This window comes from Vicia villosa, unplaced genomic scaffold (assembly GCF_029867415.1).
Source record: "Vicia villosa cultivar HV-30 ecotype Madison, WI unplaced genomic scaffold, Vvil1.0 ctg.000779F_1_1, whole genome shotgun sequence".
NCBI classification, from domain to species: Eukaryota; Viridiplantae; Streptophyta; class Magnoliopsida; order Fabales; family Fabaceae; genus Vicia; species Vicia villosa.
Window position 1 is genome coordinate 221802 of NW_026705348.1, and position 72089 is coordinate 293890.

The following is a 72089-nucleotide window of genomic DNA, read 5'->3' on the forward strand; positions in this document are numbered from 1 at the left end:
CTTGGCTTGTATGAATGATCCTAAAAGCTTCCTTGGGACTCAGTGATGCTAACTGGATGCTTGTTGTAACCTCGAACCTTCTGAATTGCTCTACCCGACTCCATCAATTTGAGCTTCAAGTGAACATGGAGGATGACGAATCTGTAGTTACAGATGAGCTGCGACCATCTGAATAACTTCACTACACCCTAAGGAATGTGCCTGGATGCTTGGCCTTGCTTGGAACCTTCTGAATTGCTCTGTGGTCCTCCAACTGCAAATGCTCCAAAGTGAAAGCAACAATGGCATTCCTCCACTTACAGAAGTGATTCAGGTGCTTGGATCACCTCAAATGAACCCCCTTGAGATGTTAGAATGCTTACTTTTCAAAGAGAAGCTCTGGTTTGAAGAAAACGATTCTTCTTGCCAAAGAACTTTGAAAAACCATAAGCATGAGAAGAGAAAGAGAAAGCAAGGATTATGGTTGCTTTGGTGTGTTTTCTGAATGAGAAAGAGCCCTCTATTTATAGGCAATTAATTCAGAGCAATTGTGTATAGTGAGCTTGCTTAGTGAAGTGAGTTTGGTTTCTTAGCCATGAAGAAATTTCAAGGAATATCCAAGAGTGATCATTGCATTTTCGAGCCAGCTCCCCATCCATTGATCCTATCTGATCTTAGGGAACATTTCTGATGCATAGTGAGCTCTAATTGGTTGGTGAGAAGATTCCTTGGGTGATTCATCAATTTGCCATAAATTCCCAAATGTAATCATTACATAATCACATGTTCTTGTTTTGGGAATCTTCCTCAATTCTTATGTCATGGTGAAAATGAATGCATGGCATGTTTTCAGATGTGTTATGGGTCGTGTAGCATCCATAAGTGAGGTCATGTGCACAAAATTGCAAAGTTCAAAAATGATGCATGACCTATAATTTTACTTCATGAGGCCAACTTTGAACAAGCATAACTCCTAGCTCAAAATGAATTTGGGAAGGTTGAGCACAATTTGGAAAGCCCTAAACATCTACTTCAAATCATTAGTTTGGATTTTCTTCAGAATCATTTGGGAAATTTGTGAAAAATGAGCCCAAAGTTGGATGAAAACTAGGTTAAAAACACTTAGAAAAATTTCTAAGTTTTTATAACCTAAAGCTTGAAAATTCCAAATCTCTTAAATGATTGATTTCTTGAAAAAAGTTGCATTGTAAGATGTTGTTTTATTTTGCAAGATCTACAACTTTCATGTTGGAAGTTTTTTGAGTTGTGTAGGTGAAATTTTGAGTTCTCACAATGCCTTTAAAAACCCTAATTCCCGACTTTTTGCTCCTTGATGATTCTTCTAGAATTTATTTGGTCAAATGACTTTAATATCCATATATTGATGATATTGATCTTTGAAAGTCATGGTTTGACCAAAAATCTTAAAAGTCAAAGGTGATCCCATACAGTTGACTTTTTCCAGATAAAGTGAGATTTTGGACTTTTGTGTGGAATCAAGATCTTCTCCTCAAATGAGTGATGTAAATGGGTTATATTGAGGTATTAGAGGTTCTTGAATCATGTCTTGAGTTTTGGATCCATGCCCTGATTAAAAGTCAACTATCCAGATGAATTATGTCAAAAACCCTAATTGTCGACCAGATGAAATTAGTGACTGTGGATCTTGAATTGAGGTGTGATGTCCAGTGGATCTTATTGTATGGATCATTTGAAGATGATTTAAGTCTTTAATAGATTTCCTAGAACTTTTTAGGGTTTCCCAAAGGTGATCCCTGATTTCAGTCCTTGATAGGCTCAAAAACCCTAGTCTGGTGACCTGAGTAAACCTGTACTCAGATGACTGGGTGTCTAATCAATCATAGGTGAACATAAAAATGAAGCTTTTGAGTCCTATGATTGTGTTAGAGACCAATCCTTCTATTGATTGATCCTTTGCCTGAGTTTTCTTGTCTTTGAACATCCTCGATTAAATGCCAGATGAAGAAGTGACTGCTCTGGGCACTTGCTTTGACCTGATGAAAAGCCTGAAGATATGTCATCTCAGGGGGGTCAAAAATTAGGGTATGACACATTGGTATCTAGAGAAGAGAAGACACCAATGGTATTAAAACTTCTTAGTTTATACAAACTTATAAAACTTTCATCCACTTGTTTATTGTTTGGTAGGTAGGAAATTGACTTAACTTTTTTTATGTTTTCTAAAAATAGCAAATATTTTGTTCTAAACTTAAGTGGAAAAGGATTTTAGTTTTATGGTTGTTTGGGTTTCTTTCCTACTACTTCAAATCATTAAGGTAAGATTCCTCTACTATTTCATATTAAGAAACTTTACAAGTCTGTTTAATTTTCGAGTTGTTTTAAATAATCTATTCCGTTAAGGTCTGCAGTGTATGGTATTGGACCCTTTTCTCCTTACAGGTATGATAATGACAACAATTCCATTAGTACAATTTGTCACTAAACTTATCATTGAATGGTGTTAAGTTTAGCTTAAGTTTCCTCAACCGGGCTATTACGTTGCAGCCAAGGAAGCATCTGAAACCATGATGTCGCAAGCTAAGTCGCGCCAAGCTTATCATAATGAGTTTTTCTTTGTTTTAGTTTCCTATTGCGCTAGTGGTGTTTGTCTATGAAGCAGTGAAATTGTACAAGGGTTAAAAGAAGAGGATGAGTACAAGAAATTTGGAATGTATTTGTGAAGCTTTAATTGAATGGACTGTGTTGCACATTGTGTTTTGTGCTCTCTGTGGAATATTAGGTGGAACCGTGGGAGGATTACTTGGCTCTGGTGGTGGATTCATTTTGGTCCTCTTCTTATTGAAATTGGAGTTATCCCTCAGGTAGCGTACATTTACATACTCTTAAACTAATAGTTAATAGTTAGTAGTTTGATCTTAGGTAGGGTACATTTTCGTTTATGTTCTTAACTGAATGTTTGATACTATGTTGCATCTATTCTTTTAGCAGACACCATGACAAAGATTAGTCCTGAAATTGAAACTAAGATGCCAATGGAAGCGGTTCCACCTGTTTCGACTTATGTGAGTTTCATTTCTAATAGTTTTCCAAAGTATAAACTAGGAGCTGATCATCAAGTTTTTCAAGAGCCTGCTGAGGATATCCACGGTCCTTCTTTGAAAGATGTTATTGAAAAAGAAGCTTCCAATTTATTAGACCAAAACAAGTGTATCTCATTTCGCGACCTTGCCAGTAAATTCGACAAGAACTTGTCTGCGGCTGCTAAGTTGACATATAAAGTTGGTTAATCAAGAGAAGTCTTTTGCTTGTGCAGAAATCGAGAGTGCTAGAGCAGTTGTCCTGAGAATTGATGAAGCACTTGAGGAACAAAAAAATCTACTCAAGCTTCTAGACCACAGGTTCTACTGTGCATGTCTGCATATGACTCCTACCTTTTACTCTTAACTTATATTGTTTAAAATGCTACTGCAGTTAATTTATTTCATGTATTTAAACTATTTGCTCTGTTGTTTTGTAGAAAAAGCACAATGCAATTATCAAAAAATAAAATTTACAGACATGCCAATTTATAAAGTATATTTGAATAAATCGTCAGGTAAGTCCAATCAGGTTGAATTTTGTTAGTTGAGGAAGTTAAAATAGTTTGGAGTAGTTTGTTGGAGTTCTACAAGAAATTGGCAGAAATAGGCTATCAAGGGTGAACGGGAGAAGATTAGGACTCTGGATAGTTAGAATTTGTTTTGGTGGGATGGAAGAGGTCTGAGGCTCTCGAATTCCTGAGAGGAATATCAATAGCCTGTGTTTATCTTCCTAACTATGGCTCATCACTGGTATGGGGTTAAGGGAGGTTTCATCAATAAAACCATGTTTTAATTTTTCTTTCTTTCTCCTATTTGAACCTGCATCTATCAGCTAGTATTAGAGCTCAATGTTGGATTTGTTGTAAAGATGTACTTTTCTACATCTTAACGTATACCAGTGCTCACGAAACATAATGCTCATGTTATTTGCATTGATCTGTTGTTTCTTATAACAATGGGAAATCCCTATAGGTTTTGCAAAGTTTAGGTAATCTCGTTGCTGGTGATTCCCATGCAAGTTATGTCGTTCTTGTACCTATACTTGAAGTTACAAGCTAGTATTTTTTTCAATACTTGCTAAGTTAAATACACACATTTTAATCAAACAGTATGGGTCAATTTCTTTCATCTTATTATATAATGACAATTTCAGATACTGCCATACAAGTCTTGATAAAATGTCTGAAAAGTGAACAAAGGGTCTTAAAGAAGGTATATAATTGGAAAAAAAAAGGTATAGAATTCAATATCGGATTTGAAAAAAAATTGGATTAAGCTGGACATGGGATTTTTCTTATCTTGTGCAGGAAGCAGCTTGGGTGTTGTCTAATATAGCTGCTGGTTTTGTTCAGCACAAGCAGTTGATATATTCTAGTGAGGCAGTGTCTTTGCTATTGCACCTTCTTTCCGCCGCACCGTTTGATATAAGAAAGGAAGTTGCTTACATATTGGGAAACCTTTGTGTTTCCCCAACTAAAGGCAATGAGAAGCCAAGTCTAATCCTAGAGCATCTGGTTTCACTTGTTGAAAAAGGATGTTTGGCAGGTTTTATTGATTTGGTTAGATCTGCTGATATTGAAGCTGCTAGGCTAGGGCTTTAGTTCATAGAACTGGTAAGAGATTTCAATGGTTGTATAAATAATTTCTTCATAGATTATAACTAGATCAGTTCATTTTTTTGTGTAATCATGTCCTTTGAGATCTAAACCCTGGTTTGTTTATGATTTATTGTTTATGTAGGTCCTGAGAGGGATGCCAAATGGAAAGGGCCCAAAGCTTATAGAACAAGAAGATGGGATTGAAGCCATGGAAAGATTTCAGTTTCACGAAAATGAAGATTTGAGAACTATGGCATCATTTTGTCACTGTTAGTGACAATTTCAGTTTTCTTGAAATTGAATATTGACTTCTGATATACATGTAATGTATATAGATTATGATATGCATGTAATGTATATAGATAAGACACTAATGTGTTATGGTTTAGGAATGGTTTGAATTGAAAGGGTGGTTGCAGGAAATTTATGAAAGAGTATTGCAAAGCATCTTAATTTGATGATTTAATATAATTTTGACATAGATAATGATTCTTATATAGAGAACTTTAGCTTTCTTCAAATAATGGCCTATATATATATATATATATATATATATATATATATATATATATATATATATATATATATATATATATATATATATATATATATATATATATATATATATATATGTAATGATACAGAAATAAACCGTGGCAAGATTAATGGTTTAGAATGCATAAAATATAACCACGGTTTTAAATCTGTGGTCATAACCAAACCGTGGCTATACCTTGAACCAAAACTGAATGCTAAACGTTAAATTGAAACCATGGTTTTACCATATGGCCACAGTTCTGTAATCATGGCAAATATAAACCGTGGCCTTAATCAAACTACCTAAACTGTGGCCTATGAAAGCCACGAATGTCAAAAAAACGTGGTATATACCAAAAAACAGTGGACTATACTTTAGGCGACGCCCGCATATCCCACAGTTGGATTTTCGTGGCCAAACCGTGGCCTTGGAGTTACGCCACGGTTATTTTACATATAGCCTCGGTTTCTTGGCCGTGGCAGGAGACTTTTTTTTTTGTAGTGTTGTTGGCCTGATATGAATCAATGTTGCAGCAAGCGAAATTGCATGTCCCCAAGCAGAAACTGGGAGTTTGCATCTCATAATAATTGGTCTTGCAAATAATTTTATACGTTTAATAAATGATTATGCAAGTTCATTTTGTGCATGAACACGTGCTACTGGATGTCCAAAGTCAATTCCAATAGACATACAATACTAGTTAAATGCTTAAGATGGAAATTCTGCAACATTGTCAAGACGTGTTTTCTTGATAGGATAATCAGGGAAATAAGATCTTTTCAAATGAGTTGAGCTATCAATCTCACAAACGACTAGTTGCGAGTTGACAACAAACAAACATGTAACTAGGTAGTTGATGCTTCAACTAAAACCATAAAATATCTTAATGATCCCCATGATGGGTGTATTGACCCACAAATATTACCATGTATACGCTCTAAAGAATTGACAAATTCATTTCCAATTTTTATTGGTGATGGCTAAATTATCAACTTCCCTTTCGAGCAAGAGCTGCATGAGAACTTATTTGATTGAATACTTTCCTGACTATTTAATTTAAGACCACATGAGTTTTCAATCATTTTTTGCATCATAATATAGCCCAACTGGTCATGCCAAATTACAAATTTATTATTATTTGTAAACTTCGGGTTTACATTTGTTAATATTGAAACTTACTTTCCTACAATTCTTCATGCACGGTTTAAATTTAATTGCAATATAAGATTGTCTATCAAGAGAATCCATTTTGGTTGTAGTATTAGCAGTTGTAATTGGTAGTATAAAATATACAAATGAATATTATTTTGAATTTCTGGTTCATATTGGTTTGTACAGGGATCAAAATTTAAAAATTTTCATTTGAACTTCTCAATCATGATTTCAGCTTCTTATACCCTAACCTTAATATTGAGAAAAGTAATTAATTAAGTGATAATCAGCCTATTGGACTGCAATCAAGTATTTTATTATTTGCTCAAATTATATCCTCAAAATTGGGATTCATATCAATTGTAATTTTTCAATATTCTTTCATGATTCATCTTAATGTATTACATTGGAGCAATTGGAATATACACAACACATCCAAATGTTCACTTAGATGAGAAGTACTAGAATAAATTGTAATTTAAAGGAGGATTAAGATATATTATCTTGTTGGCTTGATGCGAATAAATATTTTAATGTAGATTGCATGTTCCAAAGCATTATTTATAAGTTATAATCTCATAAGTATCAATCATACAGCTAATTTTAGACGTCTAAATAATAGATCTTCAACTCCATATATAAACATATGCTACAAGATGTTCGATATCAATTTTTAACAATATGTGATACTTATAAATAAATTTCTAGAAAGAAAAAAATTCAAAAAATGAGATTGTTGTCTGAGATAACAATTTCAAAAACTTCTGGTTGTGTGTAGACAGTAAATATTTTGCATGACATTTTGGTCAATGCAATAATTAATGTCATGAAAAACTCAATTTCTCTGATTTTTAATTTTCACTAGAAACATACCAAAATCTACTAGATCGAAGAAACTTCTGATTCTTCAATATTAATTATTCGCATCATATCATATCTGACTCTTACAGTCTCGAAGCTGACCTTTTATTTTCTCCTCTAGTAATCAATGTCTCAATTCTCTTGTTACCTTAATTTCTTTTGTTAAAATATCAATATTTATATGATATAAAGAAATTATATCAACAAGACTTTGTTTATTATTAGATGTTACAACTCGGACACAAATACAACATTGATCATCCTAATTTTAGAGCATCAAGAACTAAATCTAATTTGTGTAATGGTTGACAATATATTCAAAACCAATATAATAATATCTCATTAACATATTATCATAAAATTATTAAAATCATACAAAATCATATCACTAAAATTATATCATCATATAATTAATTTATTTTACTATCCTTTAGGAGTGCTTGATAAGTTCTTCAGAAATTATATAAATAATTGGTTTTGTTATCCTTCAGGGATGCTTGATAAGTTCTTCAGGAACTATATAGATAATTTTCAATAAACAATGATCTAAAAAATACAATCATCTTTCTATGATGCGTTAAAATTATTTGTATCATCATTCTAGAATGACAATCTTTTTAAGCATATTACAAATTATAAATTTTTATATCGATACAACAAAATATACTTTATGAAATCTTACTGGAATATTTTAATATTATTCTTACAATATTTTTGGAATAGTTGTAAATCACGATTGATGTTATCCGAACAAATAAGGTATAATAGGATGAATAACTAATATATTTTATGGAACTAAAACAAACAAAGAAAAATCTATTTGATTGTTTCGTGATGATAACGTCTTATGAAATTAACCAAAATAATATAGAGATGAATAAGAGATTAATGACAGAAGAGGAGAGAAAGTAATCTTGTATTATTATCTTCAAGTCCACTTAGCATTGCAACATGAACCATATTTATAGTACATGACCAGTAAACAAACATTAAGTTAAAGAATACACAAAAGTTAGAAAATTAATTCATATATATTAAAAAAAGTATAGAAAATTGAGTAAATGAACATCCACATCCATTTACTATTATTCATAACAAAAACATTCACATTCAAAAAGAGTTTGTGATCTATTTTTTCACTTTGTGACGTGATTTTCACGTCACTTTTATATATATATATATATATATATATATATATATATATATATATATATATATATATATATATATATATATATATATATATATATATATATATATATATATATATATAATGGATCTTTAAATAAATGAGCAATATCTTCAATTTTTGATAAATTATATTGTACTTGCATTCTTCCTTTTATTTAAAAAGTACACTAATGTTAATTCAAATTGTAAGAAAATAAAATTTGATAAAGACACGTCTTAAGGAGGAAAAAATAACTAGTTTTGTTAGTTTTATAATTTTTTAACACCGTGATTTCAAACAAAACATGTACATTAAATCAAAGTAAACTATTTAGATTGTCAAACTTTAAAAGACAACTCATAATCTACAATTAACGACAAAATCGAAAATTCAGATAAGAAGACGACCTCTTTGCATACACATATTGGCAGTTAAAAGCATAAAAGGGGATGAGGAAAATAAAATGATATATCAAAGTAAATTCTTGTAGTTATCTCTTATTATTTCAGACCTTAATTTTAACAGCAATCTTGTAAAAAAGAATAAAAATAAGAATTTCAAGAAATGAGATAAGGCTCAAATTTTCTTAATGGGATGGTAGTCTGCAAACGGCATGATTCACTGGAGTATTACAAAATATAATGATTACTATTCTCCCTAACAACTTTGAATATCGGGCGTATGCTGATGTCTGTTGAAAGTCTTCAGAAAGCATCTTCAGGATGGTTAGGTTATACCAGATGTGGTTACTTGCCATAATCCCTAACTTTTGCTTAGATTGCATGTGCAGGTTTTTCAATCTATTGGGATGATCATTTCTATTTATGCCTCTAATTTTTTTCCTGGACCGCTCTTTCGGGTTTTCAGTCCACCGAGACGCTCATTTTTCCTGAGTCGCCCTTTCAAGTTTTCAACTTAGCGGACTTCTTTTCTTTTCTCTTTCTTTAGGCGAAGTATTTCTTGACCACATCGGCATTCACGGGACACGAAAATTCTTCATCATCCATAGTCATAAGAGCCATAACACCGCCTTAGAAGGTTCTCTTAACAACATATGGGCCTTCATGATTAGGAGTCCATTTGCCCTTGGGATCTGGTTGAAAAGATGATATCTTCTTGAGTACGAGATCACCTTCTTTGAATCTTCGATGTGAGATATTGGATCGAACTCTAGTATTGTCGAAGGGTAGCTTCTTGGTTCGACAGTTCGACAGAGTTAAGCATGAAGTCGAAGGATTGTTCACATGCTGGTGTCGAAGTGTGCATGCTGTAGTCGAAGATGGGTCTAGCATGCAGATGTCGAAGATGCTAGGGTTGTTAGCATGTTAAATTAGGTTTTAGTGTTTAAACCCTAATTTGTTAAGTTAGCTTGTTTATTAAGTTAGCTTGTGTAATGGGCCTTGCTGAAAAAGCCCATTAGTTAGTATGTTAGGTTTTATTATAAATAGCATACTAGTCTCTCATCATTGCTAAGCTGCAAATCCTAATTTAGGGTGAGAGAGGTTATTTGTTATTCTTGTAAACTTGTAATCTTGTTTTAAGAGAAAGTGAAAGAATAGCAGTTATAACCAATTCTTGTGTTCCTCTTCTTCCTTGTCCTTTATTCTTCCTTGTTTTATACTTTGTTCTTGGCATTGAATTCACAACAAATTGGTGCGGTGAGCGTGGAGAAGTGATCGCGACTTTACGTGTCTATTAGTCGGGATAACTGCAAGTGCACAGTCGTGTCGTGTAGTTTTAAAAGATATCGAATCCACAGGGACTATAAATCGACCTACCGTTATCTAAAGTTACTATGTAAAGCTAAGGCTAATGATATTTGGGTTTTTTATAAATGGGGAAACTAAAGTCCTAAATCTAAATAAAATATAATAACAAACGGATATCAGTATGTATTTCATCTAACTTAGGTGATCCGAAGGTCCATTGGCTATGTTGTTAATTCAATTAAAGATCTTTATTAATTCTATTGATTAAAAGTCCTCCTCTCAAACTGTCGCTCTGTTGATTTAGACTACTATCCTAACTCTTAATGTACGCTTTCGCCATCCCATTAGATTTAGAAAAGCTTTTTGAAAACAACATAGTTAATAAAATGCTTGTTTTATGAAGTCGTTATCTATTTAAATCTCCTAATCTCAAACTCTCGCTCTGTTGACTCGGAACATGCTAATATCCCTAACGTACGCTTTCTCCATCCCGCGCGGGTGTAAAAACACTTTTTGAAAATAAATAAGTTCTAATTAGTTTTAATACGCTTTCGCCATCCTTAAAACTAATGTCCTATGTCTACTATCCAGTTAAAGATCTCAAACTTTCGCTCTATTGATTTTAACCTTTGACCGTCTTAACCCCTCAAACTTTCGCTCTATTGGTTTTAAGACTTACTAATTAAATTAGACATACAAACCAAAAACAAGTGACATTTAATAAAACATAATTAAGCCAATTTATTTCGGATCCCTACGGTTAAATTACTTTACATACCAACATCTAAATAAATTAGCCAGACATATTAATATGGTTAAACATGCATAAATAAATTCGGTTCATAATATTGGGCATATTAATTGGCATATAATATATCATGCAATAAAAATAAATAAAGGCGGTAAATAATAAACTTGAATAATATAAATCTGAAATAAAACTTGAATCTTGGAGCACTTGAACTTCCACCACAGGTTGGTTGGATTGTTCTTGAGAAATTATTCGGCGTAAATTAAACAAGGAAATAAAAACTGAATCTAACGTAAGGTTAGATCCGTTAAAGGTTCACAATAATTTCCGGTGTAGAAATTATTGTGAGAAAAGATGAACTAGAATTAAAAACAATTACTGGAAGAGTAAAATGCTGGAATGAAAATAATACTGAAAGCTATGGCTGGGACTAAGCATGGTCCAACCCCTTTTACGTGAATAGCTGATTCTTTATATAGTGCTCTTTGTGGTAACTGCTCGTTCTAGCTGGTCCCCTTTTTTCTCCTAAAATGTAGCACATTAATGACTCTGCAGAAGTACGTTGCGGCGTGAAATTCTCCAATTTCAAAACAGACTTGAGACGTGCGTCTCAAGTGGACCTAGTGGGAGGAGACGAGCGTCTCTTGAGGAGACATGGCCCCCTAATATGTAGGAGACGGACGTCTCCATTTTCCAAGCTGCCAACGTCACACAAATGTGACAATTACACAAATGTGACTAATGTCACATTCTGTTCACATATATATAATAAGTGACCGTTGTCACTTTCATAATGTGGCATGGGCCCACATTTTATATATATATATATATATATATATATATATATATATATATATATATATATATTTATATATATTTATATATATATATATGTCTTCATTTCTTCTCTTTTTTATGGTTTTAAGCTCGATTCTTCTCCAATTTTGCGACTTTCTTCAAACATGCCCTGTAAATTGTAAAAACCTGAAAACATAGAAAATACCGGCATAATACCGTAATAATGCAACATAATTAAGATAAAATAGGGAAATAATATATGTAAATCAAGCCAAATATGTGATACATTTTCGTGTTATCAAGAAGATGCCTTCAACAAAGTATGAGATTGAAAAGTTCACCGGAGTGAATGATTTCGGTCTGTGGCGCTTGAAGATGAAAGCTCTACTGGTTCAGCAGGGTTGTTTGGAAGCATTGAAGGGAGAGGCAGCCCTGAATGCAGAATTGACGGCAGTGGAGAAGACGAATATGATCGAGAAAGCACACAGCGCAATTTTGTTGAGCCTTGGTGATAAGGTTCTCCGACAGGTATCAAAGGAGACAACGGCATCAGGGTTATGGGTGAAACTTGAAAGTTTGTATATGACCAAATCGTTGGTAAATCGACTATACCTGAAGCAAGCTTTGTATTCATTCAAGATGATTGAAGACAAAGTATTGACTAAGCAATTGGATATGTTCAACAAGCTGATTCTTGATCTTGAAAATATCGATGTGAAGATCGATGATGAAGATCAAGCGCTGTTACTATTGTGTTCTTTGCCTCGATCACATGCTCACTTCAAAGAAACTCTCTTGTATGGAAGGGAGTCCCTGACGTTTGAAGAAGTTCAATCAGCCTTGTACTCTAAGGACTTGAATGAACGAAAGGAGCATAAACATTCGACTGTTGGTGAAGGTTTGGCCGTTAAAGGAAAACTCTTACGAAAGGATGGTAAGTTCGACAAGAAGAAAGGCAAAAGCCAGTCGAAGACTTACAGTGGCGAAGCATCTGGCATTCGATGCTACCATTGTAAGAAGGAGGGTCACACAAGAAAGGTGTGCCCTGAACGCTTGAAATATCATGGAGGTAAGGATAATGGCAACGCTGCCATTGTTCAAGATGATTTCGAATCATCTGATGTTCTTGTGGTTTCAAGCAGTGACTCTAAGAAGGAGTGGATTATGGATTCAGGTTGCACTTGGCACATGACTCCAAACAAAGACTTGTTCGAGGAATTATGTGATCAAGATGGTGGATCAGTATTGCTGGGAAATAACAAGGCTTGCAAGATTGCAGGTGTTGGATCTATGAGATTCAAGCTCCATGATGAGTCAATAAGGTTGTTGACTGAAGTCAGGTATGTTCCTGATTTGAAGAGAAATATGCTTTCTCTTGGTGAATTCGACAAGAAAGGGTATGTTTTCCAAGGAGAGAAAAGTATCCTAAGAGTCATGAAGGGTTCGAAGGAAGTCTTGAGAGGCGTGAAGAAACAAGGCTTGTATACCCTTGAGGCTGAAGTTGTAAGTGGTTCGACAAATGTTGCATCCATGAAACCTTTGTCGAAAACACAAATCTGGCACATGAGATTGGGCCATGTCAGTGAAAGGGGTCTGGTCGAATTAGGGAAACAAAATCTGCTTGGTGGAGACAAAGTCGAAAAGCTGAAGTTTTGTGAACCCTGTGTACTTGGAAAATCTTGCAGAGTGAAGTTCAACAAAGGCAAACAAAGAACACATGGATCCCTTGATTACATCCATGCTGATCTTTGGGGGCCTGCAAGGTGTCCATCACATTCAGGAGCAAGGTATTTTCTATCCATAGTAGATGATTATTCCAGAAAATTATGGGTATTCATCCAGAAGACTAAGGATGAAACTTTTGAGAATTTCAAAAGTTGGAAGACTCTGGTTGAAAATCAGACTGGCAGAAAGGTCAAGAGGTTGAGAACCGACAATGGCCTTGAATTTTGCAATGAGGCATTCGACAGTTTTTATGCTGCCTCTGGTATTGCAAGGCATAGAACTACTGCAGGTACTCCACAGCAAAATGGTTTGGCTGAAAGGTTTAATCGAACTATTTTGGAGAGAGTCAGATGCATGTTGACTAGTGCAGGGTTAACAAAGGTGTTCTGGGCTGAGGCTGTTTCGAGAGTAACATATCTGATAAACAGATGTCCTTCGACAGTGTTAGATATGAAGACACTTGAAGAAGTTTGGTCGAGACATCCACCAGATCTCGACAAATTGAGAGTATTTGGCTGCGTAGCCTATGCTCACATTAGGCAAGACAAGGTCGAACCTAGAGCTCTGAAATGCATGTTCATGGGATACCCTGAAGGAGTCAAAGCTTATAGGCTATGGTGCCTAGAGCCAGGTCACAGGAGGTGTATCACCAGTCGAGATGTAGTTTTCAATGAAGCTGAAAAGGCTTTTAAGAAAACTGATGATGTTGGTCGAAGTACAGAAACATCTGACGAAGAGCTGGAACAGGTAGAGATTCCTGTTGAGGTGGAGCATGTTGATGCTGAATTGCATATCCCAGATGAAGTCGAAGAAGAAGCAGAAGATGCTGAAGTTGAGGAAACTGACGATGACTACCTATTGTCGAGAAATAGGTCGAGAAGAGTCATCAAGCCACCTCAAAGACTTGGATATGCAGATCTTATAGCTTATGCCTTAATCTCTGCAAGTGAGGTTCTAGACGAAGAACCTAGAGACTATAAGGAAGTTATGGGGAGTCGAAATAAGACTGAATGGCTGAAGGCCATGGATGATGAGATAAAATCTCTTCATGATAATCATACCTGGGAACTGATCAAGAAACCTGCTGGGGCAAGGTTAGTCAGCTGTAAATGGATTTTCAAAGTTAAGGAAGGAATTGAAGGAGTGACGTCGAAAAGATACAAGGCAAGGTTAGTTGCAAGGGGTTTCACTCAGAAAGAAGGTGTCGACTTCAATGATGTGTTTTCTCCTGTTGTGAAGCATAGGTCCATTCGAATGTTGCTTGCCATGGTGGCACAGTTCGATCTTGAACTGGAACAGATGGATGTGAAGACTGCGTTCTTGTATGGTGATTTAGATGAAACGATCCTGATGAGGCAACCTGAAGGGTATGTCGAAAAGGGGAAGGAAGATTATGTGTGCAAGTTAAAGAGATCTTTGTATGGGCTGAAACAATCTCCTCGACAGTGGAATAGGAGAGTCGACAAGTTCATGGCACGCATAAGTTTCATTAGAAGTCAGTTCAACCACTGCGTTTACTTCAGATTTTGACCTGGTAATTCATTTGTTATTTTGTTGCTTTATGTGGATGATATTCTCATACCAAGCAACAATGTTGAAGATGTGACGAGGGTGAAGGCTGAACTCAATAAGGAGTTCGATATGAAGGATCTGTGAGCTGCTTCCAGGATTCTTGGAATTGACATTCGAAGAGATAGAAAGAAGTCGAAGTTATGCTTATCTCAAAAGGCATATCTACGGAAGATTCTTGAAATGTTTGGTATGTCGAATTCGAAGCCAGTTGTGACTCCAACAAACCCTCAATTCAAGCTGAGTATTATTCAGTGTCCTAGTACTGATGTCGAAAGAGCCTATATGAATAGCATTCCGTATGCTAATATAGTTGGTTCTTTGATGTATGCTATGGTTTGTACTAGACCCGACATAGCTTATGCAGTCAGTCTTGTAAGCAGGTACATGGCGAATCCTGGAAAGGCTTACTGGCAAGCATTGAAGTGGATTTTAAGGTACATAAATGGGTCTCTGAATAGAGTCCTAATTTATGGTGGAGCCTTGGGTGAAGATAGTAAAGCAGTAATAGAAGGATATGTCGACTCTGATTATGCAGGTTGTATGGATTCCAGAAAATCTATTTCTGGATATGTTTTCACTATGTTTGGCACTGCAATTAGTTGGAAAGCAACACTTCAGAAGGTTGTTGCTCTATCAACCACTGAAGCGGAGTATATTGCCCTAACTGAAGCTGTGAAAGAAGCATTGTGGCTTGAAGGTTTTGCGAAGGAGCTGAAACTTCAAGGTCGAGGTATCACTGTTAAATGTGATAGTCAATGTGCAATACACCTGTCTAAGAATTCAGCCTATCATGAGCGAACTAAGCACATTGATGTGAGGCTGCATTTCGTCAGAGGAGTAATCGAGCGTGGAGAAGTCCAAGTGCTGAAGGTTTCGACTGAAGACAATGCTGCTGATATGATCACCAAGACATTGCCGAGCTGCAAGTTTTTCCACTGTATGCAGTTGATAAAGCTGCATGAAGAAAGCTAGTTTGTTCCTTGACGTTGTAGAGTTAGGTCCAAGGTGGAGATTTGTGAGATATTGGATCGAACTCTAGTATTGTCGAAGGGTAGCTTCTTGGTTCGACAGTTCGACAGAGTTAAGCATGATGTCGAAGGATTGTTCACATGCTGGTGTCGAAGTGTGCATGCTGTAGTCGAAGATGGGTCTAGCATGCAGATGTCGAAGATGCTAGGGTTGTTAGCATGTTAAATTAGGTTTTAGTGTTTAAACCCTAATTTGTTAAGTTAGCTTGTTTATTAAGTTGGCTTGTGTAATGGGCCTTGCTGAAAAAGCCCATTAGTTAGTATGTTAGGTTTTATTATAAATAGCATACTAGTCTCTCATCATTGCTAAGCTGCAAATCCTAATTTAGGGTGAGAGAGGTTATTTGTTATTCTTGTAAACTTGTAATCTTGTTTTAAGAGAAAGTGAAAGAATAGCAGTTATAATCAATTCTTGTGTTCCTCTTCTTCCTTGTCCTTTATTCTTCCTTGTTTTATACTTTGTTCTTGGCATTGAATTCACAACATTCGAGGTCTAACCTTTTTGTCAAATGCTCTCTTCATTCTTTCTTGGTATAGCTGACCATGACACATAGCGGTCATTCTCTTTTCTTCAATAAGATTCACCTGATCATATCTGGCTAGACACCATTCAGCTTTTGATGATTTGGCTTCCATTAGAACTCTCATGGAGGAAATTTCAACCTCTATCGGGAGTACAACTTTCATGCCATATACCAAGGAGAAGAGAGTTACCCCTATTGAAATGTAAACTGAAGTAGGATACCTATTGTAGCAAGCGGGATAATTTCATGTCAGTCCTTGTAAGTCACGTTCATCTTTTGGACAATCTTCTTAATATTCTTGTTAGACACCTCTACCGTACCATTCATCTTTGGTCGATAGGGAGAAGAATTGTGATGCTCAATCTGGAATTATCACACAACTCTTTAATCATCTTATTGTTCAAGTTGGAACCATTATGAGTAATGATTCTGTTCGGTACATCATTCCTACAGATAAGATTTTTCTTGATAAACCTTACTACTACTTGCGGAGTAACATTGGCGTAGGAAGCAAGTCAACTCATTTAGGTTTTCCTACTTTGATTTTTGTTGACTTTTTTATTCTTGATTTATTTTCTTGATTTTTCTTGATCAAATGAATTCAATAATCATATATTCATGATTTTGATCTTCAAAAATCTATGGTTCACCAAATTTCCAAAAAGTCAAAGGCAGTCTTGAATAGTTGACTTTTTCCAAATGACCTGCATTCTTGTAGATATCAATAAAATCAGGCTCTTCCAAACAAATGAATGATGTGAGTGGATTATAATGAGGCATTGAAGATCCTTGACTCATGATTTGAGCTATCGAGTCATGTCCTGATTAAAAGTCAACCTTCCAGACGAATTAGGTCAAAAACCCTAATTTGTGTGCCAAATGAAATTGGAAGTTGTTGATCTTGAATTGAGCCACACTTAGACTTTAATATTGATGAAAAGAATCACTTGAGCACATGATAATGCTTTAGCTTCTTGGTGAGTCTCAAAACCCTAATTGCTATGGTGTTCTTGATTAGTCACCTATTTTGTGAAACAAGCAACAAACAAGCAACAAACAAGAAATAGTATTCTTGGTATTTTTGGTTACTAAATTATCCATGCATGATTGTGAATGATGATAATGATGATCACACTATTTTTAAAATGAGGTGGGATCTCAGGGTCAAAATTTGGGATACAACAGCTGCCCCTATTTAAGTTTCTTCTACCCGCACGCGAGGGGAAGATTGGAATCTTCGTCTCAGTGCGGTAGGAGGGACTTAAATAAACAATATCACAATTTGGACTCTGAGAGCCCACATATATGATATGAGCACAAGTTTTTATTTTTATTTTTAAAGAGAATAAATGGGTAACCAACATCGCTAATCCTGATTAGGAAGAAAGGGACCAAATTTACTTGAGATACATATCAAGATTTTCAGCGAACTGTCTCTGACATTGGAAAGACTAATCATTACTATGGACTACTTCTGATAATGGAGAGATAGACCATTTATGGGGAAAACATTGCAACAGACTTGGCAATTTCAGAATTCTCACAGAATTAACCAGATGCACACAATAATCTCCTCAACATAAAGAAGTGGTTATGGCTTCACTTATAACACAATACCAAGTTACGGATTCTCTCATAATAATGTTTCTAAGGATTTTTTTATTCGCTCATAACAAAGTAATTCAATTACGGATTCTCTCGTAACAACAGGGGCATGTTATGGATTCTATGATAACAATGATAATCTTCACCATGAGTTGTCTCTGACGTTGGAAAGACTCACTACTCATTGGGGAAAATAAACTTCGTCTATGGGCTATCTCTATCACTGGAGAGACATACATGTTTAAGGAGAAGGAAAACATTGAGCTCCATAATAAACTGTTCTTGACGCTGGAGGGACTCATCATTTATTGGGAAAGAACAAACTTCATTATAGACTCTCTCTGTCGCTGGAGAGACTACCATCCATAAGGATAACTACCATATTCTTCAATGAACTGTCTTCATTATCTTGATAATGCTAACCATCCATTGGAAAGAATTTTATCTTGAACTGTCTCTGACACTGGAGAGACAAATCGTCCACAAGTTTCTTCACCAGAATTAATTTGATTGCTCCGTAGAGGTTGTCATCTTGTTTTAGGAAGGAATCTTGGACATAAAAGTTTTCTCATATAAAGAGACCATTTCTTGCTTCCGGGTAATAAATTTGAAAATAATTGCAATATCAAATGTCAGGGATATAAATCCAACTTTCTGAAGAACCATAAACAGGTTCTTGTTGAGGAGACCAAGTCTTCATTTCAATCAAGGATTTGCTGATCCAAATAATCATATCTGATGGAGACATAGTTGAATCCAAAATGGAATTGGAGAGAGACATCCAAATAAGACACTTCCCACTGAGGACTGAGCTCAAAATGGCGGTTCATCTTATCCTGAGATAGATGAATAATCTGAAATAAAATCTTCACACGTGGAACAAACTCATTGGGGAAACACAAGGATATTGGTCTTTCTGCTTAAAGCTAACGCTTAAATGAAAAAAGTAAAGACATCACTTGGGGTTAATCATAAAAAAATTTCCTTATATCAAAATAATGCGAACAATGCACACGTATGTAAAGGAAATATGAATAGATGAATGAATGTTATGCATATGCTAACAAAATAGACATATATAACAGAGATGACAACATTGGGGATGACAACATTGGGGTATAACCAGGTACTCGGCCAATCGTTGGTCACAATTGTTGTAGAGGCATAACCCCTCTAGGGAAAAAGAACACTTTAATCAATCTTTAACATCACGTAGATTCAGTCCGAGAAGAAAACTCGTTGAAAAGGAACACATTCCGAGAAGAAAACCTGCATTTGGCTGGAGACACTTGTATCAAGACCTAGCTGCTTCACGAGAATAACATCCATTGGTGCTTGGTTTCACACTTCGAGGACTAACTTCCTTGGGGACCAAGGTCAACATTTCCTTTCGTATTCACGGGTTCTAACAAAACGTTTTGTCTTTTTTATCATCATTTTTTGAAAAGGTGATTTTAACTTTATTTCAAACCTTTTTAATTTTAACAACAATCTTGTAAAAATAGAATAAAAATAAGAATTCTAAGAAATGAGATAAGGCTCAAATTTTAGTCATGGGATGGTAGTTTGCGAACGGCATGTTTCCATGGAGTAATATAAAGTTTAGAAAATTGTAACTTAAAGGGAAAGGTTACATCAAAATACAATGATCACTATTCTCCCTAACAACTTTGAATATCGGGCGTATGCTAACTTCTGATGAAAGTCTCTAGAAATCATCTTGAGGATGGTCAGGTTATACCAGATGTGATTACTTGCCATAATCCCTAACTTTTTCATAGATTGTCTTTACAAGTTTTTCAATCTATCGGGAGAAATGATTTCTTTTTATGTCTATAATTTTTTTCCTGGACCGTCCTTTCGGGTTTTCAGTCCACCGAGACTCTCATTTTTGCCTAAGTCGCCCTTTCAAGTTTCAACTTAGCGAGCTTTCTTCTTTTCTTTTTCTTTTGGCGAAGTATTTCTTGACCACATCGGCATTCATGGGATGCGGAAATTCGTCATCGATCATAGTGATGAGAGTCATAGCATCGCCTGCGAAGGCTCTCTTAACAACATATGGGCCTTCATAATTGGGAGTCCATTTTCCCCTAGGATCTGGTTGAAAAGATGATATCTTCTTGAGCACGAGATCGCCTTCTTTGAATCTTCTAGGTCTAACCTTTTTTTCAAACGCTCTCTTCATTCTTTCTTGGTATAGCTGACCATGACACAAAGCGGTCATTCCCTTTTCTTCAATAAGATTCAGTTGATCATATGTAACTTGACACCATTCAGCTTATGATAACTTGGCTTCCATTAGAATTCTCATGGAGGAAATTTCAACCTCTATCGAGAGTACAAATTCTACACCATATACCAAAGAGAAGGGAGTTGCCCCTATTGAAGTGCGAACTCAAGTATGATACCCATTGTAGTAAGCGGGAACATTTCATGCCATTCCTTGAAAGTCACAACCATCTTTTGGACAATCTTCTTAATATTCTTATTAGTTGCCTCTACCTCACCATTCATATTTGGTCGATAGGGAGAAGAATTGTGATGCTTAATCTTGAATTCATCACACAACTCTTTCATCATCTTATTTTTCAAGTTGGAATCATTATCAATAATGATTCTGTTGGGTACACCATAGCGACAAATAAGATTATTCTTAATAAACCTCACTACTACTTACCGAGTAACATTGGCGTAGGAAGCAGCTTCAACCCAATTGGTGAAGTAATCAATGGCGAGTAGGATGAAACGGTGTCCATTTGAAGCCTCTGGTTCAAACATATCAATAATTTCAATTCCCCACGTAGAGAAAGGCCACGGAGAAGAGATACTGTTGAGAAGCGTTGGGGGCATATGGATCTTATCAGCATAGATCTGGCACTTGTGGCACCTCTTCACATATTTGTAGCGGTCAAATTTCGTTGTCATGCAATAGTAACATGCTCTTAACATCTTTCTTATCATTGAATGTCCATTGGCATGAGTTCCAAAAGATCCTACGTGAATTTCTTGCATTAACACGTTTGCTTCGTGTGTCTATCCATGCATCTGAGCAACACCATGTCGAAATTCCTTTTGTAGAGCACATCCCTAGTTAGGAATAAATTACCAGACAATATTCTCAAATTTCTTATGTCTTTGCTAGATGCCCGAGGTGGGTACTCTTGTCTTTGTTGAAAAATTTTGATATCATAAAACCACGACTTGTCCTCTATGACTTCTTCAACAACAAATATATGAGCCGGTCTATCCAGACGCAAGATTGTAATTTGAGGCGCTTCATTAGGAATCTTCACTTGATACATGGAAGGCAATGTAGCCAATGCATTTGCCATTTGATTTTCCTCACGAGGTATGTGATTGAATTCAACTTTGTTGAAGAAGGTTGACAGTCTTTGGGCATAATCTTTGTAAGGGATTAAACCAGGATGACGGGTCTCCCAGTCTCCTATGATTTGATTAACAACTAAAGAAGAATCTCCATACACATCCAAAATCTTGATTCTAAGATCAATGGCTTCCTCCAGACCCATGATACAAGTTTCGTATTCTACCATATTGTTGGTGCAGTCAATGTCTTGCAGTAAATGGAATGGGGGAACATTGTGGCATAACAATGATTGCCCCAATTCCTCGACCATAAGAGTTAACAGCTCCGTCAAATATCAAACCCCATCGGTATTCAAGATCTAACCCTTCTTCCGGTAAAGGTTCTTCACAATCTCTTGATTTCAAATACATAATCTCTTCATCTGGAAATCATCTTGTAATGATTGGTCATCATCATTGGGTTGATGAGCCAAATGATCAGCTAGGATGCTTCCTTTGATAGCTTTTTGGGCACGATTTTGGATATCTTACTCTGATGATAACATCTGTAAACGGGCAATCCTTCCAGTCAAAGCAGGCTTCTCAAAGAGGTACTTGATTGGATCTATTTTGGATATAAGATATGTCGTATGAGTCAACATGTACTTCCTTGGTCGGCGAGCAGCCCATACAAGAGTTCAACAAGTTTTATCGAGCAGTGAATATCTTGTTTCACAGTCGGTATGCTTTTTTCTTAAGTAGTAAATGGCATACTCTTTTCGACCATACTCGTCTTGCTGACCCATGACATATCTCATAGAATCTTCAAGTACGGTCAAATACATAATCAGTGGTCTTTCTTCCACTAGAGGAATCAAAATTGGAGGTTCCATTAGGTATTCTTTGATATCATCGAAAACTATCTAACATTCTTTTGTCCATTTGTAGTCTTGGTCCTTGCGGAGAAGCTTGAAGATCGGCCCACAAGTTGCAGTCATATGAGAGATAAATATGAAGATGTAATTCAACCGTCCAAGAAACCCTCTAACTTGTTTTTCTATTCTTGGTGGAGACTTTTCTTGAATATCATTGACTTTGTCGAGATCAACTTCAATAATTCTTTTCCTGACGATGAAGCCTAAGAGTTTTCCAGAGCAAACATCAAATGTGTACTTGCTAGGATTCAGGCAAAGCTTGTACACCTATGCATTTTTCTTTTACTTTTACTCTCTAAGTAATATTTTATTACACTTTACATATTTTAATTGGAAAATAATAAAAATCACACATAATAAACATAATAAATCGTATATAACTTTTTTAAAGTATTTAATTGTTGGCATTTTATTGATTTTTAGAGATAATTTTTTATTTAATTTTCTTATAAATTAATATCTATGATATGCATTAAAAACTTACAATGATGTAGGTTATTTTGAAAGATTTGATTAAATAATTTGGTTAATATTATTTTTGGTAAAAAAAATAGTTATATAAGCTAACTACTAACCTTACTCCCTATATTCTTATTTATATCAAAATTATCACATTTTAGTTTCAATAAATAAATTATGTATTTGAAATATATAACTAATATACCTGATAAATAAATAAATGGTTAATAGTAATTCATCCCCCTGTAATATTAGCGAATTTTGTTTTTCCCCCCTCCCTACCCTTTGGCAACGGTTTTTTCAAAAAAATTGTTGCCAAAACCTGCCTTTGGCAACGGTAGGGGGGTAAACCAAAACACGCTCATATTACAAGGGGTAAACTACTATTAACCCATAAATAAATTATGAATTTAAAATTCTGATATTTTTAATAGTAGAAATGGAAGAAATATTTTAAATATTAAATTTATTTTTATTCAAAAAAATATTTCTTTTTGGTTTACCAAATATGACTAATAGACCTTTATTAATGCAAAAAATTAAAATAATAAATAGCATTTCATTTATTCTTAGAGATTAATATTACAAAGATGTCACTTTTTAGGTTAGTTTAAGTAATATCTTAATTGTAATCTTAAACTTATTTTAATTTTTATTTTAATATATATAAATTCAAAGTTTTATGATAACCCTAAACATATGTCATCTTGATAGCTACTCTAAATCAAATTATACAAATTAACATTAACATTAAATACAAATTAACATTAACCTTTTAATTTTTTATGTAATATTAGAGATTGAGGTGCTCCTTATATGTCATCTTAACCTCAAACTTTAAATACAAATTAACATTAACATATTAATTTTTTATATTTATACAATAAGACCCATTCAATATCATAAGTAATATTAACACACAATTAACATTCATAAAAGCATATATTACTACCTCTATAACTACAATTATAATTGAATATTATAAACTTTTAAAATAATTTTTATTTTAAAATTAGTAATAATGGTAATAATTTAATATTTAGATACCACTATTAAAAGTAGTAATAATAGTAATAATTTAATATTAAGAATCATTCCTGGATTATAAAAGCACTATTTAATCATAGAGAAATATGTTCTTTAACTATGTTGTTTGGAATTAATTTGTAGTTACAGGTATCTATACTACCAGACTGATGTACCAAGAGTTGAGAGGAGATATGGTTTGTGTTCCCTGGAGAAATTTGACCAAAAGAGGCGTTCTTGGAAAAGTGCTTGCTTGTGAGTTACCTCTTCCCATTTACTTAAACATTTGAATACCATTGCTTTCGTGATTTCTAATTTTGTTTTATTGTTCCCATGCTAGATATGTACACCATTGAGTTCCAAAAGAGAGGATTACATCATGCCCATATATTGTTGTTTTTGCATCCTTCAAACAAATATCCAACGCCCGATGACATTGACAAGATCATTAGTGCGGAAGTCCCCGATCCCAGAAGACACCCTCGGTTATACAATTTGGTAAAATCTCACATGGTCCATGGTCCTTGTGGTTTGGAAAATCTCAACTCACCTTGCATGAAGGATAACAAGTGCACCAAGTTTTATCCTAAGAAATTTCAGCCTACGACTATAGTGGATCACGAGGGCTATCCGGTTTATAGGAGAAGAAACAACGGATACACAATTGAAAAGAACGGCATCATCTTTCATAGTGGTCATGTGGTTCCTCACAATCCAAGTTTGCTGTTGAAATACGAAGCCCACATCAACATGGAATGGTGCAACCAAAGTACTTCCATCAAATACCTTTTCAAATACATTAACAAAGGTTCGGATCGTATTTCTGCAATCATACAAGGTCAGGACAAAAACAACGTTGACGAGATCAAGCAATATTTGGATTGTCGATACATCTCCCCAAGTGAAGCATGTTGGAGGATCTTTTCTTATTCTATACATGGAAGGAAGCCGTCTGTAGAGAGACTGTTTTTTCATATGGAAGGTGAAAACTCCGTGTACTACAAAGACTACGAGCAAGTTGGTGATGTTTTACTCAAACCAAGTGTAACCGAGTCAATGTTTACATCTTGGTTTGAGGCAAACAAAACTTACGAGGAAGCAAGATTGCTAACTTATGGTGACTTTGTTTCTAAATTTGTTTATCATAAAAGAAGTCGGACTTGGAAGCCAAGGAAAAGAGGATATACCATTGGTCGACTCATTCGGGTTCCTCAAAGCACTAGTGAATTGTTTTATTTAAGAATGATGCTCACTGTCACAAAGGGTCCTTTATGCTATAAAGACATTAAGAAAGTTGATGGAAAACAACTTAAAACTTTTAGGGACGCATGCTTTGCGATGGGATTTCTACAAGATTATCGAGAATTTGTCGAGGCGATCAAAGAGGCGCATCTTTGGGGTTCCGGTCCATTTTTACGCAAGTTATTTGTGACAATGTTGTTATCTTCTTCCATGAACAGACCGGAACATGTATGGAGAAAGACTTGGATGTATTTATCAGATGGCATTCTTTATGAGCAACGCTTAATCACAAGAAACCAAGGTATTTTCTTTTTACTCTTACTGTTGTATTTGTTTAGATATATTGCTCCCTTCATGCATTTAACTATTTAGCTGCATAATATTGTTTTCATTTTACAAATAACATGCTTCCAATATATTTGAACCATAAGATCCAAGTTATTGCATTAACTTAGAGTAAACCGTGGGGAATACCGGCATATAATAATTAAAATACCTTTGCCTATTTAAACATATATATGTCATGATGATTTTATCATTTACAACCTATGTACTACATGCTGGGAACTCCAAATCAGTATAAATTACCATGTAAGAAGTTTTTGTTTTTTTTCTATGAGAAGCTTCCTAACTAATGGATTACAATATATGGTATGCAGAATGGAGACTATAATGTACAAAAATTGACTCAAACCATGTCTAATATTTTTTAACAGTATTATATTAGAAAAGATTCCGCTGCCAGCTTGCATGTGCAATATAAGAAACATGGAAAGGGGACTGTGGAAACTATAGCATATTACGTTTTTTATCTCTTCATGACCAAAACTGATACCCTGCCTATCAACCATTGTAACTATCATTATTACAAAGGTCAAAGTAATATATAGTTCTCATTTCTATCATGCATAACATTTTATTATTACCAATTATGTCGTAGGTCTAACAATGAGCGATGTCGAGCTAAAAGAAAGGACACTTATGGCCATTGAGACACTTTTACAAAATAATAATAGGACTCTTAAAGACTTCAAGACAATGCCATATCCAAAAGATTTTGTCGTCTCCTTTACGGGAAATAGGCTACTTTATGATGAACTTCAATATGAGGTTGTTGCTCAAAAACAAATTTTTGATACTTTGTATGCTTCTCTTACAGGTAAGTAGACTCTATTGAATAAACATTTGAAAGTACATCCATTTTATGTTTTTATTAACACTCTATTTTAATATTCACTATTATACATAGATGAGCAACGAAGCATTTTTGAGGAAATCATGGATGTTGTAGAAAAGCAACAAGGTGGGGTGTTTTTTTTATATGGCTATGGTGGGACTGGTAAGACCTTTATGTGGAACACTTTATCAGCAGCACTTAGGTCCAAAAAGAAAATTGTCTTGCCGGTTGCTTCAAGTGGAATTGCAAGTTTGTTGTTACCAGGAGGAAGAACAGCCCATTCTAGATTTAAGATTCCCGTTCCTACTTTAGAGACTTCTATTTGCAACATTGAAAAAAAAGATGATATTGCTGAGCTTCTTAAGTTTACGGATTTAATCATCTGGGATGAGGCTCCTATGGCTAACAAGTTTTGCTTCGAATCTTTGGATAAATCCTTAAAAGATATCATGAGTGGTCCCACATGTAACACCCCAATTCTACCCAGGCATATAGGTACAATTATCAGAGTATAAAGATTAAATTCATAAAAACAATTAGGGCGTTACATTTAAGTAACCACGTAACCAAACATAACATACTCGCAAAAGATGCGTAACACAATTAATCAAAGAGGAAAGATTCCCATAAACACCTGAATGTATTCACACTTATATAAATGCATCGGTAAACAAAATATCCACAACATTCTTCCAAAATACATCGCATGAGAAGGTATCCAAAATACATAATACGAATGCATCTAAAGGATCAAATATACATCAAAAGGATCCTATAAGCATTATCTACAAAATAAGTGTTCGATCCCCCCCCTAGGTGTTACGTATCACGAGCGGACGACACCAAAACGGACGACTACAAAGAGAGCACCTACACTTGCGGATCACCTGCACATTACCCAGAGTAGGTAACATTAAGGCAGAAGGGTGAGAATATAATTCATAATGAAAGCATGATCAATATAGTAATGCCCACAAATATCATTAAGAATCATATAACAAGATAATCCAATAAGTCAACCACAGTCAATATATAAGTAATGCGGTACATGAATGATAACATAAATTATAAAGACTGACGATGATGAATGAGACTCGACTATGCGTATGCATGTGGTACCAAATCCGGAGTGAAACTCCTCCTTGTCATTATGACAAATACACCTTGCCGAGCATTATGCTGGGACTTCTTTCCCTCAGGAAAATACACCTTTGTCGAGCAGTAAGCTACGACTAACCGTCATCGAGCATCTAGCCCCCACTGATGACCTCTTGCCACTCGGGCAAATACACCTTTTTACCGAGCACTAAGCTCCCACTGGTAATAATTGCCAATTCAGGCCACCTGTTAATAGCATTCCGCCATTAACGTAATGAAATGTCATGCTGTGCATACAAACGACTCAATTACATAACAACAACAACAACAATATAACTCGGTCACATATCTACATCACACCGGTTATATTATTCCACACTGATACATCATCAAAATTGCCACTCAGGTGTTCATATTCACACAGCACACATATACCGTCAAAACATACTTGATTAGCAAATATCGTTTCACAAAAATACATTTATGAAAAATTCATTCAACCACCTACACACCCCTCCTTATCATAAAGCATACTCAAGGGTTCTCATAATACTTCAAACGGCGCGTAGAAACGACCTACGGTTCAAAAGATACGACAAAACGAAGTTTGGAAAACAAAATTTCGCACAGTCCGCTTGAGCTCCGCTCAGCGGACCCAGACAGGGAATCATCAAACAAAAATTATAGAACCTCCGCTCAGCGGACCTGCGTAAACCTAGAAAAATCAGTTCTGCTACAGACCTGCAAAACCCCATCCAATCCTCTCAAAACCTCAAATAAGCTTCCCTACACATCCTTCACAACCCATACATGCCATATATTCACTCTATCAATCAATGATCCATGGCTCACTCACTAAATGTCAATAACCTAACAATTTCTTCATGAGTAAGAAAACATGGAGAAATGAAAAACAAACATGATCCATGGGAATATCTATCATCATAGTACACATACACACCACAAAATCAAGTTTATAACTTCAAAGCTCACAAAACACCCAATTTACCATTGTTGATCAAGCTTAGAAAAGAGCAAGAACAAGAACAAAACACACAAAACTATAAGAACCATACAATCAAGATAAACTAGATTCATCCCCCTTACCTTGGTTAGATTCTTGGCTCTAGCTTGGTTTGGATTCCTACACTTCTCTTCTTCTCTTTGTTTTTCTCTTCTTTCTCTTCTCTTCACAAGTTCTCTTTCTTCCTTTCCCAAAAATATCTCAAAATATCTCTTTTTCTCTCTATATCTCTTTCTATTTCTCTACTTCTCATTTTCACCCTCTTAACTCTCATTAATTCTAATTTTGGCCCAAATGCCACTAAACATTAATTCTAACCAATTAACACCCAAAACATAATAATTTCACACATGGAAAGTAATAAGTAAAATATTAGCATAATTAATATTTACCGACTGACTCGACTCAAAAACGGTAAAATTTAGGAAAATGTAGCAAACATCACAATTAATCAGAAAAACACATTTATGGGCGTTACAACCCTCCCCCACTTAAAAGATTTTCGTCCTCGAAAATAAAGATTACCTGCTACAAACAACTCAGGATAGGAGTCTCGCATCTTGCTCTCCAACTCCCAGGTCAAACTCTCACCTGCCGCACTTAACCATACGACTTTCACCAAGACAATCTCCTTGCCTCGCAGAGTCTTAGTCTCACGATCCTCAATACGCACCGGTATCATCTCAACCGTCAGGTTCTCACGCACTTGCACATCATCCATCTGAATCACATGGGACAGATCCGCAATGTATCTCCTCAACTGAGACACATGGAATACATCGTGCAGATTAGCAAGACTTGGCGGTAACGCCACCCGATACGCAACTTTGCCAACTCGCTCCGATATCTGATAAGGACCAATAAAACGCGGAGTAAGCTTCCTCGATTTCAAAGCTCGTCCAACACCAGTCATAGGTGTAACTCTTAAGAATACATGATCACCGGCTTGGAATTCCAAATCTTTCCTTCGCTTGTCATGATAACTCTTTTGCCTACTCTGTGAACTTCTCATCTTCTCACGAATAAATTTCACCTTCTCTGTAGTCTCTCTTACTATTTCAGGTCCGAGTACCACACTCTCGCCTGATTCAAACCAACACAATGGAGTTCTACACTTACGACCATATAGCGCTTCAAAAGGTGCCATTCCGATACTAGAATGAAAACTGTTGTTGTAAGTGAATTCTATCAACGGAAGATAAGTATCCCACGAACCTCCCTTCTCTAGAACACATGCCCTCAACAAGTCTTCTAACGATTGAATAGTCCTTTCGGTCTGACCGTCTGTCTGAGGATGATAAGCCGAACTCAACCTCAACTTAGAACCTAGAGCCTCTTGCAAACCTTTCCAAAAATCTGATGTGAACCTTGGATCTCTATCCGATACAATACTCAACGGTATACCATGTAGTTTCACAATCACCTTGATATAAATCTCAGCCAACTTCGCAACTGGAAAAGTGATGTTAATAGGAATAAAGTGAGCAGATTTTGTCAACCTATCAACAATCACCCAAACCGCATCGAAACCTCTCACAGTATTTGGTAAACTCGTCACAAAGTCCATAGAAATACTATCCCATTTCCACTCTGGAATATCCAACGGTTGCAACAACCCTGCAGGACGCTGATTCTCCACTTTTGACTTCTGACATACCAAACACGCATATACAAACTGAGCCACATCCCTTTTCAAACCAGACCACCAAAAGATATTTTTCAAATCCTGATACATCTTATTGGCTCCCGGATGAATACTCAAACTGCTTCTGTGACCTTCCTCTAAAATCATCTTTTTCAGCTCGGAATCATCAGGTACACAAATTCGACCACGGAATCTCAAAACACCCTGACCATCCACTCTGAAGTCGCCATCATCACTTTGATTTGCCACCATAAACAAATCAACAAGTTTCACATCCATTTTCTGTCTCTCGCTAACGGTCGACAGAAAATCATTCGTCACTTTCAACATACCCATCTTCACACTACCTGGCGTCAATTCACATACTAAACTAAGATTACGAAACTGCTCCAAAAGTTCCCACTCCTCCGCCATCATAGCGGACATATGCAAAGATTTCCGACTCAAAGCATCGGCAACCACATTAGCTTTACCAGGATGGTAATTCATGCTAAAGTCATAGTCCTTCAAGAATTCCAACCACCTACGTTGTCTCATGTTCAACTCTTTCTGATCAAATAAGTATTTCAAACTCTTATGATCACTAAAGACCTCGAACCTTGCACCGTAGAGATAATGCCTCCAAATCTTTAATGCAAAAACCACCGCAGCTAACTCTAAATCATGAGTGGGATAATTCTTCTCATGAATCCTTAACTGCCTCGAAGCGTAAGCCACCACCTTACCTTCCTGCATCAAAACACCACCTAACCCCATATGCGATGCATCACAATACACCACAAACGGTTCCTCAGGATCAGGTAAAACCAAAACCGGAGCTGAAGTCAACATTCTCTTCAACTCTTCAAAATTCCTTTCACAAACTATGTCCCAAATAAACGCCTTACCCTTGCAAGTAAGCTGAGTTAACGGAAGTGCCAACTTCGAAAAGCCTTCTATGAATCTTCGGTAATAAACCGCCAAACCTAAGAAGCTTCTGATCTCAGTAACCGATCTCGGAACCTCCCATTGTAGCACTGCATCTACCTTGGATGGATCCACTGCAATCCCGTTACCTGAAATCACATGACCAAGAAAACTCACCTCTGATAACCAGAACTCGCACTTGGATAACTTAGCATACAACTGCTTCTCCCTCAAAACCTGTAGCACAACACGCAAATGCTCCTCATGCTCTTCCGGAGACTTAGAATAAATCAAGATGTCATCTATGAAGACCACAACAAACTTATCCAACTGATCATGGAATATGCGATTCATATACTCCATAAACACACCAGGTGCATTAGAAACTCCGAACGGCATCACCAAAAACTCATAATGCCCGTACCGAGTCCTAAACGCAGTCTTCTGAATATCTTCCTCCTTCACCCGAATCTGATGGTAACCAGATCTTAAATCAATCTTGCTAAACACACTGTCTCCCACCAACTGATCCATCAAGTCGTCAATCCTAGGAAGCGGATACTTATTCTTAATCGTCACCTTGTTCAACTGGCGATAATCAATACACAACCTCATGCTTCCATCCTTCTTCTTTACCAACAAAACTGGAGCTCCCCATGGTGAAACACTAGGCCTCACAAAATGTTTTGCTAGCAACTCTTCCAATTGTTTCTTTAATTCCACTAACTCTGATGCCGACATTCTATATGGCGCCATAGAAACAGGCCTCGTACCAGGAACTAGATCTATGGAAAACTCCACCTCTCTCTTTGGCGGCACATCAGAAAAGTCTTCAGGAAACACTTCGGGAAATTCTCGCACTACTGGAAAATCCCCAACTGCAGCTCGACTCTCCACAGTCAACGATGCAAACACACCAAACAATTGTGCCCCATCTTCTAACAGTCGATTCAACTCCTTGGTAGATAAGACATCAAATTCCACATCCTTCTCAAGAAATGGAAACCTCACCAACTTATGATAACAATCGATATGGACACGATTATTCATCAACCAATCCATTCCCAGAACCACGTCTAACTCGTTCATTGACAAACAAATCAAATCAACAGTAAAGTCCTTACCGAAGATTGATACCGGACAATTCTTACAAACTAAAGAAGTAGTCACCGACCCCATTGCTGGTAAATCGATAACCATCTCACCACCCAAATCAGATAGAACAAGACCTAATCTTTTAACACAATCATCGGCTATAAAACAATGCGAAGCACCCGTATCAATAATAGCAATTAAAGAAATGCCATTAATAAAACAAGTACCTCTGATCAGTCGATCACCCTTGTCCGTCTGAGTTCCAGCCAAAGCAAACACCTTCCCACCAGCTTGAACTTTCTTCTTCTAACATTGACCGCTCATGTGTCCCTCTTCACCACAATTAAAACACACAACTCCCTTGGACGCACAGTCGGATGACACATGTCCTACCCTTCCACACTTGAAACATTTCTTTGCGTCACTAAAGCAGACATTACTTTTGTGGCCAGGTTTACCACACTTAAAACATACAATCTTAGCAGGAACATCTCCCCCACTAAACCTTGGTCCATAATTCATCTTTTGCTTACCCTTCCCTCCATCATACGGCGTCCCACGATTCTGCGGACCTTTGTTCCTCTTTTCATTAATCACCTTATGATGAGCATTATTATCCTCATCATAAATCCTACAGCTGTCCACCAAATCTGGAAACACCCGAATCTTCTGATATCCTACCGCCTTCTTGATATCAGAACGTAACCCATTCTGGAACTTAATGCACTTAGAAAATTCTGCTCCCTCACCAACAAAGTGCGGGTAGAATTTCACAAGTTCATTAAACTTTGCCGCATATTCAGACACAGACATGTTGCCTTGAACCAAAGCCAGAAACTCAGTCTCTTTCTTTCCACGGACATCCTCCGGATAATACTTCCTCAAAAACTCCCTCTTGAACACCGTCCAGGAAATCTCTTCACCGGTTGCTTCTAACCTTGCCAAGGTCTCCAACCACCAATCATCAGCCTCCACAGCTAACTGATGAGTGCCATACCTGACTTTCTGCTCTTGCGTGCAATCCATCACACGAAAGATCCTCTCCATCTCCTTCATCCAAGTCAAGGCTCCCTCGGGGTCATGCGTTCCCTTAAACACAGGAGGATTCTCCCTCTGGAAAGTCGCTAAACTCCGAGACCTTGCATTCTCATCCGTATGCATAGCTTCAGCCATAGCTTACAATGCAGCAGCAATAGCAGCGTCATTACGTCCAGCCATCTCTAAACTTCACAATAACACCAAGAGAAGTAAGCCCAAAAAAATAACACAAGAATTGTTAGACCAAATGACACGACACTTGGTCGGACAAGACCGACCCGCTCTGATACCACTAATGTAACACCCCAATTCTACCCAGGCATATAGGTACAATTATCAGAGTATAAAAATTAAATTCATAAAAACAATTAGGGCGTTACATTTAAGTAACCACGTAACCAAACATAACATACTCGCAAAAGATGCGTAACACAATTAATCAAAGAGGAAATATTCCCATAAACACATGAATGTATTCACACTTATATAAATGCATCGGTAAACAAAATATCCACAACATTCTTCCAAAATACATCGCATGAGATGGTATCTAAAATACATAATACGAATGCATCTAAAGGATCAAATATACATCAAAAGGATCCTATAAGCATTATCTACAAAATAAGTGTTCGATCCCCCCCCCCCTAGGTGTTACGTATCACGAGCGGACGACACCAAAACGGACGACTACAAAGAGAGCACCTACACTTGCGGATCACCTGCACATTACCCACGAGTAGGTATCATTAAGGCAGAAGGGTGAGAATATAATTCATAATGAAAGCATGATCAATATAGTAATGCCCACAAATATCATTAAGAATCATATAACAAGATAATCCAATAAGTCAACCACAGTCAATATATAAGTAATGCGGTACATGAATGATAACATAAATTATAAAGACTGACGATGATGAATGAGACTTGACTATGCATATGCATGTGGTACCAAATCCGGAGTAAAACTCCTCCTTGTCATTATGACAAATACACCTTGCCGAGCATTATGCTGGGACTTCTTTCCCTCAGGAAAATACACCTTTGTCGAGCAGTAAGCTACGACTAACCGTCATCGAGCATCTAGCCCCCACTGATGACCTCTTGCCACTCGGGCAAATACACCTTTTTACCGAGCACTAAGCTCCCACTGGTAATAATTGCCAATTCAGGCCACCTGTTAATAGCATTCCGCCATTAACGTAATGAAATGTCATGCTGTGCATACAAACGACTCAATTACATAACAACAACAACAACAATATAACTCGGTCACATATCTACATCACACCGGTTATATTATTCCACACGGATACATCATCAAAATTGCCACTCAGGCGTTCATATTCACACAGCACACATATACCGTCAAAACATACTTGATTAGCAAATATCGTTTCACAAAAATACATTTATGAAAAATTCATTCAACCACCAACACACCCCTCCTTATCATAAAGCATACTCAAGGGTTCTCATAATACTTCAAACGGCGCGTAGAAACGACCTACGGTTCAAAAGATACGACAAAACGAAGTTTGGAAAACAAAATTTCGCACAGTCCGCTTGAGCTCCGCTCAGCGGACCCAGACAGGGAAACATCAAACAAAAATTACAGAACCTCCGCTCAGCGGACCTGCGTAAACCTATAAAAATCAGTTCTGCTACAGACCTGCAAAACCCCATCCAATCCTCTCAAAACCTCAAATAAGCTTCCCTACACATCCTTCACAACCCATACATGCCATATATTCACTCTATCAATCAATGATCCATGGCTCACTCACTAAATGTCAATAACCTAACAATTTCTTCATGAGTAAGAAAACATGGAGAAATGAAAAACAAACATGATCCATGGGAATATCTATCATCATAGTACACATACACACCACAAAATCAAGTTTATAACTTCAAAGCTCACAAAACACCCAATTTACCATTGTTGATCAAGCTTAGAAAAGAGCAAGAACAAGAACAAAACACACAAAACTATAAGAACCATACAATCAAGATAAACTAGATTCATCCCCCTTACCTTGGTTAGATTCTTGGCTCTAGCTTGGTTTGGATTCCTACACTTCTCTTCTTCTCTTTGTTTTTCTCTTCTTTCTCTTCTCTTCACAAGTTCTCTTTCTTCCTTTCCCAAAAATATCTCAAAATATCTCTTTTTCTCTCTATATCTCTTTCTATTTCTCTACTTCTCATTTTCACCCTCTTAACTCTCATTAATTCTAATTTTGGCCCAAATGTCACTAAACATTAATTCTAACCAATTAACACCCAAAACATAATAATTTCACACATGGAAAGTAATAAGTAAAATATTAGCATAATTAATATTTACCGACTGACTCGACTCAAAAACGGTAAAATTTAGGAAAATGTAGCAAACATCACAATTAATCAGAAAAACACATTTATGGGCGTTACACCACACATGCATCTAAAAAAATCTTTGGAGGTAAGGTTGTTGTTTTTGGTGGTGACTTCAGAAAAATTCTCCCTGTTATACCAAGAGGTACTAGATCTGATATTATCCATGCAACAATTAATGCTTCTTATATTTGGGATCATTGTAAAGTATTGAGACTTACAAAGAACATGAGATTGCAAAGTGGTCCACCTACTACTACAGCTGATGAGATTAGGAGCTTTTCTGAGTGGATTTTAAATATTGGAGATGGGACCATGTGTGAACCTAATGATGGTTATGCTGATATCTGTATTCCAGATGAGTTCATTATTTCAAACTTTACAGATCCTATTCAGGCCATTGTTGAAGATACCTACCCTGATCTCATTCATAATTATCTTGATTCCAATTATCTTCAAAGTCGTGCGATATTAGCTTCAACAATCGAAGTAGTTGATGATATCAACCAATATATCACTAACCTTCTTCCAGGTATTCATATGCCACTTAGTTCATTTCCTAAATGTTAATCATAAATATCTTTTGTACTATGATATAACCTTTTTTCCGTTAACATTATTAACTAATTCTTGGTTTTTTTCATGATGTAGGTGAAGAGAGAGAATACTTTAGTAGTGATTCCATTGATAGATCAGATGTAACTAACTTTGATGCATATGAGCATGTGACACCAGAGTTTTTGAACGCTCTTAAAACCTCGGGATTGCCTAACCATTCAATCAGGTTGAAAGTCGGGGCCACTATTATGTTAATGCGCAACCTAGATCAGTCAGAGGGCTTGTGCAACGGCACACGACTAACTGTAACCAGACTTGCTGCCCATGTCATTGAAGCCAAGATCATTTCTGGAAAAAATATTGGTAACATCTTTTATATTCCTAGAATGTCTTTATCCCCCTCACAATCTCCATGGCCATTTAAATTGGTGAGACGCCAATTTCCAATTATTGTTTCCTTTTCCATGACTATTAACAAGTCACAGGGCCAGTCACTTGACAATGTGGGATTGTATTTGCCAAAGGAAGTTTTTAGTCATGGGCAATTGTATGTCGCTATCTCAAGAGTCAAATCCAAAAAGGGTTTGAGGATTCTTATTCATGACAAAGAGAAACAACCTATGCTCTCTACCACCAATGTTGTTTTCAAGGAAGTCTTTCATAACATTTAAAAGGTGCGAGGTTACATATTATTTAGTACCAAACATGTATCAACCCTATTTAGCACTATGAATTATTATTCATTTGCAATATAACTGAAATTGTGTTTTTTTCATATCTTTCAGGTTATATTCATTCACTTCATTTTGGAATGTCATGTTGCAACTCGACTTCTTTTTTATAAGCTTTTGTAACACATTTTGTATTTCTCTGGTTATTTATAGAAGCATATTGTTTGGTCAGTACTAAGCGTATAACATTTGGAATTTTACTAGAGCCAACAATATTCATATGGAGGATAATACTTCTTCATTTTCATGACATTAACAAGGCTATCAATATATTTTTTGGCAAATTATATCTTTTCGTTATAGTCATATTCCATATGTTAACTTCATCCGGAACAACACAACATCACTAAAAAATAACCCGTGCGGCAGCACGGGTCTCTTACTAGTTGAATATTATAAACTTTTAAAATAAGTTTTATTTTAAAATTAGTAATAATGGTAATAATTTAATATTTAGATACCACTATTAAAAGTAGTAATAATAGTAATAATTTAATATTAAGAATCATTCCTGGATTATAAAAGCACTATTTAATCATAGAGAAATATGTTCTTTAACTCTGCTGTTTGGAATTAATTTGTAGTTACAGGTATCTATACTACCAGACTGATGTACCAAGAGTTGAGAGGAGATATGGTTTGTGTTCCCTGGAGAAATTTGATTAGAGGCAACCTGGCTAGTCCCAAGGTCATCTTTATTCTGTGGATGACTTGTCAATGCTGCCTTCACACTAAGGATAGGCTCAAAAAGTTTGGTAGTAATACTGATGGCCAGTGCTTGTTTTGTGGAAAATCATAAACTTGTGATCATTTGTGTTTTGCTTGTAGGGGGATTACCAGTAACCTTTGGTGCCGAATAGTGAAATGGATGAGGATTAATCATGTGCCTCAAGATTGGAAAACTTAGCTTAAGTGGATCACTGATAATGTTAGGGGAAAGAGCGATAGAGCAAAGCTGTTAAGGATTTGCATTGCGTAAGTTATATACCATGTTTTGAATATGAGGTGTAAAAAAGCTTTTCATCTCACAAATGTGGATCAGCTTAACTTGGAGGAGGTCAAAGGGAGGGTTCAGCATGATAGGACTCTTTTGTTATATGTAAATGACCTATAGCTTGTCTTAGTGTTTATCTTTGTCTTTTTTAGGCTTGGATCCATATGAATCAGCATGTATTGAACTGTTTTTTGGAATATAAATTCTTTATTGGGTTAATGAACTTTTTCGTCCCTTTAAATATTTTAAATTTCGTTTTTAGTCCCTCCAAAATTTTCCTTCAAGAAATCGTCCCTTCAAAAATTTTCTTCTGAACTATTGGTCCCTAACGTTAAATAGTTCAGAAGAAAATTTTTGAAGGGACGATTTCTTGAAGGAAAATTTTGGAGGGACTAAAAACGAAATTTAAAATATTTAAAGGCATATATTTCAAAACTCCATTTAGATAAAAGAGTCCCATTATCATGTTTGTGTGATCCATTTATTGATGACATCATACCCTCCCTAATTCATGACATCACTATAAACCAAATGAGTGACGCCGCAAACTTTTGGCTCAATCATTTTTTCTCACGATTTTTTCCTCATTCTGCAACAAATCTTATTGTTTTCCTTACAATTCCTATCCTACCCTCACCTCAACTCCCCTATATAAGTCATCAATCATTGGCAATAAATTTCAGCAGAGCACCACCTGAAATACTTGACATTCCTCTGCCAAACTTCAGAAAACAAACAAAAAAGAAAAAAACCTTGAGCAACCATTCATCAGGAAACCATTCTGCCGGAAATACAACACCTTCCACCGGTGAACATACATTACCATTAAAACTTCACCACAACCTCAAACAGTCACCAATACCAACACCTTCCACCGGTGAACAAATCCGCAGCGACAACCTCACAAGTCTGAGAAACGCGAATACCAAATCAGCACCAAACAATGACTCTTAACGCACCCATTAGACAAAGCTTCAACCATGGTTTTAAATTGAGGTTGCGGCTGCGGATGCGGTCACTATGGTTGCGGCTATTGCGGTTGTTACGATGCGGAATACGGTCGTTGCAGCGTGAATTCATATTTATTAACATAAAATATTATATTCTATTATTTATTTTCGAATTCACATTTATTCTATTTCTTCTCTAAATTTTCATATATATCTCATTAACAATTCATCATCGTTTTAAATATCACTAATCCTTTTAAAATATATCTTAAATCTGATGCGAGCATTTATCCTAAATTTTGATATATATCTCATTAGATCAAATAATTTTTGCGAGCATTGCATAATCTGATGCGGCCTAATGCGGCTTAATGCGGTTGATGCAGTGTTATGATGCGGCTGTTGCAGTGTTATGATGCGGTTTTTATTGTAATTTGCAATCACATCGCAATTGCGGCCTGATGCGGATGCAGACGCTACCGCAACCGCAATATTGCGGCCGCATCAGGTGATGCGGTCCACAATTTAAAACAGTGGTGTAATACGGTGGGAGAACTGACTTTTTAAATGTTGCGGATAGTAAGAGTCGCCATCGACTTTTATTTTATCTAATATATAGAAAGGCTAAAAGAACAGAAAAAAAAAAACCTTTTTAAAAGACTTTGAGTTCGGGGGGTAAGTTATACAAAGGGAAGGTGTAAGCACCCTTTCTATCCATGGTTATCCATGGGCTCTTAATTGCTTAGCTCACTTTTTTTTTCAAAATGTTTGAAGTGTAGTGTGTGAATAAGAAAATGTTTGAATAAGAACTTTAGCTTGTAAAAAACATAGTCTTTTTGAAAAGATTCTTTGAAAAGAAGTGGGAAAAGATTTTGAATTTTGAATTTTGAATTTGAATAGAGCAAGCAATCAGGAGCACCTACCCTAAGTTAGAAAAATTGTTCTCTTAGCTTTTCAGTTTGAAAGGGACATCCATACCATAAAAATCTAGGAAATCCTTTTATTGGATGTTAAGGGTCATCGATTATCGTTCACCATAAGACTGTCCCTACCATAAAGAGAGCAGGTAGTCTTTAGGGAAGGATAGAATAGTCATTTAGGCAACAAGCAAGGATACCTTAGCAATGGGACAATCATCTTATTTCGAAGCAACATCGAGGGACTAGATCTCATATGATGATAATGAACTGAGACATCATTTGCTTTAGGTATCCTCGGAATCGAGGGACTTGACTATTTTAGAATCGTAATTAAAAGGCAACAGGCAACAGGCAGCATAAGAAGAGTTAACATAAAGGTGTGTGTGTGGCACAATTCTGTGGTTAAGTTCGAATATTTATCTTATAATTAGTGGGCTAATTTATTTTAAACAAGGCTTGCACTCCCTAGGATTAATAACCACAACAATTAATATTATACCGAAATTAAAGGCAGAAAATATAAATTCCTACGCCATTACAATAAACACATGTGGGCAGAAAAATAAATGTGGAATTAAAAGGCGGAAAAATAAAACCCTAAACTATTACATAGCTTTGGGGCAGTTACAATAGAATGAAAGGATCAAAAGTTAATATGGTTACAACCTCGGAGCAGATACAAAATTATGAATAATTTATGCAAATGATAAAAATATGATAAAGGAAAACCCCAAATGGGGGAACAAGTTAACCAGGTTAATAGAATAAATAAAGGCAAGACAAACGGTATAAGACAAACTAAACGTTTTTGAAAAGAGGGTAAACCGTGATTTTTGGAAAAGGTTTTCAAATAAAGAAAGCAAAAAGAAAAGGTTTTTGAAAATGTTCAGGGCAAACCCTGATATTTAAGGAATGAGGTTTTATGAAAAACGACACTACGTTAATGGACGGTACCTACCTAAGACCCTTGTGGCTATTAGGATTTTAATTTAATCGAGGCTAGAGAAACCCTAAAAATTAATTATCCGTTTTTAACCTAATTAATTTAAAAAATGGCTAATCCTGATTAAATGAACCCTAATTATTTACCCTAATTAATAAATTTTCTAATTAATTATCTAACTTTGACCTAATTAATTATTAACCTAAATTAATAAAACTAGTTAAAATTACTAACTTAAATTAAGTTATTAACCTAGTTAATTATTATTAATCAATTAATTAATTAAAACTATTTTTATTATTTTTATGAAAAAAAATAGAATTAAGTGAAGAATTAAAGTTTTAATAAAAAGAAAGAAAAAAATAAAATAATAAAAAAAATAAAAAGGAAATAATCAAAACAAATTAAAAAAGTAAGTAAATAAATAATAAAACAAATTAGGAAAAACTTAGCGTGTGATCCTGTACGCTGAAGGCGGTGACGTCCACGATGAGCCTGCAGTTCCAAAGGCGTTGGATTTGACTGGGCGAAGATCTCATGGTTAAGGAAACGAGGATGCACCACAAGCACATGCGCGCAATGCATTGGAACCGGGAAAAGGAAAACGCGCACAAGTTTTTGAATGGGCGAATTAGGTTACGCCACGCTTCGTCTCCTTCCTTGGCTCCGTCGTCTTAGCCCCTGTAAGAACCTCTTCCGACGGACAGCGCCGTCACCATAGGTCTGCAAACTACGAATACAGCAAAATGCAACCAAAAAATATTTCGCGACCACACCATTGTGATCGTCCAAGTGCTCTGAGTTCAAAAACAACCTTAATTTCCCCTAATTTTGCCTTAAACGTAAAGCCCTAATTGGAGGTCTCAAACCCTAACAATGGTAGAACGCCCATAACAGCGTATAAATGCAATTAAACTTCCAGAATCATTCAGAGCATCAATACAAACATGAATATGCAACTAAAATCCAGTTATAATGCATGAATTAACGAAATCGAAGAATTTCAAAGAGGTACAAACCGTAAGTTGTTTGGAGGTGATTATGAACGCGTGATGAATTGATGATGATCCACACAGGTTCAGTGAACACCAAGGAACATGTTAAGATGCTTCAAATTGCCTGAATTGATCTGTAACCTAGAAACCGAATTGAACTTTTTCTTGATTTTCTTGAACTTGATATGGGCTCTCTCCGACTGCAAAACCTTGTCCAAGCATCTGGAATTCTTGTCTACTTATAAAGGATTGATTTAGGGTGAAAATTTGGACCTGAATCTTGTTAAATCTTTGATTTGCTATTGAGAAAAATTTGATTGGAAATATGGTTTTAAAAGCTTCCAAATTTGGCCAATTGATCCATATCTTTCCCAATTATCATGTGTACGAATTTGGATCAAATATTTTGTTTAAACGGTGACTGAATGTGATTAGAATAAGATCCTTAGCAAAATATTTGATTTTCCATGATTTATAAATTAATTATCACTTTTAAATGATAAAAAATTCATATAAAATCAAATAAAAATCCAAAAATTCGTGGCAACTAGATTTGAGGCCTTGGATAACTTGAGGATCAATATTGTATTATAAAAAGTTGGACCCCTTTGCAAGAAAATCCATTTTGAAACCCTTTTGTTTCACATTTTTCCTTCAAAATTGTTCAACTTTGACAAGTAATATCTCCCTCAATTTTTAAGATATGGAAGAGTTCTAGGACTTTTTGGAAATCCCAAGATGTCCTCTATAAGCCACTTTGGAATCTGTTTTGCATTTGAGGATTTAATCATGATGATATTGGCTTTGACAAAAAACTGCTTTTGGTTGACTTTCAAAAAGGACCTGTAATCTTTTGGACTATAACTCTTAAATGAAGAATTTTTAGCCTTGGCATGTGAGAGACAAATTTGTAGAGAATCCAATTTCCTTCAAAATGAGCTTTTGATGGAAAATTTATGATGTTCCATGTGAAAGTTATGGCTGGTCAAAGTTCAGTTGACTTTTAGTCCAAAAAACCCTAATTTATAAACTTTGAGTTTTGTTAATTTCTGAACTTTCCTTCATGAGTAATGATCAACCCTTGATCAAATGAAGAATGATTCTTCAAAATGATGATGTTGACCAAAAATCAGGAATTTTGATTGTACTTTGACCACAGTTGACTTTTAGGTCAAATAGTCGACTGTTGATTATCTGAGCAATTGACTGAGCATTCTTTGGAATTGAAGCTTGAACTTTGTCATAGAGATAGTTTGAAACTTCATAAGTCATATGAAACCCTTTGGAGGCCTTGATTCATCAATTTCTTTCAGAGAATGCAAAACCCTAATTCAGGAAATCTCTGCTTATAAGAGTGTGCCTAAGGTCAGGTTTTTGAGTCTTGAGCCTTGGTTTGAGTTTGAAAGTAAAAGTGAGATGGGAAAATTTTGGGGTATGACACATGGCTTCAACAACAACCTCAACAAATATCAGCTCAACATCATCAATGATTCACATCAACAAATACAACTCTCAGCATCTTCAAATATGGGACCGAGCAACATAGAGGAAGAGATTTTGGTGATGAACACGGAGAATATGGAGATGCGAGATGAAACGGAAGGAGAAGCCTCACCACCGTGTCCGAGTTCTTAAGCGGAGGAAGTGTGTATCGCGTTAGTCTTCTTGGTGGTTCAAGAAGAGATCGTCGAAAGACTTGAATCGGAGGAGACGGAGGGAGCTTCTGTCCGCCATTTATCAGAATCAGAGATTGAGAGAGAGGAGTTTCTCACTCTGAATCAAGGAGAAGGAGAGAATTTTTTTCTTTCAATTAAACGTGAACGGTCACGTGAACCCTAATTCCTTTTACTGATTTCGCCTTTAAATATTTTGTTCAGTATAATATTTATTTAATTGTGATTTTATTGATTAAGTGGTGTTTAATCTGGTATTAAATGAACTGATTTATTTAATTGTTGCTATTAGTGAATTTTTGAAGCAATAGAAATTGGGTTAAAGAAAATCTGAAGGAATAGAATCAGTTTGGGCTTCCTGTACACAAATTAGGCTTCACATCCCCCTTAAGCCCACTGCATCTTCTCTTTTCATTGACATGTAGAAAATCTGAACCAAAAAGATATGCTGGGCCTCACTTCTTGGGCTTGTGAAATTTATGTTCAAGCACATCTGTTTTAATTTTCAGAACCTCCTGTTTAGGATCTTTTAGAGTTTTTTTATAACTTCTTTCAGATATTTTATTTGTTCAATCTATTTTTGTTGATGGAAATTATACCAAAAAAGATTGAAAGCATGTTAGTTATTTGTTTATATAAAATTTAATTAGAATTTCTTTTCTATTATTTTCCTTGGTTGTTGAATAATCATTTTTTTTATTCTAACCATTTGCTTTGAATTCTCATGAACGCGACTTTGGAACGATTTTTGGAGATTGTCTCTTGAGGACTTGATTTGGACTTCTTGACTTGGATTTCCTTTTTCCCTTGACTTGGATATCTTATTGCACATGGACTCGAATTTCCTATTTCATCAGAGCTTTGATTCTCATATGATTATGATGGCTTGCTTGTATGCTTCTAACAAGTTCTTTCGGTTTCTTAACTTTTCTCAGAGGCATAGTGGATTTATTTTGCACTTTAAAGGTAAGCTTCCTTGAGCTTTAATTTGCATCATGTTAGAATTGCAATGTTTAGAAGCATATAGTTGGCCAAAGAATATGTTTGATCTATATGAGTTGTTGCATTTCGTTTGAATTGGGTTTGAAGCTTTTTTTTCTCTTAAATGTTTGTTTTTTAAGTCCTATTGTTATAGGAAATATCTGATTATTTTAAGTCCTATTGTTATAGGCAATGTTTGATCTGGAAGTCCTACCTTTGTAGGAATTATTTTGTGATGTTCGATTGTTTAATCTTCATCTCCTCTTCTATTCTCGATTGCTCGTTTAGGTGTTTAACTATTTGTATGTTCTTTTTTCGACACTTTCTTGGTTAAGTAAGTTTTCTTTAATTGTGATTAAGTCTTTACTTCTCGTGTATTTATGTGTGGATGTTAAATGAAGAATGACATGTTCAAGGATAGTCCTTCGAGGACTTGAGAATCACTTGACTTCATTTCTTTCTTTGAGCTTGTTTATGTTTATTATGTGGTGAAACTCTTAGGGGTTTGTGATCCAATTTCTTATGTTTAAATCTTAATCTCACTTTCTTTTCTCATCTCACTTTCTTCTTTCACCTTGAGTACATGATCCTATTTGATTGGATGATACTATGATTGGTGTTTCGCCTTTCGTGTATGCTTTGGTTTTGATGTGTGGTAACCATCTTTCCTTATAGTTTATGTTTTCTTAGGTGGTCTCCTAATTTCATATGTTTGTGTTGCTTGCTTAGTTAAGTAAGTATTGTTTTAATCTTTTGTTTCAAGTGTTTACTTCTCTTGGAGCTTGTTTGGATATTTTGACTAGCTAGTCTTGTGTCATGAGGACTAATTCCTCTCTTTAGAGGTATCCCATGATTGATACATATGGGATGACTTTGCTACTTCCCAATTTGTTTTATTTTGATCCTTATAGGTCACAATTTCGTTTGCTAAGCCCTTGATACATGATTCCTTAATGGTATGATATCATAACTTATGTTTTAAGCTTCTATGCTTTCTTTTGCCTCGTGTATGGTCCATGACTACTCACATAATTGAGTTTTGATATTGAGATAACTTATTCTATAAGTTATATTCTCCTCTCGAGTCTTGGCCTAAATTAGTTCTTAAACCATTTTCCTTTTTACTTGTTTAAGTTGTGAGTTTTGTTTATCTTTAATAAGTGGTTACTTCTTTACCTTCTCTACTTGTTCAAGTAGTTTCTCTTCCTTTTTGAGATGGTTATCCCATTTTCTTTTGAAAGTGGTTACTTTCTTGTATGTATGTTTGTGTTCTCTTCCTTTTGAGATGGTTATCTCATACCTTTGAAAGTGGTTACTTTCATGTTTGTGTATTTATTCCTTTGAGATGGTTATCTCATATTTTTGAAGTAGTTACTTCTTATTTGTATTTATTTTCTCTTAAGATGGTTATCTCATATTTTTGAAGTGGTAACTTATCACTTTTGTTTGTTCTTTTGAGATGGTTATCTCATGCCTAAAAGTGGTTACTTCTTATCTGTGTTTGCTTTCTTTTGAGATGGTTATCTCATGCCTTTGAGGTGCTCACCTCATTCTTTTGCTTATGCCATGTTCCCTTAGGATACGATTCTACCTTGTTCAAGGTAAATTGATTAGACATTAGGATAGTTATCCAAGTATGTCAACATTAGGTCTATAATTAGTCCCCCCATTAGTTTAAGGCATCTTTTTCTTTTTCAACTTCAAAACACTTTAATCATACTTAAATAATTTCCCCCTAAAAAATATCAACTAAAAAACTTAATACGTAGAGAAGGGTGGGTATCCTTGCATTAAGATTTAATTCACCATTATCTACATTCAACCAAAAACACATAAAGCACTTAATAAATTTCAAAATCTTAAAAAGTAGAGAAAGGTGAGCATCCTTGCATTGGGATCTAGTTCGCAACTATCTACATCAAAAAACACTAACCAAACTCTTTTTGCTTTTAGCTTTGCCTGGTTAGGTAAGAGCATATTATTTCCGCTCTATTCCCCAGCTTAAGTCTCCAAAGGTTGAGCAGCGGAGTGCGAATGTAACTGTTCATTAAGAAACACAAAAACAAACAGAAATATTTTAGCCTAACTACTGTAACTCTGATTCCTCAAAAGGATACGTAGGCATTGGGGTAGGGCCCGAGCGAGCACAATTTTATTTTCCCTATATTTTGCATGCATTGCATTTCCTTAGCATTAAGATTTAGACTTAGACCTTTTACACCCATAGAATAGAAATAACAAGAGTGGATATTGTCGATTATGACGAACGTGAGGGGTGCTAATCCCTTTCCCTTGCGTAACTGACTCCCTTACCTTTTCTCTTGGTCGTAACACCTTTGTTTGTTTTCTTTATAGGTTTTTACTCGATGTTTTTCCTTTCCCTTCTCGTGGAATAAATAAACACTCGATGACGACTTCATTGTTTTCGATGCGTTTTTCCAGTTGCTTTAAACACATGTGCATACACCTTTACCTCCCGATTTTTATATAACTAATGTGTTAAGTGGCAATTTTTCAATAACGCCCTTCATTATGATGTTTCTTTAGCTGATGTTAAATGTATTTCTCCTCCAAAGTGTTATGTGTTTTTTGTAATAGTGTGATATATATATTGCATGTTTTCTAATTTGATTTGTTTGTTTGAAATTTTGTAATGGAAAGAGCCTAATTTCTTATTTATATCAAAATTATCACATTTTAGTTTTATTGAATAAATTATGTATTTGAAATATATTTTGACGAGATACATTAATTTTTTAATAAATTAAATTTTTTTGATATTTTTAATAATAGAAATAGAAGGAATATTTTAAATATTAAATTTATTTTTATTCAAATAAATTTTCTTTTTGGTATACAAATATGACTAATATACCTTTATTAGTGCAAAAATTTAAAATAATTATTAGTATTTCTTTTATTCTTAGAGATTAATATTGCAAAGAAACACTTTTTGGGTTAGTTTAAGAACATCTTAATCTTATTTTAATTTTATATATATATATATATATATATATATATATATATATATATATATATATATATATATATGTCATCTTGATAATTACTTTGAATGAAACCTAGACAGATGTAATCTTGATAACTACTCTAACATTAACCATAATTCTATATTTTTTAAATTGATTCAAATTAATAATAATAATAATAATAATAATAATAATAATAAAATATTCAGCTATCACTATTAAAATAATAATAATAATAATAATAATAATAATATCCACTACCACTATTAAAAGTAAAAAATCTTTTACGATTTAAAAAATTATGTAATTATTTTATTTATAATAAATAGTTAAAACAATGTTTTTCTAATTATAAAATTTAAACAAAAAATGTAAAAGAAAATAAGGGCAAAATATGATAGAGTTAAAAGGTAGTGCACTGTCATCTAATAGAAAATCATAAATTTACCATGTCGTTAAATTTTTTTAGAATAAAAAATAGTTTAATTGAATACATGGGTGGTGATTGGTTGACACCCCTTTTCTCAATACGAATGTGTGATATTGTTATAAAGAACTGAGCGAAATTTATGACTCAGTTATATCATTGCATAACTCTTTAAAAAGATAAGAATGAAGATGAATACAAATTTAAGAACAAGAAAACTAAAGCATTAAAATAATAAACACTTGTTTAATCACGCATTTATCATTTTTCATTAATAAATTATATAAGCTAACTAATTTACCTATTTTAAAGTTTCGTTTGACTTTATTCTATAAAAAGATTATATATATATATATATATATATATATATATATAAGGAGCGTATCCGGTGAGAACTGATATCTATTATGAGAAACGAGAACTATCCATATCAAGCGTCAGATTTAATTAACGTTCAAAATTTAAAAATTCCATATGAAGATCATCATACTGAATTATTCACTACTATGATTATCATTTAAAAACTCAATAAAAAAATATTCTTACCAAAAATACTTTTATTTTATAATTAAATCTTTACAAAAATATTGTTACAATATTTTGTATAAACATACTTATATTTAGTTAAAATATGATTATAAATTAATTTAAGTATATTCAATATTTATAAAAAATTAAAGTTATCTAAATTATAAAAAAATTCATGACTAAAAGACAAACTCCAAAATAAAATTAGAAAAAATAATATTAATTTTAAAATAATCAAATTCTTAAATTATTTTCTCCTCTTTCTAGTATTAAAATAATTTTTTTTTTAAATTATTTTATAAATTTCTTTAAAAAATTAACTATTATAACATTGTATCTCGTATTTTAAAAAATAATATTTACTCATAATTTATTTTACTAAATAAATTGTTCTAAATTTACTTTTAAAACTAAATAAGACTTTTAATATTTTAATAACAAGTTAAAGATCACAATAAAGAATAAAGATTACTAATTACAAATTTACAATACCTACATAGATTATTCTCTGAATAATCAATAATTAAAAGATGGTTTTATTTATAAACAAAATAAATAATTATTAAAATTAACAAAGACTAATATATCTCTAGCTAAGATGCTACAATAATTACTTCACCAAATATTCTTTAAAATTAAGCCTAGACAATTTATTTATCAAAATAAATTATGGAAAATATAATTTTATAAAATTCAAGATACAACGGTAAAATAGTTTATTTAAAATTAAATTAATTTTAAAGATTTACTATTTTTATTAAAATTTAAATAACATAATTTTTTAAATATAATTTTTCACTAGAAATTTAAGTAAACAATTTATGATTTTGATTATTATATAATTAATATAATTTTTCTAAATTTTTATTTTATTTTTTAAAATATTTAAAGATTATATAATTTTAATTTTAAAAAATTTTTTGGTTAAATTTGTCTTATAATTTGTCCTCATAATCTTCTAACTAAATAATAATTATAATTATAAAATTCATGGTACAATGGTAAAATATTTTTTTAAATTAAACGAAGATTTATGATTTTTATTGAAATTTAAATAACATAATTTTTTCTCTAGAAATGTTAGTACACAGTTTATGCTTTTGATCATTATACAGTTAATATTATTTTTCTGATTTTTTTTAATTTTAGAAATATTTAAAGTTTAGATAATTTTAATTTGAAATAATCTTTGGATAAATTTGATTTATATTTTTTTCTCGTAATATTCTAAAAAAATATTAATTATAATTATAATAAATATTTTTATAACGATTCAATTATAAAATAAAAGTATTTTTGGTAAGAATATTATTTTATGGAGTTCTTAAATGATAATCATAGTAGTAAATAATTCAGTATGATGATCTTCATTTGAAATTTTTAAATCTTGAACATTAATATGGATAGTTCTCATTCCTCATAATAGAAATTAGTTCTCACCGGATACGCTATATATATATATATATATATATATATATATATATATATATATATATATATATATATATATATATATATATATATATGGTAAATCAAAAGTGAATCAAATCTTTTTATTGAATAAACTCAAACAAATCTTTAAAATAGGTAAATTAGTTAGCGTATATAATTCTTTAATGAAAAATGATAAATGCGTGATTAAACAAATTTTTATTATTTTTAATTCCTTAGTTTTCTTGTTCTTTGTATTCATTTCCATTCTCATCTTATAAAGAGTAGTGAAATGATATAACTGAGTCATAAATTTTTGCTCAGTAACAATGTCACATATTTCATATTTTGCACTTATTTTCTTTTACATTTTTTGTTTAAATTTTATTTCTTATGCTGCAGACAATGATTTCAGTATTGAACTCATTCATCGTGATTCTCCTAAATCACCATTTTACAATCCCACACAAACTAAATCACAACGAGTTTCTAATGTTGTGCATCGTTCAATCAAACGTGCAAACTATTTGAACAAACAATTTTCTCCTAATAAGAACAAAATTGAGTCATCATTGACCTATGATTCCTTCGGTGAATATCTCATAAGTTATTCGGTTGGTACTCCACCATTTAAGGTCTATGGTATTTTAGATACAGGTAGTAATTTAATTTGGCTTCAATGCACGCCTTGCAGCATATGTTTCAACCAAACCACTCCTATTTTCAATCCTTCAAAATCTTTGAGTTACCAAAATATTTCATGTTCATCCAAAACATGTAAATCTATGGAAGATACGTCTTGCTCGAATAATGGAGATGCTTGTGAATACACTCTTGAATATCAACCAGGAAGTAAGACACAAGGGGAACTTAGTGTAGAGACTCTTTCATTATTTTCCACCTCTGGCTCTATCATTTCGTTTCCTAAAATTGTGATGGGATGTGGACACACCAACACTTGGGCTTTTCCATATACCGGTCAAATTTCTGGGGTAGTTGGCCTTGGAAGCGGGGAAATGTCACTGATAAAACAATTAGGATCTGTGATTGATGGTAAATTCTCATATTGTTTAAGTGTCAATGAGTATTATAGAAAGTTTAATGTATCTAGTAGAATCAATTTTGGAGATTCCGCAATTGTTTCGGGTGACAATGTTGTTTCAACTCCTATAGTCAAAATTGTAGGAAACCAAGAAAAAGACAATTACTACCTTGATTTGGAAGCTTTTAGTGTGGGGAATAAAAGAATAAAGTATAGAGGATTTAGACGTAAGGGAATAAATGCTACTACGCGTAGCATGATAATTGACTCTGGTGCAATTGTCACTCTTTTACCACGTCATTTTTACAATAGATTGGAATCGGCGGTTAAAAAAGTTATTAAACTAGAACGCATTCATGATGATTCATATAACCTTTGTTATAATACCACATCATCTCAACATTCAAACTTTCCTGAACTTACTGCACATTTTAGTGGTGCAGATGTTAAGTTGGATTTTAATGGTGCATTTGATACTTTAGATGAGAGTACCAAATGTTTTGCTTTTCGTCCAAATGATTATGGATTAGGCATCTATGGAAGTGGAGCACAAGTGAATTATTTAATTGGTTATGACCTTAAGAAGAATATTATTTCGTTCAAACCTACCGATTGTAGTAAGTATTGATTGAATATAGACATTGATTACCGGTCATGACCTTAATATATTTGTATTGCTCCATAACTTAGTTAAAAGAATCTCTAATTTTCTTCTTTTAAGTAATTTTTTTAAAGTTTCTTAAAATATTAATAGGCCATCTCTATTATCATATTTATGCAATTTATATACTTTTTATTGTTTATAAATAAATAAGGTATATACCATCCGTCTCATAATAAGTGTCTGTTTTCTTATTTTAATTTGTCTCAAATTATTTGTTTCTTTATAATATCAATGTAATATTTATTATTCCATCCATCTCATACACTAGAAGAAAAACCTTATTTAGTTTTCTTATTCTTATATTTCTATTCATCTCCATTCTCATCTTATAAAGAGTTGTGTAAAGATATAACTGGGTCATAAATTTTCGCTCAATTCTTTAGAACAATGTCACATATATTATATTTTGCCATTATTTTCTTTTATATTTTTTGTTTAAATTTTATAATAAGAAAAAACTTTGTCTCGTCTATTTATTATAAACAAAAAGATTACATAATTTTTACAGTTTTTAAAAATTAAATTGCAAAATATTTTTAATAAGTAATTAAATGTGGAGAGAAAAAATTATTATTTATTATTTTTAACTTGAGAAGAATCAATAGTCCAAATTTAGAGTAAGTGTTAATAATTTATTCCTCTTCATATATATATATATATATATATATATATATATATATATATATATATATATATATATATATATATATATATATATATATATATATATATATATATATATATATATATATATATATATATATATATATATATATATATATATATATATATGAGGAGGGATCAAATTACACTCGAAGAGTTACACCACGAGTTACACTCGTTCAATAACTACATCTCGAAATAATATTTTTTAAATTCAACCGTTGGATTGAAACATAATATCATATAGATCATACCTATAAAGTTTGAGCTTAATCTATAATGATTTACTATGTCATTGAATAACATCAAAATTAACGTTATATGAAAGCTCATATATATATATATATATATATATATATATATATATATATATATATATATATATATATATATATATATATATATATGGGACGACTCAAATGAGAACACTTGGTTATTATGAGAAATGAGAACAATGAATCACCACCATTAAATTTTGATTTGTTGATTTTAATGGACTGGATTGGTTTCTGTTTCTATCATCCTAAATATTTATTTTAAATTAACATAGAAAGAGAAACCAATCCAGTTCATTAAAATCAACAAATCAAAATTTAAGAGTCGTGATTCATTGTTCTCATTTCTCATAATAACCAACTGTTCTCACTTGAGTCGTCCCGATATATGGGAGGACTATATATATATATATATATATATATATATATATATATATATATATATATATATATATATATATATATATATATATATATATATATATATATATATATATATATATATAAAAGATGAGAATAGAGAAGAATACAAATATAAACACAAGAAAACTAAAGCATTAATAATAATAAACACTTGTTTCATCACGCAATTATCATTTTTCATTAAAAAATTATATACGCTAACTATTTTATCTATTTAAATATTTTATTCACGTTTGGTTTACGATATACATAGCATTAAAAATCATAAACACTTGTTTCATCACGCATTTATCATTTCTCTTTAAAAACTCTATACCTTAACTAATTTATCTATTTTAAAGATTTGTTTGATTTTATTCAAAAAAAAGATTTTATTCACTTTTGATTTACCATATATATATATATATATATATATATATATATATATATATATATATATATATATATATATATATATATATATATATATATATATATATAATTTTCAAACACGGACAAAACTTGAATACAATTCTGTTATTTGTGATTTTTGCTATTTTCTAATAAAAATATAGTAACTATATAATTTTCTCCTACACCTATGCATTTTTCTTTTATTTTTTGTCTCTGAAAGATATTTTAATACATTTTTCATATTTTATTGGGAAATAGTAAAAATCACACATAATAATAAAGTAGTCCTTAAGAATAAGTGTAGTACTAGTCAACTTCTACATTGTGGTGTGTTTGACTTACATGGGAACTTCCTGTACTGGCTCACTGCAATATATGCAATGAATCAATTGGCTGATAGGAAAATCTTATGGAGACATCTTGAAAGAATAAAGAGTAACTTAACTGGCCCTTGGGGAATCATTGGTGACTTTAACAATGTGTTGAAATTTGTTGATAGGATAGGGGGCAGAGATGTGACTGAGTCTGAATCTCTGGACATGAGAAGGATGATGGAAATTTGTGAAGTTGATGAGATGGATAGTGAAGGTGACTAGTACACCTGGTCCAACAAGCATGCAGATGGAGCTATCTATTCTAGGATTGAAGGATAGAAAAACACTTAGAAAGGGGGGGTTTGAATAAGTGTAGCTTTAAAAACTTGACAGATAAAAATAAATTGCACAGTTATTTTTATCCTGGTTCGTTGTTAACTAAACTACTCCAGTCCACCCCCGCAGAGATGATTTACCTCAACTGAGGATTTAATCCACTAATCGCACGGATTACAATGGTTCTCCACTTAGTCAGCAACTAAGTCTTCCAGAGTCTACTGATCACACACTGATCACTCCAGGAACAACTGCTTAGATACCCTCTAAGACTTTTCTAGAGTCTACTGATCCACACGATCACTCTAGTTACAACCTGCTTAGATAACCTCTAAGACTTCCTAGAGTATGCTGATCCACACGATCACTCTAGTTCCTTACAACTTAATGTAATCCTAAGAGTATTACAATTGCTTCTTAAAAGCGATAATCACAACTGTGATATTTCTCTTAACGTTTAAGCTTAATCTCACTAATATATTACAACAGCTGTGAATACAAGATTACACTCAAAGAGGTTTTTGATTTATGGCAAACTCAAATGAGCATTCAAACAACAAGGAGGAATCAGAAAAGCAAAGCATTTGATCACTCATGAAAGCACAAGGTGATCCACTATGCATATAAGTCGACTCAACACAAGCTGGACATGAAAAATGCAGAAAATCAGCAGTTAGGTCGACCTACTATCAACCTAGGTCGACCTAAAATGAAGGAAAATCCATATACCTCTGCTAGGTCGACTCACAGACCATTTAGGTCGACTCAAAATGAAGAAATCTTCACATCAGTCTGCTAGGTCGACCTACATGGCAACTAGGTCGACCTGATCTGTGAAAAAGTCCCCAGAATGCATCAGAAAAGGATTCTGGTCGACCTACTCCTTCAACAGGTCGACCTAACTGAGAGAAAAATTCTGCAAGCTCTGTTAGGTCGACCTAAGCACTACAAGTGGTCGACCTAACTGATCAAGAAAGTTCAAAAATCAGTTTTTCTTGGTTCTAACTGTTATGCAATCATATATATTGTGCAAGGGTAATTATTCAATAAACACCAACGACTGAAAGATACACAAACGCTTCTCATCTTCGTTCTTCATCATCTCCAACACAATTACACATAATCATTCTTGCGTTGCGGGTTAGTGATGAGTTCGATAACGTCCATGGAACGGAATTGAAGATTCCTAGTGGGTGAAGGTTCGTGGGGTTTGTTGGTGAATAAAATCTGCGGGTTTTGTCCTCCACGACGGGTGGTTCTTGGGGGTTTTTATCAAGAGGCGTTCATTGAGGATTCGGCTGAGTGTAACGATTGAGGAACGGGGAGTTCAAGGAATCAAGACACTGCAGAAGGGAATCGAAGTGAAGCTCTTGGATAACCTTGATCTTGCTCAAGATTAAGGGGGAAGAAGATTCAAAGGATCGACATAATTGGTTTATCGTTTATCGCTTTGTTATCTTCTTTGTATATACTACTTTCAACATTAATGAAAGATTACCCAATTTCAATTTGGAATTGGGGGCAGACGTAGTCGTAGCGAGGACGATCGACGAACTGCCTAAACAAATATCGTGTTCTTATCGCTTTTACTTTCTCTTTTACCTTCTGTTCATAATTGGTTATAAGTGCAAAATTGATCAACGATTCGAGTGTTAAAATTGTGAATTAAAGCTCTGCACAAACATCACAATTCACCACAACTTGAATCACTATCAATTTGAACGTATCACCAAGTGTTTGTGTTTTTGCTTGATCCAATCTTACTGCATTGCAAATCAAAGTTGTCAATCTAGAAGTTAATTGAATTTCAGTTGTTAAACGTATTGGTTAGCTATCATATTATTTCACCATCAATTCCACTTATTCTTTGGTTTTGAAACACATTCGATCTTTGCAATAGCGGTCCAGAATAGACGCAAGTCGATTCAGAACCGCTTTCGCTCGAGTCAGTAGAAAAATCCTTAAAAACTTAGAGAGATCTATTCACCCCCCCCTCTAGATCTTTAGGCCAGCGTCTAACAAGTGGCATCAAGAGCTCTGGTTTATTCCGTGCTACGTGAAACACTTATTGGAAAGATGGCTTCTGGACCTAAAGGGGCTCATAATAGAGCTCCAGTTTTCAACGGAGAAAACTACGGCTATTGGAAGGATTGTATGTGTGTCCATATCAATGCAATTGATAGGAACATCTGGACAGCTATTGTCAATGGTCCATTTCAGATCACTATGACAAATGCAGCTGGTGCAGTTGTTCCAAAACCAGAAGATACTTGGAATGCTGAAGATGAAAAGAAATATGCATACGATTGGAAAGCGAGAAACATTCTAATCTCAGCTCTAGGAGTTGATGAATACTATCGCGTTTCCCATTGTAGATCAGCTAAAGCTATGTGGGACACATTGCAAGTTGCCCACGAGGGAACGGATGATGTCAAACTAGCTAGGATCAATACGTTAACTCAAGAGTTCGAACTTTTCCACATGGAAGATGGTGAAACCATCGAAAGCATGCAGAAAAGATTCGTTCACCTGAAAAATCGATTAAATTCTCTTGATAGACCGGTTTCCAATGCAGTTGCTACTAACAAAATCTTAAGGTGTTTGAACAGGGAATGGCAGCCCAAAGTTACAGCAATTAAGGAAGCAAATGATCTCAACACTTTAGACATTACCACTCTCTTTGGTAAACTAGAGGAACATGAACAGCATCTTAAATGCCTTGACATGCATGAGAAGAGGACAAAGAAAGAAAAGAACATGGAGAAAGAGGTAGAGAAGAAGTCAATAGCTCTAAAAGCTTCGAGCTCCAAGACCTCAAAACGAGAGCCAAAGGATAGTGACACAAGTGATGACGAAGACTCCGATGATGAGGAAATGGGACTATTTGTGCGAAGATACAACAAATATCTAAAGAAAAATGGAGCAAAACATTCCGACAAAGGATTGATCAACTATAGAAAGCAATCAAACATGTTCAAACAAGATGACGACAACAAAGGAAAGATCAAAGGTCTTTGCTTCAATTGTGGGAAAGCCGGTCACTACAAACCGGATTGTCCATACCTTAAGAAAGAAAAGGAGAAGAACCAAAGCAAAGGTCATAACAAATCTAAAAGAGCTTACATAGCATGGGAAAGTGATTCATCTAGTGAAAGCTCGTCAAGTGATGAAGAAGAATCAGCAAACCTATGTCTCATGGCTCATCAAAACAAGAAAAAGAAAGCTGTAAGTCATCTTAAACCTGAACTCGTAGATAAGGTATCTCATTCTCAACTAAAACTTGCTTTTGAAGAATTACATAGAGATGCAATTAAAGCTTTCAAACTTTTGGCCTCAAATAAGAAAATATTTTCATACCTTGAATCAAAAGTTGAGAAAACCGAAAGGGATATGGAAGCTTTAAAACAATCTATGCTAGACATTCAAAAGGACAAAGTTGAATTAGATCCTACATCATGGTTTGGTTGTGAGACATGTCACATTTGGCAAAAAGAAGTGAGAGATCTAAAAGCCAAGTTAGACAAGGCTCTACAACCAAAAGTGACTTTTGCAGTTGATCCAAACAAGTTCAAAAGATCGTATACTCCTTTATATAGTAAATACACTTTTGTACCAAAAGTATCAACTAGCAAAACTCCATATTCTCATCATATTACCTGTCATTATTGTTGCAAAAAGGGACATACTATTGAAAAATGCAAATTTAGGAGAATTTTAGTTCCTAAAGGAGTATTTCAATGGTTGCCTAAGTGCAACAAATTGTGTACTCACTACCAAGGACCCAATGAAGATTGGGGACCTTCCACTCTAAATTAATTTTGCAGGAAAAGTGTCTTGACATCATTGATAGTTGACGATTCCATTGATAAAGGATGTTCAAGACACATAAAAGAAGGCATATCTCTCTTGATATGTCATCTATGAAGACTGAAAACCAAAAGATCGACACTTAACAAGAGGGTGTCACACAATGAAGACAGAACACCTACATATTAAGAAAGCGGTAACATGCACATTGTTCACTTCCAAAAATTTCATTGATTCTATAATATGCTATCAATTAACATGCTTATAGTGACTTCATGTGTTCTTATCTACTCTTCTCAAATACTTATGTATATGTGTTCATCATTTCATTCATAACATACAATGGTTGTGCATTCAAGCAAATGACAAAACAAAAATACATCATATAGAAACATCTCCAAGGCATTTTCATCATTGAAAGCAACTTAGGTCGACCTACCCTGTATTTGAGTCGACCTACATAAGAAGGTTCTTTAGAAAAACCAAAAAGGGCCAGTTGCGTCGACCTACTCACAAATTAGGTCGACCTAATTTGGTTATTTGTATTGTTACTTCTGTTAGGTCGACCCAGCTTCACTTTAGGTCGACCTACTGCGTAAACTTTTCCATATTTGGGCCTGTTAGGTCGACCCAACCCAATGTCATGCATTCAAAGCATTCCATTCTTGCATTCCCTCTCATTCTCATCCCCTTTGGTACGGCTAACCCTAATTCCTCAAACTCTAAACTGTCAAAAATCTTCCCTCTCTCACTCAAAGCACCTCCAATCATGCCTCCAAAATCAAGAAAAGGAAAGGAAATTGCTTCCAGTTCATCATCTCAACCGGTAAGTGCTCTTGTTCATCCTGATTGTAGAGAAAACTTTGAGAAGTGGCAAATGAAAAGGAAAATTGTTAAGCAATACACTTATGATCCAAATCTTGTCGAAAACATGAATATCCCTGATGTCGCTGCGTTAATTGAACATCAAAATATTCATCCCTTATTGCAATGTGATACCCCGTACTGTGAGAATACCGTTAGGGCTTTCTATGCAGGATTTACAAAAGGAGACGGTTGTAACTTCCGTTTCAAAATGGGATCTAGATCGCATGTTGTTGACAAACGGGTCTGGATTAGTATTTTTGGTCTGACAATCGTTGGTGATGAACTCCGTATGGTAGACGGGGATGTACCGGGAAACTATGATCATGAGGCCTACATGAAGTCAATTCTCAAAGATCCTTCCGTATTTGATAGACCAAATGAAACAATAACAGCTGGTCATTTGAAGCGAGATCCTAGACTCTTGAACTGGGTAATCTCAAGAATCATTAGACCAAGGGCTGGAGGATATTCGAGAATTGAAAGAAATGAAGTGGTGCTCATGTATCTGCTGCAAAACAGAACGCGATTACACTGGCCTCACTTCCTTGCTGCTAAGTTTCATGAAGTCAAACAGAAAACTACAGCCCTATGTTATGGTTCAATCATTCAAACAATTGTCAATCACTTTGGTATGCGACTTGATCACTTACACTACACTCGCGTACATCAATCCCAGGAATTCTCACAAACCACCTTGACTCTTATGGGATATCATTGGAATCCTGTGAGGAAGACTTATTATCTCATTCAAAAAGGAACAGGGAAGGTTATCTACAACTATGACGATCCTACGGAGTTTGGAAACAATGTAGGAAATGAGGAAGAGGGAAACGATCAAGAAATAGCAAATGAGGAGGATCATACCATGGAAGACGCAGCTCATGACACAGATGCAAATTGGAGATATGTTCCGCCACAACAAGAGGATATCCCTTGGGGATACACTGCTCCACCTCCTCCTGATCAATCCAACATAATATCTATGCTTGAAGCTATGCAACTTCAACAACAGCAGAACTTTGAAACTCAACAGCTTCAATTTCAAACCATGCAGCAGCTTCAACAAGATAGATATGAGGAACAACAACGGCAATACCAATCTCTGTACGGCTTGGTTCAGGAACAAAGGAACGATTTTGAGACGTTTGCATCAAACTCCATATTAAGGCAGAATCAGTTTGAGGAAACGGCATTGCATCGTCATGCTAACATCAGCCAAAGCTTCAACACTCTTAACATGTCGGTGCTGGATTTGTTGGAACAGGTTGAAGAAGATCGACCTCACACATTTCAAAGAGGAAGAGGAAGAAGGGGCAGGCGTTAGGACATATCGTTCATCATATCATCATTTCATTGCATTTCATGCCATTAAGTTTCTGTTGTTTTGTTCTGTTGTTAAAAACATTAATATGATGTAGCACTCTATGTTCTCGTTTATAATTCTCTTGAACTACTATGTATGTTGTTGGCTTGCTTTAAAACATGATTAGCCCTTATGATTTCACCTTTTATGTGTTATCTATCTCTATGACTACCGGTTTTCTTTATTTTTCTTGTTTCTCTTCTACTCTGCTCTCCTTGTTTCTCTTTTTGATGTTGTCAAAGGGGGTGATAGATACAATAGATGCTGAGTGTACGGGGGAGCATTGGTGAGAGATTGCCCTGTTGAGAGATAGATGCTGGATGTACGGGGGAGCTCTTTTGAGTCCTTGTCACTTACTACCAAAGCTTTTGAGTATTGGTTTGCCATCATCAAAAAGGGGGAGATTGTGAATACAAGATTACACTCAAAGAGGTTTTTGATTTATGGCAAACTCAAATGAGCATTCAAACAACAAGGAGGAATCAGAAAAGCAAAGCATTTGATCACTCATGAAAGCACAAGGTGATCCACTATGCATATAAGTCGACTCAACACAAGCTGGACATGAAAAATGCAGAAAATCAGCAGTTAGGTCGACCTACTATCAACCTAGGTCGACCTAAAATGAAGGAAAATCCATATACCTCTGCTAGGTCGACTCACAGACCATTTAGGTCGACTCAAAATGAAGAAATCTTCACATCAGTCTGCTAGGTCGACCTACATGGCAACTAGGTCGACCTGATCTGTGAAAAAGTCCCCAGAATGCATCAGAAAAGGATTCTGGTCGACCTACTCCTTCAACAGGTCGACCTAACTGAGAGAAAAATTCTGCAAGCTCTGTTAGGTCGACCTAAGCACTACAAGTGGTCGACCTAACTGATCAAGAAAGTTCAAAAATCAGTTTTTCTTGGTTCTAACTGTTATGCAATCATATATATTGTGCAAGGGTAATTATTCAATAAACACCAACGACTGAAAGATACACAAACGCTTCTCATCTTCGTTCTTCATCATCTCCAACACAATTACACATAATCATTCTTGCGTTGCGGGTTAGTGATGAGTTCGATAACGTCCATGGAACGGAATTGAAGATTCCTAGTGGGTGAAGGTTCGTGGGGTTTGTTGGTGAATAAAATCTGCGGGTTTTGTCCTCCACGACGGGTGGTTCTTGGGGGTTTTTATCAAGAGGCGTTCATTGAGGATTCGGCTGAGTGTAACGATTGAGGAACGGGGAGTTCAAGGAATCAAGACACTGCAGAAGGGAATCGAAGTGAAGCTCTTGGATAACCTTGATCTTGCTCAAGATTAAGGGGGAAGAAGATTCAAAGGATCGACATAATTGGTTTATCGTTTATCGCTTTGTTATCTTCTTTGTATATACTACTTTCAACATTAATGAAAGATTACCCAATTTCAATTTGGAATTGGGGGCAGACGTAGTCGTAGCGAGGACGATCGACGAACTGCCTAAACAAATATCGTGTTCTTATCGCTTTTACTTTCTCTTTTACCTTCTGTTCATAATTGGTTATAAGTGCAAAATTGATCAACGATTCGAGTGTTAAAATTGTGAATTAAAGCTCTGCACAAACATCACAATTCACCACAACTTGAATCACTATCAATTTGAACGTATCACCAAGTGTTTGTGTTTTTGCTTGATCCAATCTTACTGCATTGCAAATCAAAGTTGTCAATCTAGAAGTTAATTGAATTTCAGTTGTTAAACGTATTGGTTAGCTATCATATTATTTCACCATCAATTCCACTTATTCTTTGGTTTTGAAACACATTCGATCTTTGCAATAGCGGTCCAGAATAGACGCAAGTCGATTCAGAACCGCTTTCGCTCGAGTCAGTAGAAAAATCCTTAAAAACTTAGAGAGATCTATTCACCCCCCCCTCTAGATCTTTAGGCCAGCGTCTAACAACAGCAATGTAGTGAGCTTTGATGAAGATGAAGATTCTGAGTTTAGATTTGAACAGCGTTTGAGCAAGTTTAATATGAGTTGTTTTGGTGCAGAATCGTTAACCTTGCTTCTCATCAGAACTTCATATTTATAGGCGTTGGAGAAGATGACCGTTGAGTGCATTTAATGCTTTGCGTGTTCCGTACAGCATCGCATTTAATGTTATACGCTTTTGTCAACTACCTCGAGCCTTGTTCACGCTGTGTCTACTGACGTAGCCTAGAATAGCTTTTAACGTTCCTTTTGTCAGTCAGCGTAGCTTGCCACTTGTACTTTCTTCTGATCTGATGTTTGTGAATACAACGTTTGAATATCATCAGAGTCAAACAGCTTGGTGCATAGCATCTTCTGATCTTCTGACCTTGAAGTGCTTCTGAGCGTGATACCATCAGAACTTCAGTGCTTCTGTTCTCTTGTTCTTCTGATGCTTTCATAGACCCATGTTCTGATTCTGCTTCGACCATCTTCTGATGTCTTGCCAGACCATGTTCTGATGTTGCATGCTGAACCCTTTGAGACAAAGCTTCTGAGCGCTGAATTATGCGTACTCTTTATATATTTCCTGAAAAGGAAATTGCATTGGATTAGAGTACCATATAATCTTAAGCAAAATTCATATTATTGTTATCATCAAAACTAAGATAATTGATCAGAACAAATCTTGTTCTAACAATCTCCCCCTTTTTGATGATGACAGAAACATATATAAATGATATGAATTTGCGATCAGAAAGAACAGACGGCAAAAGACAAATTACACAGCTATAGCATAAGCATATGAATATGTCTCCCCCTGAGATTAACAATCTCCCCCTGAGATAAATAATCTCCCCCTGAAATAAATACTCGAAGAACTTTAATAAAAGACTTCCCTGATTATTTCGGTAGAGACGATCATATAAGCTTCTGTCTTTAGAGAATTCCTAGCTTCTGACTTCTGCTTCCATAGGACAGCTTCAGAACTAGAATTTCTTTAGATCCCTAGAGCACTCACAGCTTCTGATTCCTGCTTCCATCTAGGACAGCTTCAGAACTTGAATTTCTTTGATCTTCTGAACATTCACAGCTTCTGATTTCTGCTTCCATTCAGGACAGCTTCAGAACTTGAATTTCTTTGATCTTCTGAACATTCACAGCTTCTGATTTCTGCTTCCATTTAGGACAGCTTCAGAGCTCGAATTTCTACCAACATCACTTCATGCTAGATTTGTATCAGAACATTGTTGAATGTACCAGAGCATCATCAGAGCATCTCTACATCCTGAAATGTTACAGAACAAAAACTAAACGACAAAAGTCAGCATGAACGAGTTAGAACATAAAATGTATATTCGAACACATTATATGTATCAGAGCCATAACATTATATGTATCAGAGCAAATAGAATTTTGTCAGAACAAATAGACAAATATGGATCAAATTCTATTATCAGTGCTTCTGATTCATTCTTCTTTCTTGCTTCTGATTTCTGAAGCTTGACAGCACTCAGCTTGCTTCAGTTTCCATGGTTTTGCTTCTTGTGTTTGCTTTGAAGATTCTCTTCAGTTCTTTATACCTGCAAAACACTTAAACCATATAGAACTTGCAGTTCTTGCTAGTAAATGTGTGGCAGCTTTACCCAGCAACTGATAGATTTAATCAAATCATTTATCATTTATCTTCTCCCCCTTTTTGTCATATCATCAAAAAGCAAAAAAGATTCAGAGACAAACAAAACTAAACACACGGAGGAAGAAGATAATTTCATTGAAATGCAGACAGCAGATACAGAAGTATATGAAGATAATTAAGATCAGATGCACAAAGACAGATGCAACGAAAAGAAAGAAACAACACAGACTCAATCTAAGATGGCCCTAGTCTTGACAAGATCTTGGTCAGCATCTCTTGAACCATATTGTTGTGTCCTTCTTGCCTCACCATGAAAGCGCTATACTCAGCATTGAGTGAACTTTGCTCATCCTGTCTCTTCTGAATTTCTTCTAGAGTCCTTGCAAGACGAGAAGATTCATCAGAGGAAGCTTCACCGCTTTCAACCACAGGAATAGCATGTTGATCTGCCGCCTCCATAGATAGATCATTTGCAGGGATTTCCTCAACAGGATCTGATTTAGCAACATGATCTTCAGCATCTGCTTCTTGCATAGAAGCATCTCCATATTCTGCAGCAGGAATTTCCGAGTCTCCATTCTCAAGTGCCTGAAGAATGGCAGCTAGATTCCTGGGAGCAGAAGGACCTTCAACTTCTGGTGGGTCAACAACTTCTGGAATGACCAAGCTTGGGTCTTTCTCAGACGGGTTTTCCCTCAGATAGTCAAAGAGAGTCTTGAAGTCTCCGAGCAGAACAGGATATTGAGGAATAAAGATAACAATATCCCTGCATGGATTTGCTTCCATTTCAGCAGCCAATCTTAATTGTTCCAATTCATCCACAAAGGGCTTCTCCTCAGCAGCAACACAATTTCTGAGCGGATGGTAGTATATACCATTATCTTCCTCCAGAAGGTAACCAGGGAACCAGGGGCAGCAGCCACTAGTCTTTTCTGTACTCCCATTGCTTCTACTTGAAAATCCTTGCGAAATCTTCTCCAGAGATTTCTTGTAGAAACATCATCCAGACCATTTAGAAATGCATCCTTCAGACGGTCTAGACTGCTAATCACCTCATGTCTAAAAAGTTCCAGGTAGGTATAGGGTTTAGGTTCAGGCGGATTGAAGGTGAATTTATAGTCAGGGTAGAGAAGACAGTAAGGTTTGGATTTTCTGGTAGGTAAGGGATGGGATATAGAAGGTGGAGGTACGGTGGATGAGGAAGAAGGAATATCTGAGAGAATGATTGATGAGGATGGAATATCAGAACTGATAGATTGAGACGAGGATGGAGTGTTTGTAAAGGGAATTGGTGAGAAAGATTTATCAGAAGGAGTTGGGGGAAGAATACTTAAAGGTGTGGGGTTAAGAATGGGAGAGGAGAAGGATGATGGAGAAGGATTTGGTAAGGTGAAGTTTACTCTTGGTTCAGAAGGAGGTGATTGGGGAGAAGGTTTAGGGACAGAAGGAGGTGGAGTGAAAACCTTTCTGGAGATTTGTACAGAAGAAGAAGATCTGGTTCTGCGAAAGGAATCTCTGATCCTTTTATCTCTTCTTTCTTCAGAGTCCACCTTGTCAGGATCATAGGTGACCCTCAACTTCTTGGCTTTCTCAGCTTCATCTTCTTGGGCTTTTCTTTTTAGCCTTGCCTTTAGTTCCTTCTGATCCTTCTTCAGAAGATCAGCCTTGGACGGAAGTAATCTGCCACGGATCCAAGCAGGATCAATATCTGATTGCTTCCTAACACAATCTTCCAGGTAGGACTTGACAACCTGATGCAGTTCTTCTTGAAACAGGGAGGCAAAACCTTCAGCAACAACTCTTCTTGAGAGAATGTCAGGAAAACTTGGGCACACAGAAGGTACATTTTTGATGAGTTCTAATCTGAACAAATCCACACCATTAAAAATGGGACCTTGAACTACTCCAAGCAAATGGGATGCATTGAGTTTTCTGATGGAGTCCAGCACTTTGCTTTCAGTAAGAATGTCTGAAATCATTCTTCCAAACGGAATAGTCGTTCTTGGAAGATGAGGGTACTTCGCCCTTTCCTCTTCTCTTGACTCAAGGATTGAAGTCTTCAGATTCTCAAACAGAATGTGAGAGATGTTGATCTCAGTCTTTTTGCCAATGCAGAAAAGAGTGTGCTTGTGATCTGGACTGATGTAAGAGGAGGAGAGCATCCTTTTTCTGTGGTGAAGGGAACCCAGAATAATCTCAGCCCATACCCTATAAAATGGCCTCAAGGTGCCTGTGTTATTAGAGTCAATCCCAGAAGACTTAGAGATTTGTTTTTCAACTATTGACCAATCAACAGATGTATATCGAAAACCAGACCAACCTTCTTCATCATTCAGATTGTATAGCTTCCTGATCAGTTTTTCAGAGATAACCACTTCATGCCCTAGCACGAATGAAATGATGGCCGTTGGGGTAACCGTTGCATGTACCCAGAAATCCTTCACAAGATCAGGATAAATTGGACCAACCAATCTATTGAGATACTTGGACCATCCTTGCTCAAGGATTCTTGCATCACACTGAAAGCCATTCACTTTAAGATTGTTGAAATCCACAGCAGTTTCACATAAAACCTCCAAGTCCTTCGTGGGTATCAAGCAAGTTTTCAAAGGAGCATATTCATAATTTCGTAGAAGGATTTTTGAAGAAGTAAGTCTTTCTTTTGAGGAAGAAGAGCAAGAGGAAGAGTTCATGATGATAATGCTTTGAGATTAAATCAGAAAACTAGGGTTTGAAGGGAAATGCAACGAAGTGAATGCACAAAATAGAGAGAAAGAGAGAAAAAGAGGGAATGAAGATGAAGCGGGTTATTTTAAAAGATTTAAAAAGAAATCATTATGCATTTAATGAGAAATGACATTAGGAGAGAGAACACAGTAAATGACATGATTTAATACAGTTACCTAGGTCGGCGTCTTTTCAACTGCACGCTTTGTACTAACCGTACAGACACGTGTTCACCATAAGATAATAGATGACAGCTGTAAATTTTAGAAAGATTTTGCGCCTTCAGATTCTGATCACTGCTTCTGATCTGATCAAGTTTCTCTTCTGGAAACACTCCTTCTGAAGTGTGCTGATATAAATCTGAATGATCTTCTGATCCATTACTTCTGATATACACAGCTTCTGGAGGTTCACTTCTTTGTTCTGCAGCTTATGATAAGACACAACTGTATCTGCAGAAATTCTTAAGCTCTTTGTTTCATCAGAAACAAGTTTATCATCAAACCAGATGTTTATTGATTCGTCCACAATCAATGTTTCAATTTGTATATTCTGTAGCATTTAGAGCCTTTAGAATAATCAAGAACAAAACATCAATGCTTTAGAGACAAACAAAACAGATGATTTCAAGACTGATAAACTATCTTTTCTGATCTCCTTCAGACAAAGTTTCTTCAACAGATTTAAGAACCAGAACTTGGAAGACAGTCTTTCTTCCCTTCAAGTGTTGAGACCAACTTGAGTCCAGGAGACATGTCATGTTGACTTTTATCTTCTTTGTCACCAAGAGAATCTGCAAAAGAAATAGTCTTTTTCTTTGGTACCCACATTTTCTTGGGTCCTTTCTTGTTAGTTCTCCTCAAGTTCTGATTGAACTTAGGTTTAACATTGTAAGCAGAAGGAGTAACAGCATGATAATTTTTAATGTGAGTTTCATGATATTTCCTAGGTTGTGTCACATGCTTTTTGGTGTGTGTTATGTGAAAACTTTGAGCATGTGAAGTGTGCCTAATATCATGGGAGTGGCCATACTTGAACTGATCATACAATGGCTTGTATGTGAATTTCATTTCATCAACAGGTTCAAGTTTGTATGGGGTTTCACCCTCAAAACCAATGCCTACTCTTTTGTTTCCAGACACAGCATATATCATAGAAGCTAGCTGACTTCTGCCAATACTTCTAGATAAGAACTTCCTGAAACTTAAATCATATTCTTTCAAAATATGGTTTAGACTAGGAGTGGATTTTTCTGAATCAGAAGGAGATCCAACATTATTGGATAATTTTAAAAGTTTTTCTTTTAATTCAGAATTTTCCAACTCAAGCTTCTTTGTTTCAAATTCAAATAGCTTTTTCAGATTTTTGTATTTGAGACTAATCTGAGACTTGAGTTCCAGAAGTTCAGTTAGACCGGAAACTAACTCATCTCTAGTAAGTTCAGAAAATACCTCTTCAGAATCTGATTCTGATGTAGATTCTGATCCGTCATCTTCTGTCGCCATCAGCGCACAGTTAGCCTGCTCATCTTCTGAATCATCTTCTGACTCATCCCAGGTTGCCATAAGACCTTTCTTCTTATGAAACTTCTTCTTGGGATTTTCCTTCTGAAGATTTGGACAATCGTTCTTGTAGTGTCCAGGCTCATTGCATTCATAGCACATGACCTTCTTCTTGTCAAATCTTCTGTCATCAGAAGATTCTCCACGTTCAAATTTATTTGAACTTCTGAAGCCTCTGAACTTCCTTTGCTTGGTCTTCCAGAGTTGATTTAGCCTTCTGGAGATCAAAGACAGTTCATCTTCTTCTTCAGATTCTGATTCTTCAGGATCTTCTTCTCTAGCCTGAAAAGCGTTAGTGCATTTCTTGATATTTGATTTTAATGCAATAGACTTACCTTTCTTTTGAGGCTCATTTGCGTCCAGCTCTATTTCATGACTTCTCAAGGCACTGATAAGCTCTTCCAGAGAAACTTCATTCAGATTCTTTGCAATCTTGAATGCAGTCACCATAGGACCCCATCTTCTGGGTAAGCTTCTGATGATCTTCTTTACGTGATCAGCCTTGGTGTATCCCTTGTCAAGAACTCTCAATCCAGCAGTAAGAGTTTGAAATCTTGAAAACATCTTTTCAATGTCTTCATCATCCTCCATCTTGAAGGCTTCATACTTCTGGATTAAAGCTAGAGCTTTAGTCTCCTTGACTTGAGCATTTCCTTCATGAGTCATTTTCAAGGACTCATATATGTCATAGGCCGTTTCCCTGTTAGATATCTTCTCATACTCAGCATGAGAGATAGCATTCAGCAAAACAGTTCTGCATTTATGATGATTCCTGAATAGCTTTTTCTGATCATCATTCATCTCTTGCCTTGTCAGCTTTACGCCATTGGCATTTACTGGATGTTTGTAACCATCCATCAGAAGATCCCATAGATCACCATCTAGACCAAGAAAGTAACTTTCCAGTTTATCTTTCCAGTATTCAAAGTTTTCACCATCAAATACCGGCGGTCTAGCATAACCATTGTTACCGTTGTATTGCTCAGCAGAGCCAGATGTAGATGCAGGTGTAGGTGTAGACTTTTCACTTTCATCAACCATCTTTTACTGAAGCGTTTTTCTCTTCCTGAATCTTTTCTAAACACGGTTAAGTGCTTGCACCTTAGAACCGGCGCTCTGATACCAATTGAAGGATAGAAAAACACTTAGAAAGGGGGGGTTTGAATAAGTGTAGCTTTAAAAACTTGACAGATAAAAATAAATTGCACAGTTATTTTTATCCTGGTTCGTTGTTAACTAAACTACTCCAGTCCACCCCCGCAGAGATGATTTACCTCAACTGAGGACTTAATCCACTAATCGCACGGATTACAATGGTTCTCCACTTAGTCAGCAACTAAGTCTTCCAGAGTCTACTGATCACACACTGATCACTCCAGGAACAACTGCTTAGATACCCTCTAAGACTTTTCTAGAGTCTACTGATCCACACGATCACTCTAGTTACAACCTGCTTAGATAACCTCTAAGACTTCCTAGAGTATTCTGATCCACACGATCACTCTAGTTCCTTACAACTTAATGTAATCCTAAGAGTATTACAATTGCTTCTTAAAAGCGATAATCACAACTGTGATATTTCTCTTAACGTTTAAGCTTAATCTCACTAATATATTACAACAGCAATGTAGTGAGCTTTGATGAAGATGAAGATTCTGAGTTTAGATTTGAACAGCGTTTGAGCAAGTTTAATATGAGTTGTTTTGGTGCAGAATCGTTAACCTTGCTTCTCATCAGAACTTCATATTTATAGGCGTTGGAGAAGATGACCGTTGAGTGCATTTAATGCTTTGCGTGTTCCGTACAGCATCGCATTTAATGTTATACGCTTTTGTCAACTACCTCGAGCCTTGTTCACGCTGTGTCTACTGACGTAGCCTAGAATAGCTTTTAACGTTCCTTTTGTCAGTCAGCGTAGCTTGCCACTTGTACTTTCTTCTGATCTGATGTTTGTGAATACAACGTTTGAATATCATCAGAGTCAAACAGCTTGGTGCATAGCATCTTCTGATCTTCTGACCTTGAAGTGCTTCTGAGCGTGATACCATCAGAACTTCAGTGCTTCTGTTCTCTTGTTCTTCTGATGCTTTCATAGACCCATGTTCTGATTCTGCTTCGACCATCTTCTGATGTCTTGCCAGACCATGTTCTGATGTTGCATGCTGAACCCTTTGAGACAAAGCTTCTGAGCACTGAATTATGCGTACTCTTTATATATTTCCTGAAAAGGAAATTGCATTGGATTAGAGTACCATATAATCTTAAGCAAAATTCATATTATTGTTATCATCAAAACTAAGATAATTGATCAGAACAAATCTTGTTCTAACACATTCCACCCTCATTGTGATGGCACCCAGTGTATATGACCATGGCCTTTTGTGCTTGAGAGATCAGGAACACAAGAATCCGAACATATACCATTTCAAATTCAGCAACTGCATCACAAAATTGGAAAGATTCCTTCAGGTAGTCTCTCATAGATGGAACAAACCTCTACAGGGCAGACCTATGTATGTGCTTTGGCAAAAGTTAAGAAGGTTGACTCCAGATATTAAGAAGATGAGTAGACCCCTGCAGGGTCTGAAAAGGAAAGCTGAGGAAGCCAGAAAAGAACTCCTCAGAGCTTAGATGAATCTTACCAATGATAGATAAATACTAGGAAAATTGAATTGGTGAAGCACTTGACTGTAGAGGTCCTGAAATGGAATGAGCTGGATGAATTGGACATCAGTTAAAAATCTAAAATAGAATGGCTTCGACTTGGGGATGGAAATAATTCTTATTTTCATGCCCATGTTAAGAGCAAGAATAGGATGAAGAGCATGAATAGCATTCTGAGACAGGACAATAGTTTAGCACAAAAGCAAGATGACATTGAACAAGAGGTGCTGAGTTTTTATGGTAAGCTTATGGGATAGAAGGAAAGTAGACTTGAGGGAATCAACACTGTAGTTATGAGGAGTGGGCCTCAACTCAATCAGGAACAACTAGAGATACTTATTGCCTCTATGATTGTGACTGAAATCAAGTTGGCATTGGATGGTATATGAGACAACAAAACCCCTGGAATTGATGGGTATGGTGCAAAGTTCTTTAAGGAAGCCTGACCTATTTTCCATAATGATGTGTGCGATGCTGTCAAGGAAATTTTCACCTATAGCAGAATTTACAGAGAGATTAATTGTTTCCTTGTGACTCTTAAGGATACTTAAGGACTACAGACCCATCTCATGCTGCAGCACCATTTACAAAGTGATTTCAAAAGTTCTTACTAGCAGGATGGGTAAGGTGATTGGCAGTATTGTCAGCAAGAATCATTCCTGGACAGCACTTACATGATCATGTCCTCCTGGCTTTTGAACTTATGAGAAGTTATGGTAGGAAGGGTAACACTCCTAAATGCCTACTTCAGCTAGATATGCAGAAGGCATTTGATATGGTGGATTGAGATGCTTTAGAGAGCATTATGAAGAAATTGAGCTTCCCTAACAAATTTGTTAACTGGGTTATGACTGTTGTTAGGAATGTGAGTTACAATTTCAATGTTAATGGTGTTTACACTCCCACAATGGAGGCTAAAAGGGGGATTAGACAAGGGGACCCCATCTATCCCCTTCTCTTTGTGTTGATGATGGAGTACCTAATTAGATATTTGAAAACCCTTGAGAAAATTCCTCATGTTTTCCCGTGGGGATAGCAAATCAGTGGAGCTTATGCTGGATTGTTTTTGCAGGTTCTCTAAGTCCACAGGCTTGAGAGTGAATGTTCATAAATGCTCCATTATTTTGGAGCAGTGGAGGAGAGTGTGAAAACTAGAATTCTGCAGCATACTAGATTCAAAGAGGGTACTATACCCTTCAGATATCTAGGCATCCCCGTCGCTGATAAAAATCTTGCTATCAAACATTACCTTCTATTGATAGATAAAATTGTGAACAGAATTACTCATTAGAGTGCCAAGCTCCTCTTGTATGCTGGCAGACTCCAATTGGTCTAGAGTGTGATGATGGAGAGTGGTTGTGGTGGAGAGTGGTTTGTCGTGTCTAATCGAAGAAGTAGGATTAGAAAGTGGGAAAATGCTAGTCGTGGGGGCTTTGGAAGAGGATGGGATGGTGTGCAGAGAAGAACCACGTTCTTTGTGACCACTTTCCCTGATTCTTTCTCTCCCAGAGGTCTCTATAGAGTTTTTGAGAAGTATGGTGAAGTGGATGAGGTGTTGAATCCAAGTAAGAAATATGTTTTGGGCAAAAGGTATGGTTTTGTCCGGTTTTTTGATGTCGAGGATGATAGGCGTTTGGCGGTCAAACTTGATAACATTTTCCTGGAGGATCATAAGATTCATATTATCATACCAAGATTTTCATGACATCATCAATTTGAGCAAGGGAGGAATATAGTGTTAGAACAAGATTTGTTCTGATCAATTATCTTTAGTTTTGATGATAACAATAATATGAATTTTGCTTAAGATTATATGGTACTCTAATCCAATGCAATTTCCCTTTCAGGAAATATATAAAGAGTACGCATAATTCAGCGCT

The 72089-nt window shown here is 35.3% G+C and overlaps 2 protein-coding genes and 1 long non-coding RNA gene across 6 annotated transcripts; all 3 read left to right on the plus strand.

The window, feature by feature from the left end:
• Window positions 1–2051: 2051 nt before the first annotated feature.
• Window positions 2052–5031, plus strand: LOC131631142 (uncharacterized). 4 transcript variants are annotated; one of them, XR_009292619.1, is made up of 6 exons: window positions 2052–2083; window positions 2191–2276; window positions 2370–2822; window positions 2950–4253; window positions 4349–4654; window positions 4782–5031. It is a non-coding gene; the product is annotated as an uncharacterized LOC131631142 (long non-coding RNA). The 4 variants fall into 4 exon arrangements; XR_009292621.1 differs by lacking the exon at window positions 2052–2083 and having other exon boundaries at window positions 2119–2822; window positions 2950–3359; window positions 4195–4253; XR_009292620.1 differs by lacking the exon at window positions 2052–2083 and having other exon boundaries at window positions 2115–2822; window positions 2947–4253.
• A 16904-nt stretch (window positions 5032–21935) lies between these two features.
• On the plus strand, window positions 21936–36632 carry LOC131631134 (uncharacterized). The gene is made up of 9 exons (XM_058901913.1): window positions 21936–21990; window positions 23944–24054; window positions 24140–25342; window positions 25982–26200; window positions 26291–26674; window positions 29880–29891; window positions 35471–35630; window positions 35700–35935; window positions 36055–36632. The coding sequence occupies exons 1-9, from the start codon at window positions 21936–21938 to the stop codon at window positions 36630–36632; spliced, it is 2958 nt and encodes a 985-aa protein (XP_058757896.1).
• A 13218-nt stretch (window positions 36633–49850) lies between these two features.
• On the plus strand, window positions 49851–51191 carry LOC131631135 (aspartic proteinase CDR1-like). The gene has a single exon (XM_058901914.1). It carries the CDS (start codon window positions 49851–49853, stop codon window positions 51189–51191), a length of 1341 nt encoding a protein of 446 aa, XP_058757897.1.
• The last annotated feature ends 20898 nt before the right edge of the window (window positions 51192–72089 follow it).

What these genes read in the sequence shown, in the direction of transcription:
- LOC131631134 (XM_058901913.1), top strand. Translation starts at nt 21,936, where the DNA reads ATGATAACATCTGTAAACGGGCAATCCTTCCAGTCAAAGCAGGCTTCT. An exon ending in AAAGCAGGCTTCTCAAAGAG is followed by an intron (nt 21,991 to 23,943) that starts GTACTTGATTGG and finishes ATTAATTTGTAG; the next exon opens with TTACAGGTATCTATACTACC. An exon ending in CTTAATCACAAGAAACCAAG is followed by an intron (nt 25,343 to 25,981) that starts GTATTTTCTTTT and finishes ATTATGTCGTAG; the next exon opens with GTCTAACAATGAGCGATGTC.
- LOC131631135 (XM_058901914.1), top strand. Translation starts at nt 49,851, where the DNA reads ATGTCACATATTTCATATTTTGCACTTATTTTCTTTTACATTTTTTGT.